At 36.8% G+C, this 72,089-nt stretch overlaps 2 protein-coding genes across 2 annotated transcripts; both read left to right on the top strand.

The window, feature by feature from the left end:
* The first annotated feature begins 46,861 nt into the window (after window positions 1-46,861).
* Window positions 46,862-48,168, top strand: LOC143529163 (peroxidase 27-like). Its single transcript, XM_077025007.1, has 4 exons — window positions 46,862-47,083; window positions 47,174-47,362; window positions 47,444-47,606; window positions 47,760-48,168. The coding sequence occupies exons 1-4, from the start codon at window positions 46,865-46,867 to the stop codon at window positions 48,164-48,166; spliced, it is 978 nt and encodes a 325-aa protein (XP_076881122.1). The 5' UTR covers window positions 46,862-46,864; the 3' UTR covers window positions 48,167-48,168.
* Window positions 48,169-50,774: 2,606 nt separating this feature from the next.
* On the top strand, window positions 50,775-51,599 carry LOC143529176 (uncharacterized). The gene has a single exon (XM_077025020.1). The coding sequence runs from the start codon at window positions 50,775-50,777 to the stop codon at window positions 51,597-51,599; it is 825 nt and encodes a 274-aa protein (XP_076881135.1).
* The last annotated feature ends 20,490 nt before the right edge of the window (window positions 51,600-72,089 follow it).

The raw sequence follows: 72,089 nt of genomic DNA on the forward strand, positions 1-72,089 counted from the left end.
CGCTGGACTTTCATAGTCTGTTGTTGAAAAATTAACATACATTTATCTTCAACTGAAAACCTTAAACGACATCCAAAGAATATACCTTTTCCAAGATGAAACTATTAGAACAGAACATAAAAATGGATGATTGTATATGATCCAGTTGCTATGTTTAGGCCCTATAATCGTGACTTAATTATTGTACGTAATATTGTATTTATAGTGGATACAAAAATTAGAATGGGCAAGCATTCAAACAATATTACCTTCTATCATGGTCTAAGCTATCAATATCGCCTATATATCGGTGATATATTGGCGATATATCGGTTCTCGGTCCTCCGACTGCATATCGTTCTAAAATATCGGTTTTAATATCGATGCCGATATTATCGCCGATATTTACCGATATATCGGCGATATTTTGCAATTTTGTATCGGCCATATCACCGATTATATCGGTTGGGGCCTTTTTTTATTTTTACTGCCCATATTTACCGTTTTTTGCCCTAAATAAAAGACCCAGATGATAAAATTAGACCATCGATCGTTAAATTCACAACCCTAACTCCTAATATCCGGTTGATGCTTCATCATATCGTCATAGAAATCTGATCATCACTTCCGATCATCACTTCATCAGCCCATATCCGGTATGTTTATTCTTCAAATTCAGTAATTAATCGATTATATGTTTTATAAACAATGAGTGCTGGACTGCTTTCTATCAATTAAACATCGATTATATGTCACTGCCATCTATGTTTTTGTTTAATAATCTGCCATGGCCCATGAGTGCTAGAGTAGACTGTTATCTATCCCAATTAAATAATATGTATCATTATAGTTAAGTTGTCAGTTATTTTAGATTGTTAAATATGTTAGATTCTTATAGTTAATTTGTTAGTTATTTTAGATTGTTAAATATTCTTTAGATTGTTCAAATTTTATTTATATATATATATATATATATATATATATATATATATATATATATATATATATATATAATTAATGATTAATAAATAATTGATATATCACCGCGAAAAACGATATATCGTGTATCGGTCATTGACCGATATCCGATATTTTTCCGCATTAACTGCATAGATCATGGTATCATCCTTCTAACCCTAAGCCGCCTCTCCTCTTTGGCCGGCTCCCTTCTCCAACCTAATCGATACCGCATTGTCCTGCATATCAAACCCCATTCTTATCCTTCCCCATATTCCTCATGGCTTCCATCCACCGGCCTAACTGTCAACAATATTCGCAATTTCATCCCCATAACCCTTGAATTGGAATGGTCAGTACAGCTCTTGGGTAGAACTTTTCACAATCCACTGTACCGTTTTGAGGTACTAGACCATATCATTAAGCCAACTACTTCGCAACAGCCGACAAAGACAAAGAGAAAAACGACAAAGATAAAGAGAAAACCAGCACCGTCTCGTGGGATTGTTTAGATGCCATCGTTAAGAAATGGATTTATAGCACCATCTCAAAGATCTCCTTATAACAGTCATCAAACCCGGTGCTTCTGCTAAGGAAGCATGAGACGCCATTGCCCATCTATTCCTCGATAACTAAGCTTCTCGTGCCCTAGCCATTAAGAACCGATTTACCAATACAAAACTAGAGTTGTTTCCAAACATCTCGGCGTACTGCCAGGAACTAAAAGTCCTTTCCAATCAGGTAGCCAACGTCAACGCTCCTGTATCCGATCCGGATTTGGTTCTACAATTCGTAAACAATTTAGCTCATACCGAATACGATGCCATGGGCATGCTAATTAGCAATACCAAGCGGTTTCCCATCTTCTTTGAAGCCCGATCTAGTTTAACGATGGAAGAATCTAGACGGGCTGGTTACAGTCCACTCGTTGTAGGCACGACGCTTCATACAGCTGTTAACAATATCTCGTCTCAATCAGCTCGTGACGGTTCCACTTGTGATGGTTCTTATGGACAGGGTACATCTGAGGTTAGTCGTGGGAACAATGATCATAATTCAAGGGGACATGGCCGTGGACCTCGGGGTCGTAGTTGGAGTCGTGGTAGGGGTCGCTTGCGTGGTCGAGGATACTCTAACCAAGGGTATTCAAACCAAAATAATAACAACTATCCAAACTCCCATGGACATTTTTTGTTAGACCTATTTTGTTTATCTAAGTCTTTTGTATTGAATGTATGTATCTCATGGGTTTTAGTAGTTGATTTTGTATGTATTGGCCCAAGGGAAAAATTTGTAATCTAGCCCATTGGGCATTTTGGAAATAAAGACAATCTCTCATGCATGCTCCTCTATAAATAGGGAGCATGCCATGAGAAGAATATACTTCTTGCAAAATTATCTAACACATATACTCTCTCTCTTACTTTCTCTCGTCTTTCTCTCTCTCTCTCTCAATAAACCCGAAATAATATCTCAAGATCCGAGACCTCTTAGGTGGCTTAGTGTGATTTCCGCTAGCACTAAGCTCGGTTAATCCAAGAACGTTGTTAGATCCACCCGCCACGGGACCTACAATTGGTATTAGAGCTTCGGCTCACTAGTTGAGGGTTTTTGGATCACAACCTTGGGTTTTGATCTTCAGAAGAAGAAAAGAAGTGTTCTTGACAAGAAAATCCACAAAAACAAGAAAAATAACAAAAATACAAAGACATTCGGCTAAAAAGTTCATAATATGTATAACAACAAGTGTGCTAGCCCTAGATTCAAAAGTTTTTGGTTTAAAGGTGTTAAGTTTGGTGTTACGGGATTGAAAATCTGTTAAAATGACATGTTAAATTTTTCGCTTCGCATGGCATAAAAGTTAGTGTACCAACCTTTGACCTAGTACTGACAAGTTTGGTGGAACAGATCCCAAGAAGATTTTTTCTAGAAAAACTGAACTTTTTCGCATCACTTAGTTTTTCACATCGCTTGGGATTTCGCATCGCCTGGATTTTCGCATCGCATAGCTTTTCGCTTCGCTTGGCGTTTCTCTTCGCATAAGTAAATTTCGCTTCGCATCACTGTTCATCTCGCACAAGTTTTTCGCTTCGCTTGGAAAATCTTTTTCGCTTCGCGTAAAAAACTTTTTCGCGCGAAAAAGTTGTTTGTATTTATTTTTGAACTGTTTGAAGATTGTTAAGTGTTTGAGACTGCTAAGACCATGACGAGCACTGATTCTGAGCTGTTGAAGGGGTATTTATTGTTGGAAAATCAAGTGGGAACACCTCAAAAACCTCCAAAGTACATGACCCTAGATGATAATTTTGCTGACTTTAAATGGAGGTTCATGAACTATATCTCATTGACTGAAAATGACTTGATGAGATGTTTTGAACAAGGTCCTCATGTTCCCGTGACTGTTACACAAGCTGGGGAACAACTAAAGGCTCCTAAAAATTATGATCAAAATGATAGGGACCTGTTAGCACCAGATAAGAAAGCATATCTCATTTTGACTGTTTGTCTTTCAAATGAGATCACTGAGACTTTACGTGAACACAGAAGTGCAAAGGATTTGTGGGATGCACTTGTTAAGAAGATAGAGGGCAATGCTGAGATCAGGGAAAACAAGAAAGCCCTGTTGAAAGAAGAGTTTAATATGTTCAATCATCGTCAGGGTGAAGCTGTATTGGACCTGGTGAAGAGATTTGAGAAGCTAATGGTGAGAATAAGAGTTGCAAGTGTCAACATCACCAACTCCGAGGTCAATCACAAGTTGATGAATTCATTGCCTTATAGTTGGAGTATAAAAAAAATCACAATCAAGAGAACCACCAATCTGAATGCTATGATAAACAGTGATTTGATATCCACCATCAAATCATTTGAAATGGATAAACAGATGAGAATGAACAATCATCTGAGTTCTCTGAATCAAGCTGGGGTGAGTACTGCATCTTCAGTGCCAACTGCCTTTATTAGCACAACTCACCCAAAATGTGTACCCCGTGAACACTCCAAAGTACTCCTCAAGTGTTCCTCCACAGACTACTGCCTTTATCTTAACGGGAAGTCAATCAGGATCATATGAGCCTAGCTCATTTCAGAAGGCAGTCGATAGTGCAGTTGAGCAAGCTTTGAAGGCCCACGGAATTTCATTATCATTAAAGTATCAGCCAAGTAAAAGCTCCAGCTACTGTGAAGCACTACCCTTGTTAAATGACTCAAATATCTCAATCGTTCATGCTTTTCTGTTAAGTCATAAAGAGTTGATGCAAGGAAATCTATTGCCACTACAATTCGAGATTAGGGATTTGAGATATATCAATCAAAAGGATCTCGAAAAGATGGATATCAAGTACCAAATGGCGATAGCCGTGCAAAGAGCTACAAACTTCATGAAGATGTATGGAAAAGACAGCTTCAAGGATTCAAGTAGGAAAAGGATTGGGTTTGACAAGTCAAAGCTGCGGTGTTACAATTGTGGTGAGATGGGTCACTTTTCGAGAGAATGCACGAATCCATCAAAGCCTGCAAATGATATTCATGTAACCGAGGTGACTAAGGAGGAAAACAGTAAAGCTGCTGGAAAGAAGCATAAAGTGCATAAGCCAAGCTGATCAGCTCAAAGAATTGGAAATCATCCACACAAGGGCAATTCAAGTTCAAACACATAGGCCCTTGTCTCCCAAACAGAGGTCCAAGTTGGTGTGGATTGGGATGATCAATTTCAAGAGCTGCAGAATCCTCTCAACATGGCAGGCATGACTTTCACCTCAAACAATGAAACGTCCACATCCATAGCTGCAAGTTCTGATGCATCACCCCTCGATGAGGTAAATCATAATCTTTGCACTCAAGCTTGCATAAATAAAGTGACGTATTATAGATATCTTCAGCATGAAGTTTTGAAAGAAAATGCAAAACTTCGTTAGTTAAATGCTGAATATGTTAAAGCTAACAAGATCTATGTTGAAAAGATAAAACTCACCATGATGATGTGGCAAATCTTAAACTCAAGAACTTTATAAAGGAGCAAGATGTCATCTATTATAAAAATATAATTAATGAGTTAAAAGATGAAATTGGGAAATTAAAACTTGATGCTTCTGATAAAAGAGAAAAGGAAAAACAAGTTGAAAGATTTGAAGCATCATCTGAGCAATTGGATGATCTTATTGGAGCCCAGAGAAGTACTAAAGTTAAAGCGGGGCTAGGATATGATTATTCAGCGATGCCTCCACCAATGAATGATAATTATACTAGTTTGCCCCACTTTAGCTATAATACTTCTCCTGATGAAGAAATGGCATATGGAATTGGTAAACTACCAAAACTAGTGAAATTTGTTTCTGCTGCCTCTCCATCAACTGCTTCAATTCCATCATCTGATAAGTCTAACGTCAACGTGTCTTGTGTAGCAGGTGATGTAAATGGTGATTGTGGGAAGGTTAACCAAGTTGTAAGCCAAAAGGAGAGTTAGAACCCCGTTTTGAGTCTTGTGTGGGTCTAACAAAAACAATTAACAATCCTGTCTGTAATAAAATGTGTGAGTCAATGTTAGGAAGTTTGATGTCAGGATCAAAAGCTGTATTTTGTGAATCTTCTAGTGATGACAGTTGTACAAATGCTTGTAATGAAAGTGAATGTTCTTCATCCGATTCTGAATGTGAAACTATTTTTGATGAAACAATCGAAGCTAAGGTTGATGAACAGAAAAGTCGTAGCTCCTCATCAACTGATCATCATTTTGAGAACTTAACTAAAGAGAAATCTAGATTTGAAAATGAAAAACCAAGCACTTCCTGTAAATATATGCCATCAAAGAAAACTTCATTTTCTCAAAATACTTCTTATAACAACAGTTCTCAATATTATGATCAGTTTGATAGTGCTTATTACTATTCTCAGCAGAAACCGAGGCACTCAAATTATTTTGCTTCAAAATTTTCAAATGTTCATCATTATCAGACAGATACAGGTTACAGACACGTTAACCCAAATGCATCACCTTATCCCACATATCTCAGTGATTAAAATATCTATAATTACAATAAAAGAAATTGTTGTTTTGTTTGTGGCAATCCGTCTCATCTTGCAAGACATTGCAAGAACTGGCATAAGCAACAAAGAGACTTCAACAGTAAGTTTGGACAGACATTTCCTAAGTTTCCTTCTCAAACTAAAAAAATGCCTAACCAAACTCACACTTCAGCCAGTGAGACGGATTTCAGACCCAAAAGAACTGACAAACCCAAGAAACCTTTCTGGCTAACCCAAAGGGTACGGAGGCGGTTAGCAAAGGGGTCTGAAGCTAAAAAGCCTAAGAACCCTTCAATGGTTTTTACTAAGGCAAATCAAGAAGATTTTGTGGTTAAGCCTAAACCAAAACGAAGGCAATCCAGAAAAACGTTTCAAAACCGAGGAAATCATAATTCAAGTTCCTCAAGGGATTGCTCTTCAGATTCTGACTCACCAAAAGATTACATTTTCAGAAATCATAAAATTAAACTTGGTGATTTTGTGTTTAATTTTCCCGTGACAAGTACGTCTCGGGAAACCCTCCACTAACTAGTTGTTCATGTGTGTAGGGTCAGCCTGGAAGGCCTGTCAATAGTATTTGGTACTTAGACAGTGGCTGCACCTGACATATGACAGGAGACGAGTCGCTGTTGTTTGACATCAAACCATTCGACGGTGGACATGTTTCCTTTGCCGGTGACATTGGAGGAGAGATACAAAGCAAGGAAAGGTCTCGAATGGTACTTGGACATTTGATGAGATCAATCTGGTGGAACAGCTCAACCACAACCTGCTCAGCGTATCTCAAATTTGTGAAAAGAAATTCTCAACACTGTTTACATAAAATAAATATCTAATATTGAAACCAGGTTTTAAAGTCCCTGAAGAATGGATAATGTTGCGTACTCCGAGGCACAATGATGCCTACATTCTGGACATGAGAAGAAATTATTCCATGCGTTCTGCTTCTTGTTTGATGTCCAAGGCCTCGGAGAACGATTCATATTTATGGCATCGACGTTTGGGTCACGTCAACTTTAAGAACTTAAATAAGTTGGTTAATGGTGACCATGTGAGGGGCTTACCTGTAAAATCTTTTCATTTAGTTGAAAAATATTTATCTTGCTCAAAATGCAAACAGCACAAACTCCCTCACAGACCTAAGACTGCGAATTCCATTAATTCCACTCTCCAGTTGTTGCACATGGACCTCTTTGGTCCAATTCAACCAATGGCAATAGGTTGAAAAGCCTATTGTCTGGTTATTACTGACGGTTTTTCGCGTTTCAGTTGGACATTTCTGTTAGGGCACAAAGATGAGACATCGCAGTTTCTGCTCAGGTTTATTGTGCTGGTTGAGAATCAAACTGACAAGAAGGTGAAGTGTATCAGGAGTGACAATGGTACAGAATTCTGCAACAAAATGGTGAATGAATTCTGTCACAACAAGGGAATCCTTTATCAATTCAGCGCACCTTACACTCCCGAACAAAATGGGGTGGCTGAAAGACGAAACCGTACGGGTTGAAGCCGCTCGAACAATGATGTCATATTCAAAACTACCATTGATTTTCTGGGGTGAAGCCATCAACGGAACTTGCTTTACCCAAAATCATGTGCTTCTGAACAAAAGATTGAACAAGACTCCATATGAAGTCTTCTATGGAACAAAGCCAAGGGTAAATTTCTTCAGAACGTTTGGATGTCCCTGTACCATACTCCAAAGCAATGCTGGAACAACCTCCAAGTTTGCTAAAAAGGCGGATGAGTGCTATTTTGTTGGTTATGCTGCTGATAAATATGCTTATCAGGTATACAACAAGAAAACCAGAGTGATCTTAGAGTCTTTCAACATTGATGGGCAAGAATTGAACCTTACCGATGCACACAATGGTCCTGACTGGATGTTTGATTATGAAAGATTGTTCAAACAGTTTCGTAGGATGTATGTGACTCCTGCTGTACCAACGGTTTCCCCTGTTGTTTCTGCACCTGTTCAACCTGCTGATGATCAATTTATTTTGATGCATGTTGTATTGAGAGATCTTCGAGATGTTAATATAGCTGCTCCTGTACCCGTACTTAATGTACAACCTATGGCTAATCCACCAGCCCCGGTTAATGATGTGCAACCCTTTGCAGACACCACCGAGATGCCCGTTGTTGATGACATCACTGATTCTGATTCATATGTATTAGCCGACAACGAAGAAAATGTTCAAGCCGAACAAGCAGAGCCACCTCCTGCAGAACCAAGTGTGGCGGAATCTGTCCCCACACCTCCCTCAGAAGAGGATAATCAAAGTCCTGCAGTGGAGGTTGATGCATCAAATGTGCAGGTTGATCCCGGTCCAAACGAAGCTTCTGATAACACCCACTTAACCTCTGTTCCAGCCGTCGTGGTGCCATTCTTTGACAACCTATGGGAAGGTCCCATTACTCCAGAACACTTGGTGGATCAAGATGAAGGTGTAATTAATCCTCAAGCAAGTGCTTCTATCCCTGCGACCACCGTGTTTCATCCCATAGAGAGCTTGACCATTCAGCTTGAGGCAACTCTAGTCGAGCATGTTGAGCAAATTCCACAATTACCAATTCATCGTCGACATCTGACTGAGAACATCATTGGAGATCCATCCGCTGGCATTCAGACACGCGGCACCTCTGGTACTATTAACAGATGTCTTTTTGCTTGTTTCATTTCACAGGTGGAACCCAAGGACTACAAAGTTGCATTGAAAGAAAACTCCTGGGTCGAAGCCATGCAAGAAGAGTTGTTACAATTCAAGAAGTTGAATGTTTGGAGGCTGGTGAAGAAGCTAGAACATAAGAAGCCGATCGGAATGAAATGGGTGTTCCGAAATAAGAAAGATGACAAGGGGTGATCATTAGAAATAAAGCCCGACTTGTTTTTCAAGGCTTTTGGCAACGTGAAGGTCTTGATTACGATGAAGTCTATGCACCGGTATCCAGATTAGAAGCAATTCACATCTTTCTGGCGTACGCTTCATACATGAACTTCAAAGTGTATCAAATGGACATGAAGACTGCTTCTTGTACGGGAAAGTAAAAGAAGAAATCTACGTCAGTCAACCTCCAGGTTTTGAAGATCCAAGTCATCCTGATTACGTTTACCGACTTGACAAAGCACTTTATGGCCTTCACCAAGCACCTCGTGCATGGTATGCCACACTGGCCGATCATTTAATGAAGAACGGATACAAGAGAGGGATCGTCGATCAAACTCTCTTTGTCAAGAAGGTCAAAGGTGATCTGATTCTTGTTCAAGTGTATGTTGATGACATTATTTCCGGGTCCACGAATGAGAATCTGTGCAAGGAGTTTTCTGAGATTATGCAGAAGCGATTTGAGATGAGTTCCTTAGGGGAGATGACTTTCTTCCTGGGCTTACAAGTTGAGCAAAAGAAGGACGGGACTTTGATTCACCAAGAAAAGTACGTTCATGACATTGTTCAGAAATTTGGGTTCAAGGACTCAACAGCTTTTATGACACCAATCGCTACGCGACCTGTTCTTGCTCCTGATCCATCAGGAAAACTAGTCGATCAACACCTCCATAGGTCAATGATTGGTTCCCTGATGTATCTCACTGCAAGCAGACCGGATATCATGTTCCCTGTTTATCAGTGTGCCAGATATCAGTCAGACCCGAGAGAATCCCACTGACGGCTGTCAAGCGTATTTTCAGATACTTAAAGGGTAGACCACGTTTGGGTATTTGGTATCCAAAATAATCTCCCTTGGAACTTCATGCTTACATTGACAGTGATTATGGGGGATGCAACTTGGACAGAAAATCAACATCGGGTGGATGTCAATTCCTGGGAGATCTGTTGATCACTTGGCAGTGCAAGAAACAAGTCACTGTGTCCACCTCCACAGCAGAAGCCGAGTACATTGCCGCATCTAGCTGCTGCTCTCAAGTGATATGGATCCAGCATCAGCTGCTAGATTACGAGTTGAATTTCTATGGATCCACGATCAAATGTGATAATGAGGCAGCCGTTGCTATTGTTAAAAACCCGGTCCAACACTCAAAGACTAAGCACATTGACATCCGAATACACTTTATTCGTGATTGTTATGATCGTAAGCTTGTCGATATAAAAAGGGTTCATACTGACTTTAACTTTGCAGATCTCTTTACCAAAGCTTTTAGTCGTGCCCGATTTTGTTTCTCGTTGAGTCGTTGGGCATGATTTCTTTTAAGTAAATTTTATCTTTTTTGTAAATTATAAATATTTTTCAAACATGTCACAATTTTTGAGGGAGAAAATGAGTTAACTTTAACTCATCAAAAAGATTTTAAAATTTACTTTTAGAAAATCCAAAATCAAGTCACTTGACTTAACAAAAAGATTTTATTTTAATATTCAATATTAATTTCATCTTTACTCCTTTTTAAGAAAATTTTTAAAAAGTGTTATCCCGTTTAGAGGGAGCTCATGTCCAGAGGGAGTCAGACATTTAAAATTTTCAATTAAGAATTTGATCCGACCCTATGGAAAGTGATAGTACATTGGTATGTAATGATCCTAGCGCATGAAAAGAGTAGATCAAAAGGCTACAAGGTCATTCATCAATGTGTAGATAGGCTTGACAAACAAGTAAGTGTTGGGTGATATAAACTTAAACTCTTGCCATTACTAGTGGCTATACGTTTAAGATGCAGTTGCATGATTCTGTTAAAGTCATATCAATGAAGGATGAAATGTAATTACACATGTCATACCCAAGCCTCTCTTTAACTTATCACAGTTGTCTTCTGAAATAAGTGTCAATTTTAATTTTTATTTGAGTCAAGAAAAGCCTCACAGAAAGGCAAGAAAAAGGAAAACAAAAGAGTCAAGAAAAGAAAAAGAAAAACAGAAAAACAAAATCAAAATCAAAAAAAGAGTCATTTAGGATTTTAACTTCTGCTTTATTTCTTCATTTATTTTGATTCAAGCCTTGGACTTTCTCTATTTGTAGTCATACAAGATCTGATTGTTAAGGCCCTGAATCTTCTGCTTTATTTTAACTTTTCTAGATCGAGTCATGTGTGCAAAGCACAAAATGTCAAGTGTACAAAGTACAAAGTGTCAAGTATGTATAAGAGTACTGTGATCAACTAAGAAAGGTTTAAGTCAAGTTGAGGTGATATGTCAACACAAAGTAAGCCCGAGATATGATGGAATCAGTAACATGTCTAATTAAGTAGGGACCACATAAGCTTCGTGCCTAATTGAACCTCAAATGTATCACGTTAACTCCAAAACACTTGTCAAGTTAAACAAATGGACAATATCTGCAGTTGATGATGAATTTGTGTCACAATAATTTCAAAATATAATTGCGATCTAGGGCTTTGCAAATCAATATGATTCCATGTCGCGATCGTTCTTTGTAAATTCACTAATGAAAAGAACTATGTAAATTAATTCAATATTATCTTTAACTTTAGAATGTTTTAAAATTTTTGTTTTATTTTTAGTTTATTTTGTTTTTGTTTTCTAAAATATTAAGTACTTGTATAGTTTAATATTTTAAGTTTTATTTTTAATTTTTACTTTATTTTATTTTATTTTATCTTATTTTTATTTTTATTTTTATTTTTATTTTTATTTTTAATTTTTATTTTATTTTTATTATTTTATTTTATTTTTATGTTTATGTTTAAGAGATCGTCAGTGCAAAGGTTAACAGTAACGGACCGACAAAAGAAAATTATGAAAAATAAACAAGTGCCTGGATTCGGTGAGTAAATGTTTTTCGGGTTTGAATGTGCAAATAGTTTTAAAGATCGAGGACCGAGAGTGTTTTTTTAGGTTAATACTCGTGATGTTTTGACCTTATCGCGAGATAGGCTGGCCCTATATATATGGGTCACCAAAATCACTTTCACTATTCACCAAATACTTTTCATCTACTCTCTCTCTTCTCTCTCACTTTTATCCTCCAAACCCTAATCTCTTTTCCAAATTTTAAAAGATCCAGCCAATCTTTATCAACTATGCCATTGAATCCAGATCCAACACCCTCGGTATAACTTCAACAACACCTTGATTCCTTCGATCATCTTATTCTCTGGGTTCACGGAGATTGAGGCGACGGTTCATATGAACCGTCGGCTGGATCTTAGATCAGATCTTCAAATTTGTGGTGTTTTCATGTTTGGAAATTGATATTAGGACATTAGATCTATGTTTATCATCATCATTGGTTAGTTTTAGGGTTTTTTTGTGTACAGTCTGTAGTTATAGGTTAGTTCGAAGGTTTTGGGGTCCAATTGACCATATAAACCATAGGGGTGTTGAACCAAACTCTCCAGAAACCTAATTTGTGTATAGGTGACACCCAAGGAAGAAAAAGGAAACAAAATAGGCTCAGTATAACTTTTTCGTGTAAGGTTGTTTTTCGCTTCGCATGCCCATGCGAAACGAAATGAATTTCTGTTTCGCTTCGCATGCCCATGCGAAGCGAAAGGATTTTCTGTTTCGCTTCACATGCCCACGCGAAGCGAAATGACTTTTGTTTCGCTTCACATGCCCACGCGAAGCGAAATGACTTTTGTTTCGCTTCACATGCCCATGCGAAGCGAAATTGGACCCGATGCGAAATTCTTATGAGAAAAAGTTATCCTTAGAAAATTTTTCAGAATGATCAGACTGTGGCTTCTGGACTGTTTGGACAAGTTAAACTGTTTTGGACTTAATCACTGTACATTTTGGATTTAGTAGCTTATTAATTGACCAAAATTAACTTATTCACTTATTAAATCTAAAATGTACATAATTAATTAACTACTAGTAATTAATTAAATTAAGTAATATGTAATATTTGAGGCCTTTGTATATAACTTATTTTGTTTTATTTTTATGATGATTCTCATGATCTTATGGTCTAATTTCAGGGTCACAATCTGGTTAGTGCTCTCGAGTTACCAAAGGCTAAGGCAGATAAAGTGTTCACGTCTATGGTCAAGGGGCTTAAGCAATCACCCCTTGCACATGCTATCTCTGCTGACCCAGCTGTTTATTACAAGTGGGTTTTGGACTTCTGGGCTTTTACCAAGATTGCTAATGATTCTCTATCTTTCACCACAAAGGTTGCTAGGAATTAGTTGACGATTACAGAAGGGGTTATTAGAAGGGTGTTAAAGATTGCTGATGAGCCTGATTATGCTTATGAAAAGGGTTATAGGAAGAAATTGGAAGATTTTGTGACGATTATGGGGTATGATATGGAATGGAGGAGTTTGGAGAAGAAACATCTCCCACCATACTGGAGATTTCTTTTCCACATCGTGACTCACTGCTTTGCAAACATACGTGGAGGGTTTGATAGTATGAGAGTTGATTGGGTTCGCATTATGTTCGCTTTAACAAGAAGGGGGGAGTTCAACTACTCTCGGAGGATATTCTTGTGTATGTTGGGAAATATCAGAAGTGAGGCAACCTGGCTCATGTACCCGAAATTCGTGCAGATTCTGATTGATGATCTAATTCCATATGTTCCGAGACCAGGGTCAAAGAAAGCCAAAGATAAGAAATCCCTTCCAGAGCCCTATCATGTGAATGAGATTAAGACTTCAATTTTTGGTGTGTTGTTAAGCATCAAGGGTAAGGGATACCAGTATGTGGGACCAAGGCCGGGTCCTAAATTTGGATTATTTGAAGAAACAGAGCCTGCTGGGGATGAGGCTTCTGTTGAGAGTGGAGAGATGGTTGACTCTGATGCTGAGATTGATGTTGATTCTAGTGATGAGCCAGCTGAGGACCGCACAAAGGCCAAGCATGATTTGAAGAGGAAGACTACTGACAAGCCTTCTGTTAGTAGTGCTTCGGGCAAGGAGAAGGTCGTTGCTGAGGAGGAGCAAGAAGAAGAGGACGTTCAGCCCTTGAAGCACATCAGGAGACTTGGGGACTCCAAGAAGGCTCCCAAGCTCATCGTCAAGCTTCCCTCTACAAGTAAACCCTCTACCCCACCTATAGTCACCAAGGAAACCTTGGCCCAAGTGCAAAAAGACCTAGACGTAGCCAAAATCCAAATCCCAACATATAGGCAACCTAAATCGAGAAAGAAAGCAAAAGTCAAGAAAACCAAAACCTTACTTCATGACTCACCCGATTCCTCACCCGAACATTCACCTACAGACCAACCCATCTCAACCTTCCTACCTAATATACCGACATCACCACCACAATCACAGCCATCCAAACCCACAACTCCAGCCAAACAACCAACCCAAACCAAACCCGAACCATCCCAAACCACAACACCACCCACACAACCAACCACCGAACCCACAACCTCCTCAATATTCACATCATCTATATTTAGCTCACCCATACAAACCACAAGTCTATGGAGCCAAACTGTTATATCCTCACCACCTGCCAAACAACCAACACCACCCACCACTACAACTTCACCAATCCTTACCCAATCCATTACCCTACCTTTGCAAGCAACCTCACCACCCACAGTGTTCATCATACCACCATCCACTATCATTTCAACCGAACCCACTGCCGAGGGAAGTCTTCGACACCTCCAGTGTACGTCGATCCTATCCTCCATAGGATCGTCGCACTAGAGGTTTCTAACGCAAAAAGGGCAGAACGAGATATTGGGCTTCTTCGCTTTATCAAGGATATGAAACAGTAGGAGATTGCGGATGAGAAGGAGAAGGCGGAGTTGAAAGCAAGGGTCCAGGTTCTGGAGGAGGAAAAGGTGGTGAATGAGGCTCAATTGGAAAATCAAAGATTGCTGATCAACACACTTCACACCAGAGTCTAGAATCAACAATTGTTGCTGAACAACGAAGCTTCTCAAAATGCTAATCTGAGGGCAGACCACTCCAGGCTTGCTGATAGAATGGCTACACTCGAGAGAAACTTACCAAGTGTAAGCGCTCTCAGAACAAGTCTTAATAAGAAGATCATGGATGCGACGAGAAAGTGGGATGTTGAGAGTGAGGCTACAAACTCTAGAGTCACGAATCTAGAAAATCAGCTAGCATCATCTGCCTCCCTCGATACACTCATAGCTGAAAATGCATCAATACGAACCGAGATGGAGACCGTTCAAGCAAAAATCAAGGAGCAGGATCGTCTTAATGAGCTTCAACTAAAGACGAATGAAGAATTGGTGAGCAAGTACCAAGCTGCCTCAGACCTTATGGGTATTCATGAGGATGATTTTCATGGTATTGGAGGACAGACTTGATACGGTTTTCAGGAGTTGGAGAAGGTCAGGCGAAAACTTCTCAGGCTGGTGGATCACAGCCTACCACAGGTCCAAGTGTGGCTATGCGAGGAGTTCGGGTTGTGGCGTCTAAAGGTGAGGCAACTAATGGTCGTTTGGTACAACAGGGTGGCCACGACATTATTGGGGTAAGTACCAGCTTGGGTCCTGAACAACAAGCACAACCTTAGGTCCAAGCTGGTGGCGAAGATGATAATGAAGATGATGATGATGAAGAAGACGATGACGATGACAACGTCCACGATAGCTTTGATGATGACGACGATGGTGATGGTGAAGGTGGAAATGGAGGAAATTGAGGGGCCGGGGCAGTAGGAGGTGGAGGTGGAGTTAACACTCAATCACCTTCACACACTCAACAAGATATTCAAGACCCTGCTGCTCACGACTCGGCCGGCAAAGTGAGGCACCACGACTCGGAGATAGACAATATGTATAAAGATTTGTTTCCTGATGATTTTGCAGGTGTTATGGATGATTTTATTGAAGCAGGGAAGCACATGGAGCAATTCATTGAACCGAATACAGAAGAGGCAGTAAAAGAAGACTATCTCAACTACTCGCCAAATCTAGACACTCCACCAGCTCAAGCTTCCGGTGCTCCTGCCGCTGATCCCACAACTGATCTAGCCGCCAACTTGACACACGATACACCAAAGAAGAAGAGAAAAACGCATATTGTGTCAATTCGTGCATGTGCCCGCATGCTCAACTACCCTTATCATGACGATACGCTGATTGTTTATGCAAAGTATGATAAGAGGAACAGTGTTTGGGCCATCAGGAGATACAGTGGAGACCTTATTTATTTTGACCACCACCAACTGAAGACATTACCAGAGCTTGATCTCAATTACTTCAGAAAAGCTGTGGGTCGAGGAGAATATGATAATACTTTGGAAGGCTGTGTCAAGACACATCTGCATCATCAATCAAATATAAACTACAAGGATTTTGAAGTAAATATGGGCCGGCAATACAAGAACCCAAAAGAGATCGACCCAACTACCGGAGAGCCCCGAACTATGTGGAGATACAAGGCGCCAAAAGACTGTCACGTAATATATCATGGCGAGCCCTATCTTCCCAACACTATCCGAGAATTCATTGATTGGGAGTTTGATAATAAAACCGGTGAAGCCGTCATCCACTGCCGTGATATGCACGAGATTCGAGTATTTGACGAGCATGAGCTTATGGGACTACACATTGAGGATGTGAAGAAGCTCTACAACTCACCGCCTGGGACCGTCGAGGACATTGGTCGTCAAAATACGGAATGGATAGTTAAAGCCTTCAACAAGTTCATTTGTAGAATTGTTGAACTTCCACTATCCGAGGACGAGTGCTTGGTCTACGAAACCAACGGATTTCAATACTAAAGACTAGAGGGAGATTGTTAGACCCATTTTGTTTATCTAAGTCTTTTGTATTGAATGTATGTATCTCATGGGTTTTAGTAGTTGATTTTGTATATATTGGCCCAAGGGAAAAACTTGTAATCTAGCCCATTGGGCATTTTGGAAATAAAGACAATCTCTCATGCGTGCTACTCTATAAATAGGGAGCATGCCATGAGAAGAATATACTTCTTGCAAAATTATCTAACACATATACTCTCTCTTACTTTCCCTCGTCTTTCTCTCTCTCTCTCTCTCACTAAATCCGAAATAATATCTCAAGATCCGAGACCTCTTAGGTGGCTTAGTGTGATTTCCGCTAGCACTAAGCTCGGTTGATCCAAGAACGTTGTTAGATTCACCCGCCACAGGACCTACATTTTTCTCTAATCAATTAGTTGGGTCAATCTTGGAATGGACAAAACTTTACTTGGCACACTCCACCAGCTCCCCATCCTACCATCCCCTCTGTTGCCCAACATAATCTACAACATGGACTTCTAGGCCCAGCTCCACGAAAAGCTTATTACTCATAGTATCCTGACTCAAAATTCATACATGCCTACTAATTTGGAGTAAGCTTTGCATACCATGTCTCTGAATCCCGATCTACAGTGGAATCATGACACCAGGGAACCAACCACATAACCAACACGACAGGTACTCTTTCCTCTTATTTCAATAATCGCATTAAAAACAATATCGTCGTTGGCAATGGGTCTCAAACCCCGATTCTCGAGACTGGCTATACCAAATTTAACACCCCATTCAAACATTTACACGTCAATGACATTTTATACTCTCCTAATCTCATTAAAAATTTATTATCTGTTTGTCGTCTCACCACCGACAATATGATTTCAATTGAATTTGACCCATTTGGTTTTCTTGTGAAGGACTACCAAACGCGGATTCCTATCCTCCGCAGCAATAGTATCGGCGACCTCTATCACTTTCTTTTTCAACCAGTACCAACATCACAAATACTACAACTTTTCCTTCTTTATCTCAAGATCTCTGGCACAAGCGTCTAGGACATCCTGGAGCTTCTTTACTGCATTATTTAAATAAACAACAATTTATATCTGTTGCTAAACCTTCTATTAATCATCGTATCTGTCGGTCGCGTGTATTTGGCAAACATAGTAAACTACCTTTTTATGATTCATTATCTACTACACATCTACCTTTTGACATATTACATAGTGATTTATGGACCTCTCCGTTTCTTAGCGTAGGAGGTCACCGTTATTATGTGTTATTTTCAGATGATTACACAAATTATCTACAGACGTTTCCGTTAACAAATAAATCACATGTTTTCTCCATATTTCTCAATTTTCACAAACTGCCATCTACTTAGTTTAATATGAAAATAAAATCCATCCAATGCGATAATGGGACAGAATACAACAATAAATTATTCCACGATTTCTGTGCCAAACATGGTATGGCTTTCCGGTCTTCATGCCTTCACACATCCTCTCAGAATGGAAAAGCCGAATGAAAGATTCGTTTTATAAACAATGTGATTCGTACTCTCCTTGGTCAAGCTTCCGCTCCCGCCAATCTTTGGCACCATGCTCTTCAGCTAGCTACGTACTTACTTAATATTATTCCTACCAAAACTAAAAACAATCATACACCCACTTCTCTCCTTTACCACAAATACCCCCAGTATGCTCATCTTCGCACTTTTGGTTGCTTATGTTACCTACTCCTCCCCTCCACTTCCATCAACAAACTTCAAAACCGATCCACTCCATGTGTCTTTTTGGGCTATCCATTTGATCATCGCGGGTATAAATGCTACGAACTCTCCTCTCGCAAAATCATTCTATCTCGACAATGTCGTCTTTGACGAAACCATATTTCCTTTTGCCACACTTCAAAACCCACCTCCAACATATCTATTCCTTCAATCTCACAACACTACTGACACTTCTCCCTTTCTATATCACATACCACCTACTAATGAGCCCACGAACAATATTTCTGGCCAAACCTTACAAACCGAATAGCCTCAAAACACTCCTCCCAGCCCACTGACCTCCTCTACCCAAAACAATCCTTCTAGCCCAACTCCTCCTCCACTAGCCCAATAACCCATAACACAAATTCCAACCCAATATAACAAACATGCCTCTCCTACTCCCTCTCGTCTATCACCTAATACCGAAATAGCCACTCAACCATCCTCAACAAACCATATATACTCTCTCTCTACCTCGTCAAATTCCGCCACCGAAACCATATCACCATCAACTCCTCCGCCAACTCTCACGATGACCACCCGTGGCATGGCAGACATCACTAAACCCAAAACCATATTTAATCTCCACACTCACACTGCTCTTGAGTCACTACCCCGTAACCCTACCGATGCCCTTGCTAACCGAGTGTGGTTTAATGCCATGGCAGACGAGTTTAATGCTTTTATTGAAAATAAGACTTGCGAATCGGTACCTCGTCAACCAAATATGAAAGTAATTCGGTGCATGTGCATTTTTAAACATAAAACAAACTCAGATGGTACTCTTGAACGTTTTAAGGCTCGCCTTGTTTGTGATGGCAGGTCTTAACAAGTTGGCATTGATTGTGATTAGACATTCAGCCCGGTTGTAAAATCAGCAACTATTCACACCGTCTTAAATATTGCTTTGTTTCGTGGTTGGGATGTTAGTCAGTTAGTTGGATGTTAAAAATGCATTCTTACATGGATACTTGTCAGAACCCGCTTATATGCATCAGCCGACACAGGGTTTCGACATCCTCATTTACCTCACCAAGTTTGTCGGCTTAAGAAATCACTTTATGGTTTAAAACAAGCTCCAAGGGCATGGTACCAATGCTATACAGATTGTGTTAGCAGGTTGGGATTTCGTCATAGTTCATGTGATCACTCTTTATTTATCAACACCCACGGTCATGACGTAGCGTACCTTCTGTTGTATGTTGATGATATCATTCTGACAACATCTTCTCCCACCTTAAAGCAACGAAAGTTAAAGAACCTCTCTGATGAATTTGCAATGCAAGATCTCGGGCCGCTAAGCTATTTTCTTGGATTGTCTGTTTCACGTGATTTGCATGGTCTTTTTTTATCAAAGTTACTTAGGCTATGGACATACTTAATATAATGCTAAACATATATAAATCCTTTGTATATTTTAATTAATATTTTATTAGTTTTTGTTCAGTTTTTATTAGAATTTGTATATTACTAACATATTTGAATCACGTAGGTTTCGAAGGTTTATCGTGGTTAAAAAGGGCGAAAAATGAGCTAAAACATTGAACCGGAGCATCAGAATTGAACCGGACCGCATCAGGAAACGAATCGGATCGGACCAGACCAGTCCCCTCTTCCGCTTAGATTATTTTTCACCATGATTTCCTTTAAGTTTGTTTTGTTTGATTTTTTAATGATAGGCTAAACATTATAGACTGCCTAGGCTTATGATAAACTACTTTGATGTTGTGTTTTGATTTGGGATTTATTTATCGTTATGGTTTATGATTTAGTAACAGGTTTAATTATATTAAATCGATGCGTATGGATATTTAGGATTGTCTGATTAATTGTTATTATTCCATAGTTGCCTTGATTATTGTTTGTCATTATGATAGGTTGCTATGAGGTTAAGATCCGAGTTCTATAACTTAGCATTTTCCAACTATTTGATAATTGATACATTAGGGATTCTAGCCTAGGTGGTGCTTGTCATCATTTTAAAAAGTCTAGGTTTAAGTCATCTTTAAGTCTTAGTGATTAATTTTAATATTAATTTAATATTAGTTATTAGAAAAACCCCCCAACATAATATAAATAGCCGTGTTTGTAGTGTTTACATAATTAAAAGAGTCTCGTGGGTTCGATATCCGGACTTACTTAGCTGTACTAGAGTCGACCGGTTCACCTGCCGGTTAGTAGTTTTAGTTAAGCTAAGAGTCTAGAATTATTACTTAGTGTCTAGATTAGCGTTTATTTAGTTAATAAATTAATAACTACTTTTAGCACATCAAGTTTTTGGCACCGTTGCTGGGGACTCTTGGCGATTGTGTTATTAGCTTTGATTAGACTTACTTGCTATATCCGTGTTATTTGCATTTTTTTATTATTATTATTTTATTATTATTATTATTATTATTATTATTATTATTTTAGTCGTAGTTGTCTAAGTAGATTTTATTTTATTTTATTTTATTTTTAGAGTCTTAGGAGTTAGGTTAATATAGTTTAGTTTAATTATTAGTTTAAATTTCTTTAATACATTGTGTGTTACTATTATCTGGTGCTCGTGATCCTTTTCTGTTTAAGTTTATATTTGCAGTGATCTTCATGGAGTGTTATTATGAGCCCAAGTTTTGCCCGATATATGATAGGATGGGGAACATTGTTGGTTGTAAGGACTCATCTGGTGCAATGCTAGACTACATACCACATCCAGAAGAGATATTCTTTGATTTTATGCGTGTCATCCATAGCATGAATCCAAGTACATCGCTTGGGGATTTTATGGATGAGTTTCGGTCAGGCTTAAAATGTCGAATACAACTTAGTGAGCCGATGATAGAGGTTGAGGATGTTGGTTTGCAGAATCAGATAGAGGAGTGTATTCCGTCTTGGGAGGACGAGTTTAAAGATAAATTTGGTGAAGAGTTAGTGGTTTTTACTGATATGGATGAGAGAGATTTTAACCCTGAAAGAAATATTGAAGAGCTTGAAGTTTTGTTATTTGGGGAGCCAGTTGAGAAGCTAATTGTCAAAGAGGAATCACAAGAGATATCCGAAGAGTTGAAGAATAAAGAACTGCATCTCATTGTGAAACATCATCCGCGTATGTGCGGTAAAGCTGGCAGGTTTTTAGAAATACTCGTTCATGGATCGTCACGTAAATCAAGAGCCTTAAGAAGGATATCTGGGGTCAGGAATCAAAGTGTGCCAAATTTGTCACATCCTCAGAATTTCAATAATTGGTGGAACAAGCTTTATGCTTATTATTGGGCCCACATGAATATAAAAACTAGTTTCTTCCCAACTAGTTGTAAAAAGAAAGTGTTGAAGAGCACTGATGGGAAGAGGATAAAGGAGAAGCCTCCTGATTGAGGTTTCGGGAACGAGTCCGGCTGAAGACTCTGTTATAAACTTAGCGCTTCACGGGAGGCAACCCGGTACTATGTTTTAATTCTATTTTGTTTTTATTTTGGTTTTATTTCTTTGCTCTGCTGGATGTTTCTTCCCTTACTTGCAGGTTGTTCCAGGGTTGCTTATGAGATGATTGATGAGATATGGTTTTAAACAAGTGTGGGGATGCCACTTGCTTCAATATTGCCGCTTTTGTTCGTGAAAGATGACGTTATTTGAAGAGAGTTTGATGATTGGGTTCAAATTAGATGGGCACGGGACACGAATTACGAGGCATATCGTCTATTTACCAGGGGAGTCTGTTCCAATTCATTAATTCATTTTTATTTTTTTGCATAATCTTAATTGTAATTTCCTTTTTCTCACATTGTGGACAATGTGAAATTTAAGTGTGGGATGGGAAATTGATGTTTTTCGGCAAAAATAAAAATATAAAAAAAATAATAAAATTAAAAAAAAAGCTTAAAAAAAAGTTGTAAAAAAGTTGGTTTAAAAAATGAAAAAAAAAATTTTAAAAAAAAGTTTTCAAGAATTTAATGAATATTTTTGCACTAAAATGGAAAATGATAGTATAATCGGAAATTGGTTTTTCTAACTACTAATAATATAAGATAATATAAAAGAAAGCGTACTAAGCTTGGGATGTGTCGGTATGCTCAACTAGTCTTGAAAGATTTTTCATTGCATATTCTTAATAAACCTAATTAATCTTAAATTTTATGGGTTCTCATCCTAAGGGGGGAAAGTGAAGCTGAAATTCGATAAGGTATAGAGAGTATTACCATAAGCTGATTATCCTAAGGTGGTGAGAATTGAATGCACTTTAAAATTAGCACGCCACTCCGTTTTATGAAAATAAATAAAGAGTGGTAGCGCCACGCCATGTCCAATTTTATACGAGCTTAGAATTTAGTTATATATTTATAGGGTAAAAGATGTCTAAGTGCACAAACAATAAAAAAAATAAAGGAAAAAGAAAAAATATAATAAATAACTAAAAGTATTCCAAATAATTGGTAAAAAAAAATGAAAAAGAGAAAAAGTTATGTAATGAAAAATGCCAAATAAGCATTCTCAAAAATAGAAAAAGAGGCCAAAGTGCACATACTAGACGAGACTAAGAGTTTACGTGTTACCAAGGGATGGCGACTCTGAGGATACACTATTGGGGCCCGAAAGTTTTTTAGTCAATAAATATTTTTTTTAGGGAATATATAGGACAAAGTCCAATAATATTTAGGGCATGCTCGTACGACCTCACTTGACCTATCATCCATTAAATCCATCTAAGTGCGTTTTCTTCTTACCATTAAGGGGTTGTTATCTTACGGTGATATGTTGAACCAGTTTGCTTCAACTCGATTATTTTTAATTGTCTTTACTATGCTTGAGATGGGGTAGGTGGATCTTAACTCCAAAGGCGTGAGACCCATAGATTTTTGATATCTCATGAACTTAAATGCTTAATGTGCGTGGGGGCTTGATAGGCTGATGGCTGGGTTTAAGTGGACAACAATATCGGCAATCGCGGTTTTTGCGTTTATCCGAGCTTTGAAATAACCTATATGTTTTTAAAACCATATTTTCCGATTATGATTCCATTGCAAATAGATTTTTCAGGGACGAAAAAGGGTTTAAGTGTAGGGATATTTGATGTGGTCTAAATTATACATATTATTATATAAATATTTTCAATACTTTTAAGTGCTTTTGAGCCAAGTTTTTATTGAATATTATTATTATTTGGTTCATGTGTGAGTTTAATGGTTTCAAGAGACAACACGTTAAAATGAAACATTTTTAATAAACTTGAGACCGACGAATGATGAGTATAGCATTTGATATATAATGCTAATTATTATTATAATTATATAAAGTACTTAAAAAGAAAATAAAGAAAACTAAAAACGTATGTCATATTATGAATAATAATAATAACGACGATGATTCAGTAGACCCGACATATTAAGTTTTTTTTTTCTCTATTCTTTTTAAGTAGGTTGGGCCCACTAAGTCCAAGAAGTGGAGAATTTGGATTAAAGTTAAGACAGGAGACACAGCAGCATTTATATAATCACATTTACTTTGTTTGTTGGAGGGTATCCACGAACAGAAGCAGCCGCCGCCACCAGAGATGAATTGATATTTTTTCTTTGATTTGTGAGTGGGAGTCACGGAGGGAAGAAAGCAGCCGCTCACGTTTTGTTTGTTTGGTTTGATTTAATATTTTTTTTATTATAAACTCTATTATTGAATCTTTTTATTTTAGTTTGTTGAGAATGGTTGTTGGCTAAACCATCTAAACTGCCTAGGTTATGATGAACTTTTGTTGATATTGGATTTTAGTTTGGGATTTTGCTTTTGTTATGGTTTATGATTAAGTAAGAGGTTTCTTGTTATTTATTCGATGCATATGTGTTCTTAAGATTTTTGGTGAATTTTATTGTTTCACAGTTTCCTTGGTGATTGTTTCATATAATAGGATTCTGTTAGGTCATCTACTGTGTGTTTTTGACTAGTTTATGGTTGATATGCATTAAAACCATAGGAACAATATTAATAAATCAAATAGACTTAAGTGTGCTGCTAATCTAAATAGCTGAGATGTGATAGATTATATGGTAAGTCTTGGTTGTTTAAGATTGCTAGATTTAGTTCTTCGTAAGGAGTCTGTCTACGTTTGATTTTTCAGCCTTGTTTATCTAGTCGAGTGAATACTTTTAACTACCTTTGATTTCCGCCCTGTAAGGTAGGATTTCTTATAAAGATATTTATCATAAAATAAATTAGCGACCGTAAGTGAGTCTAATTTAACTGGTGTTTTTAAGAACTTAATAGAAATCCATATGTGTCTTCTTGAGAAGGGTCAGGGGTCCTGTTTAGATTTTCTTTAAGTAAATAATTTAAGATCCCAATTCTATAACTTAGCATTTTCCAACTATTTGATAATTGATACATTAGGGATTCTAGCCTAGGTGGTTTCTTGTCATCATTTTAATAAAGTCTAGGTTTAAGTCGTCTTTAAGTCTTAGTGATTAATTTTAATATTAATTTAATATTAGTTGTTAGAAAAACCCCCCAACATAATATAAATAGTCGTGTCTGTAGTTGAGTCTAATTTAGCTAGTTTACGTAATTAAAAGAGTCTGGTGGGTTCGATATCCGAGCATACATAGCTGTACTAGAGTTGACCGGTTCACTTGCCGGTTAGTAGTGTAGTTAAGTTTAAGAGTGTAGAATTTATTACTTAGTGTCTAGATTAGCTTGTTTTTATATAACTACTTTTAGCACATCAAGTTTTTGGCGCCGTTGCCGGGAACTCTTGGCGATTACGTTATTAGCTTTGATTAGATTTGTCTGCTACATACGTGCTACTTGTTTTATTTTGTTTTGTCTTAGAGTCGTAGGAGTCTAATTAATTTTAGTTTAATTTTAAGTCTAGTTTATTTTATTTATTCTTAGTTTTATTTTCATATTTACATAGAGTCTACTCAGTTGGTCTTTTGTGATTTTCAGGTTTATGCCACATATTCGTTCGCAAGAACCACCTCCGTTAAAGTCAGAAGCCAGTTCATCATCATCAATCACCATAGATTCTCCATCGAAGTCATCACCACACAGTTCACCGCCGTCGAGTCCCAGAACCATTCCCGATATTCAAATGGCCGACAACCAAACCGTTTACCAACAAGCCTTCGAGGGTTTCACCAAAGATCATTCGCCCATCATCGCCCCCATAATCGATAACCCTAAATCCTGGCGGATTCCCTCGTACGTCATAGCCAATCTCACCCAGAGTAATCTATTCCATGGCCATGACGATAAAGACGCACCAGCGCACATCAACCGTCTCACCCGTGTGCTCAGAACGTTCAATTTGCAAGGTGTTAATGAAGATGCCATTTTCCTCCATTTGTTCCCGTTTTCACTTGCGGGTCGTGCCGCCACTTGGCTCGATTTGCAACCTGCTGGAGCATTCACTACTTGGGAGGCGCTGCGTACCGCTTTCTTGAAGAAGTACTTCCCGCCTACCAAAGCATCTCGTCTCCGAGATCAGATTCATTCTTTCCATATGGAGCCGGATGAGCCTTACTATCAAGCTTGGGAGCGTTTCTAGAACTTACTGTCCCGTTCACAGCATGGTCTTACTCCGTGGACCCTTGTTGAGAAGTTTTACAATGGGCTGACATATGAGACTCAGGCTCGTTTCGAAACTGCTGCTGGAGGTAACTTAATGGATAAGAAAAATGTAGTTGAGTGTAATGAGTTATTTGAGAGTTTTGCCCAATCCAAGTTTGCTAAAAAGCCACGTAACGGGAATTCAAATCCCGTCACTAGTACACCCTCATCCGTCCGAGGTGTGCACCAGGTCAATCTGGATACTAGTGTGGCTGCTGCCTTAGATAGCCTAACCCGTGAGATTGGAGAACTTAAGGCTAAGGTAGATAAGTGTGAGTTGTGTAGATGGGGGCATATGGCTTTATATTGTCCGTTGATGAGTCAGCAGGTAGAGTTCATAGGAGGGCAAAATAGGGTTCCTAATGCGTTTAATGGAAATAATAATTCAAACTGGAACAATTATAAAAATAATAATTATAATTCGAATCTGCATTCCCCTGGTGCACCCCCTGGTTTCCAATCAAATTCAAATCTTAACTTGGGGCAGGATCCGTCATTTAGTGGGAATCAAAGTAGTCAAGGTGGGAGTAATGGGCAGGTCTTGAGTGGTGGTATGGGGTAGGTTAGAAGAGATGATGAAGCAAATACTGGTTAGAGATCAGGAAACTCAAAAAAAATTTACCGATCAGGATTTGGTATTAAGGAATCACCAGTCCGCACTCTTAGATCTTCAAAGAATCGTAGGTGATATAGCCCGAAGTTTAGATAAGAGACCCCCGGTCAGTTTTCGGGTTCCACTCAGCAAAATCCGGCAGCTCAGTTAAATGCCATTTCTAGTCTAGTGGTAGGGTTTTAGGTCCGGAGAAAGAGATTGAGGTAGATGAGAGAGATGAGTTAGTTGATGAGGAGATAGTGATGGAGACTCCTGGGAGGGTGCAACCTAGGCTAGGGCCAGCAAGTACCGCACCAACCAGTGAGCCCATAGTTAGAGGAAGTGAGGAGAAGAAACCGAAAGATGTTAGGCCTTCACCGCTTATAGATCATTCCCGTGTCCCGTATCCAGCCCGTGTTAAGAATCAGAAATTTAGTAGGAACTTGTTAGATATGTTTAGGTAGCTTAGGATTAACCTTCTGTTTATCGAGGCCCTCAGCATATGCCGAAATATGCCAAGTTTTTGAAAGATCTTCTTAAATGAAAGGAAAGTCTGGAGGAGCTTTCGACCGTTCCACTGAACGGAGAGTGTTCGGCAGTAGTTCTCAATAAGGTTCCGGAAAAGTTACCCGATCCCGGTGTTTTCACTATACCATGTTTATTCGATAGAGATACCTCGTGCCAAGCGTTAGCGGACCTAGGAGCTAGCATAAACTTAATGCCATATTCGTTGTTTAAGAAGCTAGACCTAGGAGAACTTAGACCCACCTGTATGTCATTGTCGTTAGCTGACCGTTCGGTGAAGTATCCTAGGGGGATCATAGAAAACTTGCTTGTGAAAGTCGATAATTAGGTTTTCCCTGTAGATTTTGTGGTTTTAGATATGGAAGCCGATGAGAGAGTTCCTATTATTTTAGGTCGTCCATTCTTGCATACTGCTAGGGTACTAGTTGATGTATTTGAAGGTAAGATCACTCTTAGAGCCGGCGACGATAGTGTCACTTATGTTGCTAAATCCATGAGACACCCGAGTGGTCAAGACGGTCTCATTGATCCATGTCATCCCATTTATGCGATTGAGTCTTTAATTTCGGGCATGGATCCACGTCTTGAGCACCCTCGTTCCGTCAGAGTTTGTTTGGAAGAGGAGAGAGAGGTCACTAGTTCTCAAGAGTCGATGGAGTTTGATAGAGAGAGAGATGGTGGTCTGCAAGAGTTTGTGGAGTTTGAAAAAGTTGGAGATAAGAGGAATAAGATTGAAATGATGGTCGTATAGTGATGCAGTTTCTTGGAGGACCATGGAGTTTGACCGTGGTGGAGAAATCTCCACTCGGACTGTCGAGTAGTTCCCATAGGAGAGTGCCTTGAGTGAAAATTCAAGTGTAGAGTTTGTATATTTGTCCCATCTTTATTTTTGAGTCATGTCGAGTCACTAACGTAGATTTTTGTAGTTCTTCTTTGTTTTTGTTTTTAAGTTTTTGTAGGATTGAGAGAGCTAGAAAAATGACCCCAATGAAGTATAATGCAAAATTCAAGTGTGGGGATGGGCAAGCGACCTGTATACTTTTTATTATTTGCTGTTATTTATTCATGTTTTATATATTGGGTGGGTTGGTTGGTCTGGTGACATGTTTTTAATGTTGAATATCTATCGAGCTGACAAGATATATTTTTAGATATTGTTTGTCGAAATTTTTGCCGATTTCGTTTATGTGTGAGAGAAAGGGATGTTTGATTGATGCACACGTTTGGAGTTGGGGGGGGCAGCTTTGGAAGAAGACTTTGGCATCATATCGTCATGCGCATATTACCAGCTAAGTCTTTTCCATTATCTATCTTTTTTGTTTATTTTTTTTATTTTTGTTTTTGTTTTGTTTTTGTTTTTGTTTTTGGTTTTTAGGTTTTTAATTTTTTGTATTTCGATTTATTTTTATTTTTAGTCCTTATCCTTGCATTGAGGACAATGCAAAATTTAAGTGTGGGGATAGGACATTTGAGTCATAGTTAAATTAAAAAAAAAAAAAGAAAGTTTTGAAAAATGTCCCTTGATTTTATTTCTTTTTGCATTTAAATGGGAGATGAGTATACCTATCGGGAATCGGTTTTTCAAACTACTAATAATATGAGATAATATTAAAGAAGGCGTACTAAGCTTGGGATGTGTCGGTAGGCCCAACTAGTCTTGAAAGGTTTTCCATTGCATATTCTTAATAACCCTAATTAAATCTTAGATTTTGTGGGTTCTCATCCTAGGGGGGACAGTGAAGCTGAAATTTGATAAGGTATAGGGAGTATTACCATAAGCTGATTACCCTAAGGTGGTGAGAATTGAATGCACTTTAAAAATTAGCACGCCACTCCGTTTTATGAAAATAATTAAAGAGTGGTGGCGCCCCACAAATGTCCAATTTTTATACGACCCTAGTCTTTAGTTATATATTTTTAGGTTAAAGATGCCTAAGTGCACAAAAAAATAATAATAAATAAATAAATAAGTATTCCAAACGTTGATCTGAAAAAAAAAGTGAGAAAAATTATGCAATGAAAAATGCCAAAGAAGCATTCTCAAAAATAGAAAAAGAGGCCAAAGTGCACATAATAGACGAGACTGAGATTTACGTGTTACCAAGGGGATTGCGACTCTGAGGATACACTATTAGGGCTCGATAGTTTCTAGTCAATAAATATTTTCTTAGGGCATATATAAGAGAAAGTCCAATAATATTTATGGTATGCTCGTACGACCTCACTTGACCTATCATCCATTAATTCCATATAAATGCATTTTTTTTCTCACCATTAAGGGGTTATTATCTTACGGTGATATGTTGAACTAGTTTGCCTCAACTTGATTATTTTTAATTGTCTTTAATATGCTTGAGATATGGTAGGTGGATCTTAACTCTAAATGTGTGAGACCCATAAGTTTTTGATATCACATGAACTTAAATGCTTAATGTGCGTGGGAGCTTGATAGGCTGGTGGCTGGGTTTAAGTGGACAACAATATCGGCAATCGCGGTTTTTACGTTTATCTGAGCTTTAAAATAACCTAATATGTTTTTAAGATAGTATTTCTCCGATTCTGATCCCATTGCAATCAGACTTTTTCAAGGACGAAAAAGAGATAAGTGTGGGGATATTTGATATAATGCTAAATATATATAAATCCCTTGTATATTTTAATTAATATTTTATTAGTTTTTGTTCGGTTTTTATTAGAATTTGTATATTACTAACATATTTGAATTACGTAGGTTTCGGATGTTTATCGTGGTTAAAAAAAGCGAAAAATGAGCTAAAACATTGAACCGGAGCATCAGAATTGAGCCAGACCGCATCAGGAAACGAACCAGACCGGACCAGATCGGTCCCCTCTCTCATTTCTCCGGAGCGCCGCACGGTGGGGAGGCCAAAGCCCACCACGTGGCGAGTGGGCAATATTCCAGAAGATTCTATGAAATTTGGAGCCGAATTTGGAGTTTCTTGGAGCTTAGGATTGCAATATTTGACGGGTTTGAAGGCAAGGAATCAGCCGGTGAAGTGCCAATTGATCAAGAACGAAGACTACGGTTTTTATCACCTATTTTCTTCCGTTTACATTATTTTTCACCATGATTTCCTTTAAGTTTGTTTTGTTTGATTTTTTACTGATAGGCTAAACATTATAGACTGCCTAGGCTTATGATGGACCTACTTTGACGTTGTTTTTTGATTTGGGATTTATTTATCGTTATGGTTTTATGATTTAGTAAAAGGTTTAATTATATTAAATTGATGAGTATGGATATTTAGGGTTGTCTGATTAATTTTTATTATTCCATAGTTGCGTTGATTATTGTTTGTCATTATGATAGGTTGCTATTACGTCATCTACTTTGTGTTTTGACTATTTTATGATTGATTCGGGATTAGATCATAGGAATAATAATTATTAATTAAATAAACCTAAGTGTACATCTAACCTAAATCTGTAAAGTGCTAGGTTATTGATAGATCTTTATTATTTGATCTTGCTAGATTTAGTAATTCGTAAGGAGTCCGTCTATGTTTGATTATTTAATTATTGTCTATTGAATCAATTAAATATATTAAACTGCTTTTGATTTCCGCGCTGTAAGGTAGGATTTCGTATAAAGGAACTAAGTCATAAATAATTAGGTGACCGTAAGGAAACTTGATTTTTAATACTGGTGTGCGTTAAAACTTATTAGAAACCCATAGGTGTCTCTTGAGAAGGGTCAGGGGTGCTGCTCGGGTTTTCTCTTATGTGTCTATTTTATGATCCCAGTCCATGATTAAATATTTTCCCAATTAATTAACAACTGAAATTTAGGAGGATTCTAGCCTAGGTAGTTATCTCATCATCATCTGAATTAAGTCCAAATTCTAAGTTTAGTCGTCTTTAGTTTTCTTAATTAGTTTAAATTAGTTTAAAATTAGTTTATTAGTAAAACCCCCCTTAAACAAATAATAAATAAATAGTCGTGTCTGTAGTTAAGTCTAATTTAGCTAGTTTACGTAATTAAAAGAGTCTAATGGGTTCGATATCCGGACTTACTTAGTTGTACTAGAGTCGACCGGTTCAATTGCCGGTTAGTAGTTTAGTTAAGTTTAAGAGTCTAGAATTTATTACTTAGTGTCTAGATTAGCGTGTTTTTATATAACTACTTTTAGCACATCAATACTCAAACGGGCAAATATGTTAAATTGTAATCCTGCTATACACCGGTTGACACTACCGGTAAGTTAGGTGCTAATGCAGGTGCGTTAATCGACGACCCCACCATATGCTGGTAATTGGCGGGTGGGTGCGCTTCATTACTTGACATGTTTCACGCCCAGACATTTTTTATACCGTACAGCAAGTATGCATCCACATGCATACTCCGTTCACCGGACGTCTGAATGCCATCTGACGAATCTTACGCTATATAAAAGGAACCGTATCCAAGGGTTTATACATACGTCAGGGCCAATCTCCTCGCTTGTCTCATACACAGACGCAGATTGGGCATGTTGTCCGGACACGCGCCGGTCAACCTCCTAGTATTGCGTGTATATAGGTGACAATCTCATCTCATGGTCCTACAAACGGCAATCAATTATCTCTCGGTCAAGTGCCGAAGCTGAATATTGTGGGGTCGCTAATGTCGTGGCAGAGCTCTGTTGGATTCTTAACCTTTTATTAGAGCTTGGTTGTCCACCGTCTCGTGCCTCCTTGGTTTATTGTGATAATGTGAGTGCCATCTACCTATCAAGTAATCCCGTTCAGCATCAACGCAGAAAAACATATTGAGGTCAATATCCATTTTGTTTAGGAAAAAGTGCAAAGAGGTCAAGTACATGTACTCCATGTCCCGTCTCGTTATCAGTTTGCTGACATTTTTACTAAAGGGTTACCTCTTTCACTGTTTGTAGACTTTCGAGCCAGTCTAAGCATCCGAGATCCTCCGGCTTAGACTGCAGGGGTATATTAGAATATATAAAAATGGATGATTGTAAATGATCCAGTTGCTATGTTTAGGCCCTATAATCGTAGCTTAATTATTGTACGTAATATTGTATTTATAGTGGATACAATTATGAGAATGGGCAAGCTTTCAAACAATATTACCTTCTATCAGAAACGCATTGAAATATTCACACAAGTAATGCCTTTCGAGTACAAATCCGAAGGTCAGGCTCTTGATCACAATCCAAGTGCTCTCCCTCTCCCTCTATTCTCTCTCTCTCTCTCTCTCTCACACACACACACACACACCCCGAAAATACATACTTTGTCGAGTTATCATATTACATCATTGCTCTTCTAACATCATTAAGTTCCTCAAATAATATAAATAATTATACTCTTTGTTTATACTGATAATATTCAGGATGTTACATAACCTCTTTTTATATATTTATTATAAAATTCCTCACACTCTGTTTTTATCCATCTATCCGTTATGATTAATTGCACAAGGTATAAAGATGTATCCGCTTATATATGATATATGATCTGAATGTTCGTTCCGTGGAATTCCTTACTTGATTACTTAGCTAGGGTATAATCTCCCTGTTCATTAACCTTTTATATGTTTGTGTGTGTACAATAAATAGACTTGGTTAACTAGTTGCTTGATAGAAATTAGGGTACGTTTTTTTTGGACTTCATCTATTAATTTATTATTCTTTGCATGATCATTAATTTAGTTTACGTGATTATATAGGTTATTTTATCTCTAATAAGTTTTGCATTGTATTTTCTTATATGTAATTTATATTGTCTTGGACTTCTGATTAGCCTTCAAACTCTTCTTAGTGTTCTGACTTCTGTTCAAAGCTGACATCTGGATCGATCCTAGAATTAGTCAAGCATCTGGCTAATAGTTAATGTATGTCAACACAATTTACACATCTCTAACTTTAAATTGCAGCCCTTGGTACAACCTTTCACTTCAATAATTTGTAAAAAATGCTACTTTATTAGTCTTAACCTGGTGAGTTGCCTAATATTATTAAATATTGAATTCACGTATTATATGTTACAATATTTGTGTCATTCCCTTCTATCCATTCAGTGAAAATTCGCTCAACCGCATTGTTTCTTTCATGGTAGGTATCCAAGGCAATCACGAGAATGTGTGAAGAGTGCTAATAGACATGCTAGACGAGAGAAAAATTAATAAAAACGTTAGTTTTTATTTATAAGCATTATAATGGTTTTGATTATGAAATTATGTACACTTGAACTTAAATTATCACCAAATATCAACTCTGATTTTTGTTTCATGTGACACGTTAGCCTTAAACCAGGCAGGGTGTAACACTAAACTTGCCACTTTATTAATTTTTTCTAATTATAAAATTAATTAATGTTTGGAAGCCAAAAGGATTCTAATTATTGATAAAAGAAACAAAGAATTGTTTCAAGTTGTCTATGAATTCAATCTCACAATTGAATAAAAAAAAAATCTTAAGGGCTACTTGGGGCCTCTTCAATAGTAAGTGTTGAATCATTTAAAAGTCTTAACGGTTAAGAGACTCTGAGAGAGTAAGTGTTGTCAGTGCTAAGTACGCTGATGTGGTGGTAAATGGTGGTGGATGAGGTGGTGGTGGGTCGAGGATGTGATGCATAAGTGGCAAACATATGGTTATGAACACATGTGAATGGACAAATGTGTAAAATTTTCGTTCACCGTCATTTTGTAGCTTGAGGGTTAAGACATTTGCTGAACAATTCAGAGGTATCATTCAAGAGAACCAAAACACACTTAATTTTGATCACTCAGAGGTAGCCTTTTAATGAAATCATTAATATGCTACCGAATAGCGTCTTAGTTGAACAATATGAATGGCTGGGTGTTTTACTTAAATTGATACCTCCATCATCCAACATGCATGCTAAGATAATAATGGTTCAAGCATAGAGTAGTTACTAGACTATAATTAAAGTCACTAGGATATATGGCTTATCGCTAAGAAGTGTGAAAACACTGTTTGTGATCATCTCGATCATACATGTATATGATGGTGAATTTTGACTGTCTAGATTCAAAGAGTTTGATATGACTAAACTTGGTGTAATGATAAGATAATAGGTTAAACGTGTTTGGGTTATCTATTAATGTTTGTTAGATAAAGATAGTGTATTTTAATTTGTATTTGAAATTTGAATTCAAGTGAATCTAGGAGTTAGCTAGTCATTATAAATACTCGATCATGTAATCAGTTTTTAAATTGAGATTTTCTGATTACCGATTCATAACTTGAATTGGTATTAGAGCCTGTGGTCTGGTCAAGTCCTGCAACCATGTAGAGTCGAATAGGAGACGTCCAAGTCAACAAAAGGAAGTTGGTAGCGTGATCAATCAACGGTCACAATCTAGATCAAGAACCACCAACGCTAGAGTCGTTTAATCAGAAGTATAGATGGAAAAATAAGTCCGACATGTTTGAGACAAGTTCATCAGTGGTGCGTAGGAAGGTGCAACCGACCCTATAAAACTCGATGCTGAATTCGTATAATTATACTGTGTGGTCAATGAAGATTAAAGCAATCTTTGGCGTACATGGGTCTGGATGTGATCGATCTAGGATCTGTAGATGCTAGAAAGAATAGTCTAGCCATAGCCTTATTATTTCAAGCAATTCCTGAAGATCAGGTATTACAAGTCGATAATATGTCAAGTGCAAAGGAAATGTGGGTGGCGCTCAAGACTCGTCACATGGAGGCTGATTGAGAAGGGAAGACACATTACAAATGCTAACTTGAGAGCTTGACAACATGAGAATGAAGGAGATGGAAACAATTGATGAATACTCAAACAAATTGTCAGGTATTGCATCTAAATTAGTATCACTTGGAGAAATTGTTGAAGAGACGAAGTTTGTCAAGAAGTTTCTAACGAGCCTTCCCCAAGGTTCATCCATATCATTACCTCAATTGAACAAATAGTTAATTTAAAGGAAGTCGCCTATGAAGATGTTGTTGGTAAGTTAAAGGGCGTACAAGGAACGAAACAGGAATGAAGAGCTACATAGTGACAATCAACGTAAGCTCTACTGATTCCAACAACAAACGGGGTCGAGGTTGAGGATGAAAATTATGGGAACCTGGGTCATGGGAGAGGTAATAAGTAAGACCAAGAAAAGGCAACTTATGAAGGAAGCTCGAGTTCAGGGGTTGAGAAACAGAAAAAAGACTGATCTAAAGTGCAATGTTATATGTGTGATAAGCTCGAATTTTTTGCTTTAATGTGCTCGGAATGAAACCGCCAAAACAGTAAAAAAAATGTAATTAAAATTGAAAAGGCGAAAGGGTTCATTTATATGCACGAGACAATTTATCTCAAGGAAGAAAATCTAAGACCAAATGGTTTGAAGTCGATTGTGTGACGGGAGACATTTGGTACATAGATAACGGAGCAACTAATCACATGACGGGAAATCAGGGTTATTTCTCGGAGTTGAATGAAAAAGTAACCGTAAGGTGAGGTTTGAAGACGGTTCATGCATGTGTGGAGATCAAAGGAAAAGGATCAGTTCTCTTCCAGGGGAGGAAAGGTGAGCAACGCGTATTGATTGAAACATATTGAATTCTAAATCTGAAGAGTAATATAATCAGTTTAGGACAAGCCACCGAGTTAGGGTGTGATGTCTGGATGAAAAACGAGATACTAACCATGCATGAAGGTGAGGGAAATCTGTTGATGTCGGTGACCCGGTCGAGTAATCGACTTTATAAAGTGAAATTTAAAATTGTCAGCCCAGTTTGTGTAAAAATCGTGATCGAGAAGGACACATGGAAGTGGGCATTCCAGACGTGGCCACGTCAGGATTGAGAAGATGAAGCTTATAGGAAAGAAGGAGATAGTTCATTGTTTACCTATTATTGACCATGATGAAAAGATATGTGAGTCAGTTTTGGTGGGAAAGTAAAGAAGACATGCCTTCCTAGGTGAATCAAGTTACAGAGCTACGCGAGTTCTTGAGCTTCGACAAAGTAATTTATGTGGACCAATAACACCACAAACCATTGAAGGAAACAATTATATTTTTGTCATTAAAACTCTCCGAACCGGTAGGGGAGGTGAGTTTACATCGAATGAATTTTGGAGGTTTTGCGAAGAAAGTGGTGTGAACCAGCATCTTGTTGCACCATATACGCCACCACAGAATGGTGTAGTGGAATGTCAGAATCAAACGCTAATGGAGATGACCCAAAGTATTATAAAGGCGTTACAAGTTCCAAACTATTTATGAGGGAAGCAGTCCGCCATGAAGCATACTTAATTAATTGGGTTAGGCCCGAGCAATTCTTAACCAAACACCTTATGAAAAATTCAAAGGTAGGAAACCAAGTGTAATACACAAAAGGGTATTCGAGTGTATGGCCTGGCCTATGTTAAAATCGAAGTGCAAAATGTGAAGAAGTTAGATGACAAGTCGATACCGCTTGTACACCTCAGAACTGAACTGGTTGCAAAAAGCCTACTGGTTATACAATCCGAGGACACAAAAAATTCACGTGATTCCAGACATGGTATTTTACGAAGGTGTCGTGTGGAATTGGGAAAAGTTGTGTGAAAGAGATGATAGGCAGCCGGGTATGTTCACGAAAATATCAAGAAATACAACTTTATACCGGTTTTGGAGCAATGAATATAGGTGGGAATGAGTCGTACATTAATAATAATGGGTCTTTTGATTTTAGAAGCCTAAGTTCAAACAACAACAGTCCATCATCAACAGCACATTCAACACCAGTTAGCAGCAAGTTAACAACAGTGAGTTTTGGGTCAGTTTCTTGTTTGGGCCCGCAATCACCTACTCCACCAGAATCAGCCCAACAAACATAACCTGTAACAGGTTTGAGACGGTCAAATCGAACCCATGTTTGCCAAGATGGTTAGATGACTATGTTCTAGATGCTGACTTCTATTATGACGAGTTATGGCTCTTGACCGATGAAGAACCTAATTGTTACGAAGATGCAAAGTCAAATAGCGAATGGGTAAAACCAATGAAGGCTGAAATTGATTCGATAATGAAGAACGATACTTGGAGGCTAGCGAGCCACCAAGGGGTGTAATGGTTATTAGATTTAAATGGGTATTCAAAGTGAAGAGAAACGCAAACGGTACGATAAACAAACATAAGGCACTGTTGGTGGAAAAAGCGTATGTTCAACAACCGGGGATCGATTTTGATGAAGTCTATTCCCCAGTTGCTCGTATCGAGGTCATTCGTGTCAAACCCCAACTTAGGGCCTAGGATTGTGATCAATAATTGTTACCCGTTTTGTAAATATATCATAGGTTAAGGTTGTAAAGCAGAAGTCTTGATTAAAATATTATTATATTTCAAAAGTCGTGAATTAAACTCCCGTTAGCTAGTACAACAGTGTTTAAATTAGAAAACCATAGTTTACATTACTTAAAAAACAAAAACTTCATCTGAGCCATTAGTTCGTCGAATGGCTATCTATTATCTCCAAACACTTATTCCTGATTACCTGTAAAGCAATTTATAAAATACATCAACAACACATGTTGTGTTGCTGGTGAACACGTTGACATAAAATATTTTATATACCTAATTATCCCCTCGGATATCTTATTACCCCGCCCATCATGGCATAGGAAATAACTCAAATATTACTTAGATCCGGCCCAACGTAGCGGAGGAATAACCAAGCGTGGTGCGGTGTCCCCCTCCCCATCTACCCACCTATGAAAGGATCCAGAAAAACGTATACGATAGCCTAAGTGCCAGAGATCAGTAGATCACCTTTGTTTATAAAGTTTTAGAGATACTTAATCTCATGTAACATTTGTAAGACTCATTTAAAGAGCTATAAAAGTTTGAGCGTATTCACGCTTCAAAGAGTTTAGACGTATTCATCTTTATTATGGTCAGTGTGTCTCACTAATTTAAGCTTGCTTGTTATCTCAGACCTATCGTACGAGAATAACCTTTTATAAATAATTAGATCATCGATCTAGCTGTAGACCTTTAGTCTATTTGCATAACCTTTATCTTGATGTTATTTCTTTATAAAATATATGGACCTTTAGTCCCTTTTTGGTTTATCATTCATATCCTATGTTTCATTTTCACGAAGAAACATATATACCAGGTTTTTTCTTCATTAAGAAATGTTATAAAAACTTTATATTTTTATAAAGAAATAATATATTAACTATACTCTTAACTTATGAAAACTATATGTGCAACATCCCAAGTTTTCGAAACCCTAAAATTTAATGTCTTTAGTTATAAAATTTCGCAAGCGTAACCTAGATTAATTGAAACCTATATTGGGTTTAAGTTTGGATATATAATGATAATTAGTAAAGTTAAGGGTTGTTTTGATCATTTAAAGTTTAAAAATAAGTTGTAAACTATTTAAAAGTTAGTGGTGGAATATGTAAAATAGTTTTAAATCACAATCACTTCCATGCACAACCCGTCGGATTTCCGTTTCCTTGACCGTGATCTCCGGCAAGTTGTTAAAACCAAAATTTACATCGAATCAATTATTTAGAAACTTGCCAAATAATTAGCCGAGAAGTTATGTGACCTAGTAACGCGTTACAAGCTGTCAAATCTTTCCTTTACGGATTCAAATCCTACACAAAAACATTGTTTGCCTATTTAAACATGCAGTTCTAGTCGTTGTAACCAGTGGCGGATCTAGACATCAATTTTAGGGGTAACGTTCAAAAAAAATTTTTACCGTATTTCACACAATGTAAACCAGGGCCATCACCGAGAATCGTGAAAAAATTTTAGGCCGAAGGCAAAAAAAAATGGCCTTTAAATTAGTTGAGTTATTGGGTTTAAATATTAAAAATACATATTTTTTATAATATATATATATATATATATATATATATATATATATATATATAGGATTAGTATCATTTGAGAACTCTTAAATTATTTAAGAACTTGAAGAAACTCTTAATAACTAACGTTTTTTATAAAAAATTTTGTATGTTGATATTATTTAAGTTTAGTTTTATCAGTTTTGACATCTATATTTACGATTACAATTATGAAAATTAGTTTTTTTTACGCATATCTATGTTTTGTTACACATATGTAAATTTTTATCACATAAATTTTACACATGTGTAACTTGTGATTTATATATGTAATCAAAATTTTTTTTATAAATATGATAAAACAAGTCTCAAATAATGTTAATATATAAAAAAAAGTTAAAAAAAATATTTGGTTTTTAAGAGTTTCTAAAAGTTCTTAACTTTTTTTGAGTTCTCAAATGAAACTAACCATATATATATATATATATATATATATATATATATATATATATATATATATATGTATACATATATATATATATATATATATATGTATACATATATATATATATATATAACAAAAAGAATAAAAATTCAGGTATATCGGGTGTCGGGCCGGGATCGGTCGACCACCCGGCCCTGCCTTATAGCCGCCCTTGATGTATATAAACATGATAATAAATAAATTTAAATACACCGGGTGCAAATTTCTCATATTCGGTTTTTGAAAGTGTGAACTCGAGACATCACACCCTCTTCTTTTACTTTATTAAACGTTTCTCTTTCGACTGCACAAATTAAATCATTGTTCAAATACTCATCACCCATTCAGTTGCACAAATCCGTTTTAATAAGCTTCATTTTAGAAAAACATCTTTCAACGATTGCGGTTGCAACCAGTAAAACCAAGGCTAGTTTCAATATTCGATAAACCAAAGGAAAAGTGGTGTGCTTTCCCGTTTCCACCATTACACGAGCAAAGTCACACATTACACCCATTTTGCAATTTATCATCATCCTTTAAAGTGTGATAAAAAGTCGTAAGATCATCACTCGAATTACACCATCTTTCTTCATTACTAAAATCATTTGGACGCATCTCATAAAATGACACTATCTTATATCAAACTTAGTAAATGAACTATAAAGATTTAAACTAGACATATTTTCTAACAAACTAGTTGAGACCTCACTGTATCTATTTTCATGTTCTTGAATTTGCATATCCAAAACCATATTAAAAAACTTCACCCTCAAAATGGTGTCAAGTGATGGTGTCTAGTGCAACGATGTTTGATGTCTGGCTAGTTTCCAATTTCCAAACAACGAGTATAACTTTTGAAAATGGTTAATGGGTTTTAATTGGTTTGGGCGTTAAACTTTGGTCGAGCTTTTCTTTGGTTGAACTTTTAAATTGGTTGAGCTTTAAACAAATAGGGGTAACGTCATATTTTTTCAGGGGTAACGAAATACGAAAACATGTCTAAAAAAATAATTTTTTACACTATCGATGAAAAGTTGAGGGATAGCGGAGGCTACCCCTAATGAATAGCTAGGTCCGCCCCTGGTTGTAACACTTGCGATCTCATTCCCTCACTCAAAATCTGCCTCTTCTTTGTAAATGTTTACCGCCTCGTTGCCCCGTTGTCTCCGTCGAGTTCCGCCGGTCATTGATTCGAGCATCAACTAAGGTAAGCAAATACAGTAGTCGATTCGTTTACCACTTCCTAATAGAAGTCCTATGATTTCGTTCACAAACTGTAATCTCTGAGCAAAATTTGAGAACAGATTATGGGTGGTTCTAGGGTGCATTTGAGAAGTAGATGAGCTAAAATAATGGGTTATTAAAATATTTGTTTGTGTTTTGCAAACAAAATCTTTGTCAAAATATTGGTTAATCTTATGGCTCTTAATTACTCTGTTGTCATGGGTTCAAATCCATGGCTCCATTATTAAAGTTTCCCAAGTTTTATGAATATTATGAATTTGTTACGTATAGATGAAACATTTTCTTTTAAACCAAAACAATTAGTTAAAAAAAAAGCGTTGTGTTTCATGCCACTCGTTTACAACGAAGATGAGGTTTCCTTATTTTAAACTTTTATTCAATAAAAATCCCAAAAGCTATGTTTGTTATTTAATAAACTTTTACAAAAGCTATGTTTGTTATTTTGGGATATCATATTAACAACTGATAATCGGAAACCGTGTAACATAGTTTACTGATTAACAATGTTGTTCATTCGCTCACCAAAGAAACCTAAACGTCTAAAACGCAATAATAATTGTAGGTTTCCCTCAACATTTACTATTCGCTCAAGGATTTCCACTTTAGTTATTGCTTTTCGTCATTCAGGTTTGGACCTCTTAACAACCTATGTATACAGATTTGGTTTCCATTACTTCGTAATAGGGAATTTCAATTCGTTATTTAAATTGCTTATGAGAACAAAGTGTATTTATTGTATATATATATAGTTATATATAGATATGTTGAATTATTGACTCATTGAACAATTTATTGCGACGCGCCAAAAGGTGACGCGCTGAAAAAGTGATTGCGACGCATCGAAAGGTGACACACTGAAATACTGTATGTGACCACGTGACCAAGTGAATGTGTTTAATTTTACCAAGTGAATGTGACCAATTGAATGTGAATTATTGAATGTGTATGTATATTTAGTGATTGATAGCTATTGAATAGGACATTGCATTATCATTATAGTTGTTGTTCCACTAAGTAAATTTTACTCAGGCGTGGATAATTCTTTTATATGTATGTCATGTAACAGGGCTAAATAATTCTTTTATATGTATGTCATGTAGCAGGGCTATCTGGAATGATCTGATCGAGGGTTCAAGGGAAAAACTTAAGGATCAAGAGTTACATAAAAAAATAATTAAATGATATTTATACTAAATTTTTGGTATTTCTTTTAAAATGTATTGTTTTATCATTAATGAAAATGGTGCATTAATTCTGACCTATTGTAAAGGTGACACGCCAGCCCTAGATCGGGCTGGGTTTTACAATATGCTTATTATCTAATCAAGGTATGGGTTATAACCCCGACTAGAGTCTAAGTCAAATATAATAAAAAAATCGAGCAGAACCCTACCATGTATGGATACTTTCTAAAATCGCCTAGGCTTTATGTGGGCAGCACTCCTACTCGGTGTTGGGTATTTGGAGGGAATGAAGTGTCATATCCTCTCCCGCTTGCACGTACTTCGAGAAAATGAGCTAGTCGGATCATCGGGATGTGGCACGTACTTCTAGGACGAGTGTGCGTATAATAAAGTGTGTTTGGGATGCCTTGAAGGCTTGAAGCAGAGCCCGATCACCCTATCTATAGGGCCAGTTTTCCGACCCATCGCGTATCGCGATGAAGCACAAAACACTTCATTGCGTAGTGTGATGGACTTTTTACACCGCCTCGGAATATTATATTCCGCCGCGTATCGGGACGGAAGCTTGGGTTGGCTGTTGCGTATCGCGACGCCGCCACTAGGGTTGCGTCGTCAACATGTAGACTTGCCACGTGTCACCACGTGGTGACATATGGCCTATCACGTGTTGCCACGTGTCGCGATGAACCAAGGCGGTCGCGTAGCGCGACACCGTCTTTTCTGAGATATTGTGAGATACCCATCGCGTATCGTGATGGGTTGATTCCTGATCCATTGCATAGCGCGATGGGTCTTGAAATTCAGAATTTTCATTTCAATTCCTTTGACTCTTGAAGTTTACATTTTTTTTCCTGAAAATTTAGAGATGTTACAATTCGCTTGCTAACTGCTTTAGCCACAGGAAATAAATGGGAAATCCGTCATTTGGATGTGAAAACTGCCTTCTTGCATAATGTTCTAAAAAATGACGTTTATGTTAATCAACAAAAGGGGTTCGAAAAACGAGGCAGAGAGCATAAGGTTTATAAATTGTCTAAAGAATTATACGGGATTAGACAGGCGCCAAGAGCAAGGAACACCAAGCTAGATTAGATCTTAAAATTGATAAAAGTATATTCGGTGCTCAAATGAACAGTGGGTGTGTCGAAAGATGTACGGGTGGTAAGAAATTATTGATTGTTGTCGTTTACATTGATGATCTGTTTGTTACAGGGAAGAGCCTGAATATTCTTTCTGAGTTCAAGAAGCGGATGACGTCTAAGTTCGAGATGTCAGATCTCGGAAAATTATCATATTATCTTGGATTGAGGTATAAAAGGAAGTGTGCTATTAAAATAATACAAGAGGCGTATGCAAATAAAGTATTGGTTCGAACAGGCATGGAACCAAGTAATCCGACTCATGTTCCTATGGAGTCGGGTATGGCGTTTTCAAAGGCCGAAGAAGAGACCGAAGTTGATCCAACGAAGTATTGAAAGGTGGTGGGCTGTTTGAGATATTTGCTTCACACCCAACCTGATTTAGCTTATTCAGTCAGGGTGGTGAGTCAGTATATACAAAGTCCTCGTGAGTCTCATGGGTTGACTATTAAACAGATTCTTCGGTATGTGAAACGCACTACGGGGTTTGGAATTGAATATGAACAAGGAGGTACAATGAGATTAATCGGTTTTTGTGATAGCAGTCATAACATCGGTCCTGAATTTCTTTCATGATGATGGTCGGAGTACTGCTGGTCATATTTTGTATTAAGGAAATAATCTGGTTTCTTGGTGCTCCCAGAAAGAAGAAACTGTGGCACTATCATCTTGTGAGGTTGAGTATATGGCCGCCACTGTGCTGTGTATCAAGCAATCTTGCTACGAGATGTATTAGGTGAGTTTTGGGGGGAATCGCCTCAGAAGGTCATTATAATACCTCGGCTATTGTATTAGTAAAGAATCCGATATTCCATAAGAGAACCAAGCATATAACGTCACGATATCAGTTTATTCGTGAATGTTATGAGGCAGAACAAGTCAATGTTGTTCATGTAAGTGGATTTTCTGATTAATAAAAGTATTTGCAAGTTTTGCAATTTGTGTTCGTGTTTTACTTTATCATTACCAATTCATAGCTTGACTTTATTGTTTATTTTTCCTAGTCTGCTTGGTGCAGGTGAATTCCTTAATAAAAACCCAAATGCCATTGATAGTCAATCTATAATGATTAATTACCACATGTCCAACAGGCTTCGTTTATTTTTCTACTCGAATTCATATGAGTTGGTCCAACAAAACAAAGATTCTGTTTGCATGTAGGAAGCATTAGCAGCAACAAAAGTCAACCAACCAACTTTGTTCAAATATAGACGGGTTATCCGCTTCCATATATATTATGTACTTATAGATTGCCGATCTTCGATAAATCCTAACGCAAACTAAATGTTAAAATTTTAATCCAAGAAAAAAATTTGAATTTCCTTTAGTTTCAGCTACATTCCATTAAATGTTTCGGTTATACATACCCCATAGTTCAGAATATACACTATGTATGGTTCAAAATTTGAGAATGATATAGTCAACTAAATGAATCGGCCGGTCGTTTCATACTGTTGGAAGAAACTATCGACACTAGAAGGGTCGCGCCGGCACTTGTGGTACTTCATGAGTTTGGGTGGACAAATTGCGACACTTCCTGGTGTCTAGCGACACTTCACGGTTCTTCAGCAGACGCGGCCGCTTGGAGAACAAGGCTCATGGAACTATAAATAGTGTGTTAGGGCCTATACCCCCGGTGGAGTTCACCCGGGGTGGATTACAAAATTTATGTTCGGGTTTTAATGAAAATCATAGCTTTCAATCTTCTATTGTCTATCTTATTGTTTTTTGATTGTTTGCTTGGCTCACAACCAACCGTCTCTACCATTTCTATAAAAAACGAGCTTGAAATTAAGATCTTGAGGACTATCCCACTATATGTTATGAAATCCTCTTTCATGAAACTCGTAATGCACTTCAAAAAATCGAGTTTTATTTAAACAGTTACCGAACACACGCTTTGAGAATCTTAAACCATAACATGCGAGTAGAGGTGCACAAACCGGTTTTTTTAAAAAAACCGGTTCGGTTATTAACCGGACCGGTTTTTTTTGGCCCGGAAAAAAACCGATTCGGTTAATAACCGGACCGGTTAATAACCGGTTTTTTTCTGTCAAAACCCTAACCGGTCTAACCGGTTAGGACCGGTTTAGAAACCGGTTAGAACCGGTTAATAAACCGGTTTTTTTATTAACCGGTTTTTTTTATTAACCGGTTTTTTTTTTTTTTTTTTTTTTAAATTTCGCGGTTTCAAATACGAATATTTGTTTTTTATATTTTGTACTTAATGAAGACCATTATTTTTTCACAGTATAAACAAACCGGTAACTACAAGGCAAACCGGTAACTACAAGGCAAAACGGACTGACCGAAGCCATTCTTTGCTTTCGTTGTTAGGGTTCTTTGCTTGGAAGATGAGTATGAGTGTGTGTTGGTGAATGTGTTTTCAACAAACCAAAGATTAAAAACACATAACTTTCATTTATAGTTTTTACATTAAAAATACAAACATTAAATCGTTATCGCATATTCGTAACTCAAAAATACAAACATTAAATCATTAACACTGAAGAAATCTCTGCCAAGAACTGTTGTTCATGATTTAACTCAAAAATACAAACATTAAATCGTGAACTAGCAGATGCTCCTGTTGTTCCCAATCGCAGTTTGTTCATGATTTGCCTCCATGTTTGCTGTTTCTTTAACTAAATTAGAAAAATCCAAATCAACAAGTAAATAAGAGCACATATTAGGAAAAAGAATGCTTAGACACGATTACATGAACAACTTGTTGTTTCTTACTCATGATTTGCCTCCATGTTTGCTGTTTCTTTAACTAATTTTCTTCGCTACCCGATCCCGAGCTATTTCTTAGGTAATCGTCGTACGCGGCTTCTTCATCGGTCATTGGTTGAGTGTGTCCTTCATTGACCTCGTCTTCATACAAGCCCGCTTCATACTCCATTTCCCCCTCGAGTGAGCGTTGATGTTGTGCCCTATCTAAAGAGTCCAAGTAATCCTTGTAGCAAATCGACATCTCTATAGCTGGTGCAGTGAGTCGAGTCCTCCTAATCGATATAACCCTGCCAGAAACAGAAAAAGCAGACTCCGAAGCTACCGTGGAAGCTTGGACCGTTAGTAAATCTTTGGCCATGGCGGCGAGGATCGGAAATAAGAGCGTATAATCGAGTATGAAATAAACGAGTACGAGTATGAAATAAACGACTACGAAATAAGAGCGTATGGAGTGGTAATGTGGTATAATTGAGTGTGAGATAACAAAATAATCGCGTATGAAATAAACGTTTAGAGCTAGTAGAGTTGTATAATCGAGTGTGAGCTAACCTACCCAACCTAAACTATATATAGTTGTTTGTGGGGGTAAAATGTTAAAAAAAACGGCTAGAAATCAAGAAAAAATGGGCAAAAAAGGACCCAAACGGTCATATGGCCGTTTTATAATGGTCAAAAACCGGTTAACTTAACCGGTTTTTAGGTTAACCGGTTTTTGACCGTTAACCGGTTAACCGGTTTTTAGGTTAACCGGTTTTTTAATAACCGGTTTTTAAATTTAACCGGTTTTTTTACTAACCGGTTCAATAACCGGTTTTTGTCCACGAATGAGTAACCGAAGTACTAACCGGCGGTTCAATAACCGGTCTAACCGGTTTTTTAATAACCGGTTTTTCTATTAACCGGTTTTCGGTTAAACCGACCAAACCGGTTCTATAACCGGTTTTTTTGAACACCTCTACTGATGCGAGGAAGATAATTGCATAGTGCATAAATAATATACATATTAAACTAGCCAAAGTCCACCCGAGGCTTTTCATTAAAATATAGTAGGTGAAATGATAATAAAGGGTTGACTATATTGAGGAACAATGCAGGTATCCCACTAACTATCATATTGTAAACAATGATTAGTCACCTGATTAGTTAAATGAAAAGCAACTCATATTGGCTACTATAAATTCAAGAGTCACATCACCCTCCTAATCATCCGCTTCTCTGTGTGGAAGAAATATGGCAATCAAAATACACGTTGCACTATTTCTCCAACTTCTGCTAGTTGCTATAATTCTCAGCGTCGCGAATGGCAAAGGACTAAAATTGGGATTCTACAAAAAGACATGCCCTAAAGCCGAGGCCATTGTAAAGAGGACAACTGCAAACTACATTTCCAAAGCTCCTTCTCTTGCAGCGCCTTTGCTTCGAATGCATTTTCATGATTGTTTTGTCAGGGTCCGTTCAATAACATAAAACATTTTATACACTTCAAAATTTATAATATATATATATATATCATGACTTAATAATATCATGTTTATGCAGGGATGTGACGGTTCTGTGTTACTAAACACTACAAAGAGTAACCAAGCAGAGAAAGACAGACCACCAAATCTTTCCCTTAGAGGATTTCAAGTTATTGATGCTGCAAAAACCGCTGTAGAAGCAGCATGTCCTGGTGTTGTTTCTTGTGCAGATATCTTAGCTTTGGTAGCTCGAGATGCAATCCAACAAGTGTTTACCTCTACCCAACCTTGAATGAGCATATATCTACTCTTTTCTTTCTGTTGATTTATAATCGTTTTTCTTTTTCAGATTAAGGGACCAGCTTGGCCAGTGCCATTAGGGAGAAGAGATGGAAGAGTATCAAAAGCATCAGAGAGTTTAACCCTACCTTCTCCTGCTGCTAACATTACTCAACTCAAAGCAGCTTTTAGTTCTAAGGGCTTAAGTGTTAAAGACCTGGTGGTTCTTTCAGGTATGGTTCAATCTAAATTTACTTATTTAATGGAACTTCTATTGCAGTAGTCGTAAAATGAGCATGCAGAATCAAAAGACTTACCTCTCTGAATTTGAAGGAAGGGTGGTTTATAAACTCCAATAACTCCTTAATATATCTTTCTTTATACAGGAGGACACACTGTGGGTACTTCTCATTGCTCTAGCATAGCAACCCGGTTGTATAACTTTACGGGCAAAGGGGACGCCGACCCCTCTCTAGACTCGAACTATGTGACTCAATTGAAACGCAAGTGTAAACCCAACGACAGAACCACCCTTATTGAAATGGATCCAGGGAGTTTCAGACGATTCGATGATGATTACTACACTATTGTTTTGAAAAGGAGAGGATTGTTTCAATCAGACGCTGCTCTACTTAATGACAAGAAAACAAGTGCCTACGTCAAGCGTCAAGCACAATCTCATGGGTCTACATTTTTCAAGGATTTCCAAAAATCAATGGTTAAAATGGGTCAAATTGGAGTTCTGACAGGAAAGGCTGGTGAAATCAGGAAACAGTGTGCTTTAATAAACTAAATAGTTAAGTAACATCATTTTTTTACCTGAAAAAAAAAAAATAAGGTAATGTGTGATTTGATATAATAACTAGAGATCAAGGCAATAATTTATTTATTGACCGTGATGCTCTATATGAATCAAGTTTATTGTTGCTTGGACGTTGATACTAAACACGTTGTAAATTAAATTTATTGATGTACTTATCTGAATATTCAGAAGTATTCTTTGTTTAATTGAATTAACATAAGAATTCTTTTCTTTTGCTTTGGATTTTTCTAAGAGACTGAAGCAATTGGTATCACTAAAATGCTTGGCATGTACTATTGCATCAATCAGAATTTAAACATAAACTTGGTAAAACCCACACCGAATAAACAATAAATAATTCTATAAACCCCAAAACAGAATCGGCTCACATACGCCATTTGATCAAAGTATCACGAATTTAATTTGTATTAGTTAGGTTCATTGTATTACCAACACTATAATATACAATATCCTTAAATAAAAACCATAACAAAACTTATAAGATATACAATTGAAAAAAATATTTGTGGCACCAAGCCCTAGAAATTATATATATATATATATATATATATATATATATATATATATATAGGATAAAGATCCTAAGAGAACCATTGGCAAATTGAGAACTTTTAGAACCATTTTGGACCACTAAAAAAACCTCTAAAAAATTATAAAACAAAAAAAAAGAAAATTTTAAAAAAGTAAAAAAAACAAAATTCTTATATTTCGTTCCCGTTTTATAAAAAAATCGATTTTTTTTAATTTGTATCATACCTATAAATATATGTATACATTCATTTAATCTCTAGTTACGTAATATACACATATGTACATTATCATTTACCTTAAATTATACATATGTGTACAGGAAAAAAACATGTGTGTACATATATGTACATATTATACATATATGTATAATTTAGATAAACCGATAATTTTTTTTTACGTTTTTTTTAGAAACCAGGATGATAAATAAGAATTTTGGTTTTTTTATTTTTTTATTTTTGTGTTTTTTTTTGTTTTATAAATTTTTTTATTTTTGGGTTTTTTTGTGGTCCAAAAAGGTTCCCACAGTTCTCAATTCCCAAAAAGATCTCACATGATCCTGATCATATATATATATATAGGGATGAGTTCTAATGAAAACTCATCTTAAAGAGAAAACTTAAAAACTCCTAAAAACTTCTAAAAAACTATTTTTAACTCTTTTTTAAAATTTTTTTTGAAGTTTCATTTTTTTCCATTATTCTTATATGTTGTTATTGGTTAAAAAAAACTTGTCAGTAACCTCGTCGGTATAGTGGCGCATGTGTAATAATGTGTATTATATATATGCAAAACTGTTTGTATTGCATAAAATACAACACTATTGCACATATTTGATACACACCATTGTGTATATGCAATATAAGACTAATACACACATCGAATACACATTAGTACGTATGTGTAATACAACATTAACGCACATGTGCACCACATCGACTTTTATTTTATTATTATATTTTTCCCTATAATACAACACTACTATATATATACAATACACAAATATTGAATATATGCAATAAAACACTATTAAACTCAAAAATACATAGTAATACGCATGTGTAATACAACGGTATCGCACAGTAATACGTATGTGCATTACAACAGTTTTTTTTATTTTTTTTAAACTTTTTTTATTTTTTTATATTTTTCGTGTGAAATATAAGAAAATATAAGAATAATGGCTAAAACAGAATTTTGAAAATATTTTTTTATTTTTAATTAAAAATAATTCTTTAGGAGTTTTTAGGAGTTTTTAAGTTTTCTCTTTAAATGTGAGTTTTCTCTTGATCCTCTCCCTATATACATATATAAATTTATAAGTTGGCTCGCTCTCACAGAATGTCACTGTGCTACTCCTATTACATTTTAAGCACATGGTACAAGTGTTAGTTTAGGCCCAGGTTTTACACACACTAAACACATACAATATGAACACAAGGATTGCTTTGCAAACTTTCTTAATGAAAATTAAGAGTGAAACTAAAACTACGTACTATGCTATCCTATTTATAAAAGAAACTAAACATGTGTATAAATAAATCTCCTACTTTATAACAACAACTAACTTCCAACGTCAGCTATTCAACATCCATTTTCAGCTATGTTCTTATAGGATATTGCTTATTATTTAGTTGATTTTCATTATTACTATGTAATCCATTCCATGTTTAAGGGATCTTTTTTACCTATTTATGATGTAATTCCCTTTGAAGAAATAACAAGAAACCAATTCCTTTATGTTATCAGAGCAGTTGCTCGATCCATTCCCCTAACCCTAAACCAGCCGCCGCCATCCTCCTTTATCATGGCCAGCGATGAATCCGTCAATCAAAACACCAAAATGAACAACGAAACAAACAACTATACCTCCCCTTACTACTTACCTTCACCTATCCGACTACCCACGACAAGTCCATGTCAATGACATTCTGAATGATGGCAACTATCCCAATTGGTTACATGAGATGGAAAACTTCCTGTTCGCCAAAACAAGATCGGGTTTGTTGACGGAACCCTTGAAAGACGAGAAAAGTCCCACCAAAATCACATGACGTGGTTGAGGTGCGATGCCATGATCAAAGGTTGGGTGACTGCAGCCATGGAAAAGGAGATTCGGGTGTCCGTAAAGTATGCCCACTTTGTACAAGAAATATGGAACGATCTTCAAGAACGTTTCGGAAAAGAGAATGCACCGAGAGCATATGAGGTAAAGCAACTGTTGTCCAACACAAGGCAAAACGGTGTCTCGGTCTCGTCATACTACACACGGTTGAGGACATTATGGTATGAGATGTGTTCTGTTTTTTCTACACCCATGTGTTCATGCAACGGTTGTGTGTGTGATATGAGTAAACGGTTTTCGGATCAGAAAGACAAAGAGAAACTGTACGAATATCTTCTCGGCCTTGACAATGAGTTTTCAACAATCCGAACTCAAATCTTGGCCATGAAACCAACTCCCACCTTGGGAGAAGCATTCCGTCTCGTATCAGATGACGAACAACAAAGGGCCGTTTCCATGGGAAAAAGAACAAGTGTAGATTCCGCTACGTTTCAAACTCACGTGAAGAAGGGTGGGTCGGCCTCCACCCAGAAACTCCATACGGGTCGGAATAAAGAAAAGGAGGATGTGAAGACCTTAAAGGAAGTGAACGAACATTGCACATTTTGTGATAAAGATGGTCATAAACTTGAGGGTTTCTTTAAATTGGTCGGATATCCGGAATGGTGGCCTAGGAAGAAAAGAGAAAAACCAAAGTCTAAGGCTGCATGTGTCGAAACCGAACCTAGTCCAATTCCAGGTTTGAGTAACAAAGACTACCAACTATTCTTAAAGCACTTTAGTGGAGAAGGTAAGACCGAAGGTACATAACCGGTTGCCAATATAGCTCATAAAAAAGACGAAGAAGGTGAGTGGATCCTTGATTCGGGTTGCACTGAGTATATTACTTACTTATCAAATATTCTCACTAATCTAAGGGAAACTCCCCTTGAGCTGCCCGTTATCATTCCAAACGGTGATTCCATCCCTGTTAAGGGGAAAGGGGAATATGTTCTTCCGGGAGGAGCCAAAGTGAAAGGGGTTCTTTATATTCCCGATTTTAAATGCAACATTCTTTCTGTTAGTCGTCTTAGCCGCGACCTTCAATGTTGCATATCCTTTTTTCCTAACTTCGGTATTATGTAGGGTCTCCAGAGGAGTAACTTGATTGGAGCGGGTATATGCGAAGGGGGGTTGTATCGGATAAGGATGATTCAAGAGAGAAAGGCTATGGCTACCACGGTTGAGACATGGCATAGAAGACTTGGTCACGCATCAAAGGGAAAACTTGCTAGAATACATTTTCTCAAAAGTAGTACGTTTGATTTTGGTAACTTTTGTGGCTCTTGTTCTAGAGCAAAACACACTAGATTGCCTTTTCCTTCCAGTTTTGTTAAGACTACTGCTTGTTTTGAACTAATTCATTGTGATATTTGGGGAGGCTATCGGGTACCATCATACACAAAGGCTAGCTATTTCCTTACCATCGTTGACGATTTTAGTAGGTCAGTGTGGACTTTTCTTCTCAAACATAAAAGTGAAGCTAACCAATGTATCAAAAGTTTTCATAAAATGGTTGAAGTTCAATTCAAAAAACAAATCAAGAGGGTAAGATGTGACAATGGTGGGGAATTCACTTCTAACAATATGTTAGAATTTTATTGTGAAAAGGGAATTTTATTAGAAACCTCTTGTCCTCATACCCCTGAACAAAATGGGGTTGTTGAACGGAAGCATAGGCACCTACTTGATACGGCACGCCCCTTGAGAGTTGGTGCAAATCTTCCTAAAAGATTTTGGGGTGAATGTATTTTAACCGCGACATATGTCATTAACCGACTTCCTTCCAAATTCATAAAAGATAAAACCCCTTTTGAGATAATTTGGAATAAAAAACCGGATTATGATTTTCTAAAGGTCTTTGGGTGTCTTGCTTATTTCAAAAACACCAACACAAAAGGAGATAAATTTGAAGACAAGGAAACCATGGGTCTTTCTTGGATATCTTGTTGGGACGAAAGGTTACAAAATCCTTGATCTTGAAACCAAGAAAGTTATAATTGTAGAGATGTCCATTTTCATGAAGAAATTTTTCCTTTTAAGAGTACCCATAATATAAATGATTGTGAAATTGATGAACCAACTATTGTTCATGAATGTCATTGTTTTGAAGAACAAAATTGCACTTAGCCCACGGTGCAAACCAATCCAAATACCATGGACCAAACCGAGGCCCAGGTGGATGGTACTGAATTGGGCCAAGCCGTAGCCCATTCGAACCAGGGGTCTGGCCAAAAAGAAACCCCAATATCCCAACCGATTATATTGAACCAAACACTACACATGAAAATCTTATCGAAAATGAGACAGATCAAGGAAGTGATGAAAATCAGCAAAGTCATGGTCCAGGTGAAGAAATGGAAGTCCAAAGCAACACTAGACCTAACCGAACAAAGACTCAACCATCCAGATTCAAAGACTTCATCTTACAAGTTCCCCCTTCGATCAAACACTCGACATCCACATCCAATCAAGGTACCTCCAAGGTAGACTACCCGTTCTCGAATTTTATTTCTTATGATAAATTTTCCACTAATCATAAGGCTTTCTTAACGGTTATCACTAAAAATGATGAGCCTAAATACTTTAAACAAGCTGCACATGATCCTCGTTGGTGTGAAGCTATGCAAAGGAAGATTAAAGCCTTGGAGAAAAATGGTACTTGGACCTTGGAAAAACTACCAAAAGGAAAGAAAGCCATAGACTCAAAGTGGGTCTACAAAATCAAATTCAAACCAAATGGTGAAGTTGAAATGTTTAAAGCTCGTTTGGTTGCGAAAGGATTCACTCAAATGGAAGGAGTTGATTATCATGATACTTTTACACCCGTAGCTAAATTGGTTACGGTTAGAACATTGTTAGCCGTGGCTGTGAAATGGAATTGGATAATTCATCAACTTGACGTCAACAACGCCTTCTTTCATGTAGATCTTGACGAGGAGGCCTACATGAAGATTCCTCAAGGCTTCTCTAAAGGAAATGAAACCAGAATTTGTCGTTTGAGAAAATCGTTATACTGATTGAAGCAAGCTTCACACAACTGGTATCACAAATTCGTTGCGTTTCTCTTAACCCTGAGTTTTAAAAGTCTCATGCAGATCACTCTTTGTTCTCCCTTGAGGTCGATGGCATCACGGTGGTCGTTTGATTTATGTTGATGACGTTATTATTATTGGAAACTGTCTTAAGAAGATTCAAGAAGTCAAAGAACAACTTGACAAGGAATTTAGCGTCAAGGATCTGGGTCAGCTAAAGTACTTTCTTGGCATCGAGGTGACTAAAACAAATGAAGGTCTCGTTCTTAGTCAACGAAAATACATCTTGGATATTTTAAAGGATAGTGGGAAGTTGAATTGCAAACCGTGCTCCTTTCCTATCGAACAAGGCTTGAAATTGGACAAAGGTGAGAGCTATTCGAAGGTAGATGAAAACCAATATTGTCGTTTGGTTGGACGCCTTCTTTATCTCCTGGCTACCAGACTTGATATCACATGCTCGGTAAATATCTTGAGTCAATTTGTAGCCGATCCCAGAGTTAATCACTTAGAAACTGCTCATCGATTCTCACATACTTGAAGGCCACACCCGGACAAGGCATTCTGCTTTCTCGTGCAGGGGATCATGTCTTAACAACCTATTGTGATTCCGATTGGCTAGGTTGCCCCTACACCAGACGCTTACGTACCGGATATATTCTTTTATTGGGTGGGTCGCCTATTTCTTGGAAAACAAAAAAGCAATCTATTGTTTCACGCTCGTTTGCTGAAGCAGAGTATAGAGCAATGGCCTCTACTGTTAGTGAAATAATATGGGTCCGTTGGTTGCTTACAGAACTCAAAGTTCCCATGTCCTCCCCTTCGGCCTTATTTTGTGACAATCAGGCTGCTCGCCACATTGCCAATAATCCGGTCTTTCACGAGCATACCAAGCATGTGGAAATGGATTCTTATTTCGTTCGTGAATGAGTTACTTTTAAACAGATAATTCCGATGAACATTGGCAGCAAAATGCAAGTCGCTGATCTCCTTACCAAGGGTCTTTCGTCACAACAACTTCATTTTCTTCTTGACAAGATTGGCATTGCAAACTTACATGCTCCATCTTGAGGGGGAATATAGGATATTGCTTATTATTTAGTTGATTCTCATTATTACTATGTAATCCCTTCCATGTTTAAGAGATCTTTTTTTCCTATTTATGATGTAATTCCATTTGAAGAAATAACAAGAAAGTCTCCTCTAAACTCGGTCAAACCCATGACATATTCTTCCACAAACTATTCAACCCATACAAAATATTAAGTGCTGGATGACCCATTTTTCTGACCTGTGACTCGACCCAAAACATCAAGATTAATCCAACATTCACGCCCTTAATCTTGATGTGGTCTTACTAGCTATCTTTCCCAATGGAATCGTACCGAACTTGCTTGTTCTTGCTAATTTTGCTTGATTCTTTCTTGATTCGAATTCACTTGCTTGCTTACTTTAGTTCAAATATTCTCCTTGCTGACTTGTTATTCGAACCACAAAGGTTCCGTCTTGCTACGAGCCACGCATGACTCGGTTCTAGCTACACGGACCACATTGGTCCGATAGCTTGCTAACTTTCGGTTTTCTTTCTTCAGGCTGTTGAATTTTTTTTTCTTTTTGATCAACTCGCGTTCTTTCTTTCTTGTGGCTTGCTACCTTCTTACTTTCTTGCAATACCACTGGTCTCTTCCTTTGTTTCTTAATCCAAAATTGGATTTTATTTCTACTTGAACCATACATGTTAAATCTTTCTACTTTCTACGAGCTAATGATACTTGCTTCAACTTTCTTATGTTTCTTTCTTCCTATAAATCGAATGAAAAACAAACGATTCGTTCTTTCACGACCTTCTTTCTAGTGTCTTTCTTTATCGCCTATCTACATGAGCTACTTTCCTTTATTTTGCTTGCGTAGGTTTTGGTCTTCTCGTTCTGGTCACCAGCAAGAAACATAAAGAGTCCTTTCTCTTCCGAAAGTGAACACCTCGGTCTTCATATCACAATTCGGGTCCACGGTCTTTCATTCCAGCAAGAAGAACTGGTTCGGTCTCGGTCACGCCATTCTGTCTGTCACGGCTTCAGTTCTTCTTCTCCGGTTAACGGTCTTGTCAATTTCCCACCGGAACTCACTTTCCGGCGGTGGTCTTATCTTCTCCCATTGGAACTCACTTTCCAGTGGCGGTCTTCTGTTCTCCCACCGGAATTCACTTTACAGTGGCGATCTTTTGCTGGTTCTTCTCTGACATCGGTCTCTTTCTTTGGTCTTTGCTGTTGTTGCAGTCCTGCCCATATGGTCTATTACAAGCGAATTGGACTTCTTCTTCATCCTTCTTTCTTAGGGTTAATTAAAACCCTATTGTCTTCATTCATTCTGGCGACTGCAGCACAAGGCCGCTGCCTTACATCATGAGTTCTCTAAACGACTCTCAAAACGGCCTCTCCGTTACTCGCTCTGATACCAAATGTTGGTTCAGCCCAGGTTTTACACACACTAAACACACACAATATGAACACAATGATTGCTTTGCAAACTTTCTTGAATGAAAATTGAGAGTGCAACTAAAACTACGTACTATGCTATCCTATTTATAAAAGAAACTAAAAACGTGTATAAATAAATCTCCTACTTTATAGCAACAACTAACTTCCAACGTGCAGCTATTCAGCATCCATTTTAAGCCATGTTCTCCTCTAAACTCTGTCAAACCAATGACATATTCTTCCACAAACTATTCAACCCATACAAAATATTAAGTGCTGGATGACCCATTTTTCAGACCTGTAAGTCGACCCGAAACATCAAGATTAATCCAACAACAAGTACTTAAAGCGGCTTAATCTTGCCACGTACTGCAACACATGTCCTTCACATGTTGTTTCTTCCTGCTACCACAACACCACTTCATCGAATAGCTCGTTGTATTGCATTCCATTTCAGATTGCTGCATTTGGTTTTGGGTGTTTTTGGTAAGTTAGTTTCTACTTTAATTCCTTCTCTTGGGTGGTTAATTGAGTCGTCTTACTGCAATTACTATGTTAAATCGTCAGTTAGGTTACAATTTGTGTTCCTTGCGTTAGTTGACTAAATTAGGTTAAAATATGTTGTTGTTTTGTGGAACTTGGATTCGTACATTGTTGTTGACACGGTTGTTAACTAATCGAATTAGGTTGTTTTCAACCGGTTGTCGCCATCATCATATGTTGTTGCCGGGTTCCATTTACGAATCCTAGGCAGCGATAGTGTGCTGGTGGTAGTGCTCAGGTGTGGGGGAGTCTATTGTTACTGAGCGGTAGTGTGATGGTGGAACTTTTTGAGGGTGGTTGTCGCCTCCCTCTCCATCGTTGTTTGATCTGTAAAGTTTTGAATGGCCGGTTTAATTGCCATTGTGGTTCGGTGTGCCCACCGGTTGCCATTGTTTGGTGATGGTATTCAGTTCATTTTTTATGTGGGCTTCAATGATGACGAGTGTACAATCATATGAAATTTGCATTGGTTGCAATACATGATACCCTCTTTTACGTTCATTGTGTTAATTAACTTAATTTTAATTTGAGATCTTGAAACTGATTTGAGATTAATAAATTGATGATCATGACGTCATATTCTTGGTATGGCAACTACGATGGCTTGAAACAATCAACCAGATGTCGCCATGACTCTGAGTCGTTTAGTATGCTTAATGTTGTAAATGTTGGTTAAATCATCGATCTCATTAAAGTTTAGTTAAATATTTCATTAGTTTATCATAGGATAGATAAATTCCGTTAGAATGTTCTGTTAGTGTAGTTAGGGTATAAAGTGTAATTAGTAATAGTTAGTGTATTAATTTGTAAATATTGTTAGTTATACCGGAACATCGCGCCCTTTGTGAAACGACACACCGGTTCAGATGTAACCGCTGGCAAGGGTATAAATACCTCCGGCTACCACATTGTAAATCATCCGTTTTCAATTACAAATCAATAATACAAGATTCGTTCATTATAATTGTTGTTATTTACGTATTGTTGTTCGTTTAATCGATCTTGTGGCTGTAAGTGAAGATGATAAGTATTTTTGTTATTACAGGAACTTTTGATGTAGGTGAGTTTTTGCAAAAACAAGAGATAAATGTTGTTGATGAAGTAAGTTGGTTATCTCGCTCGCCTATAATGCAAGTATTTACCCTTTTATCTTGTTACCTTACAATTGAGTTTACTATTGATAGTGTGATTATTACTGCAGGTCACTATATGGTTATCAGTGTATTTGTATTATACAGTTTAATCATTTTGTTCTATCTGTACGAGGCTATTTTTTTTACACCAGTCAAATGGGTAACTTTAACACAGATCCAAACTCCGACTGAAAATTTTATTGAAGTTCATTTCCTAAGGCGGGTGAATACGAGTCTACTTTTATACATTTTGTGTACTTCGTCTCTATCTCTTTCGGTTGCAGTCAATTCGGGGCAATTTCTTTCTTTCTTGGTTCGATCGTGTTGCTCAATCGTTTTTGCTGCAATTCGTACATTAACTAGAATTGTTTTGTTGTATTAGGTTGCTCAGTTAGCAACATCTTTGTAATCGTCTTTGCCCGTTTGCGGGTTACATCTTTGTGATAGTTCGTTGACGTTGCCAAAATAGCACCGGTTAAAAGGCCACCGGATGACTCTCCAAGTAAAAATAAATCAAACCTCCTGCGAAGACCCTTAAAACACATACTAATTGCAAACTTATATTCAATAGACACCGAAAGCCTAAAGGGAAAAAAAATAAGGTGTAGCAACTAGCAACTACAACACACCAGGCCTAGACACTCTTTTTGGACATCCACAAGCCCGTAATCAAGCTGCAAAAAAGGCTTCAGTCACGTTTTTCTGTAATGAAGCTACCTATACTTCGTTAACCAGCAATGGCAGCCTAAACACTTAACAACAGATACATATGCATATTTTGAAATGAAGCCATGCATGCTTAGTCTTCAGGCAACAAGTATGTAACTTAATTGAAATGTTAGCAGCTTATGTAATGAATAGCTGTTCAAGCTTATGTAGATGCTAGGATAAATGAAGGCGTGAATGCTTCATCTAGACATAATACAACCATCTGCCTCGCTTTGCACTAACAAAAATAACTTGCAACTCCCTGCCCGTGCCGCGAAGCACGGGTACACCAACTATTTCATCTATATATATAATTTATTAACCATTAAGACAAACTCAATCATACGTTTATTAACAATTAAATATACTACATTTGAATTAGAAAAATAAGTGTGCATAATTTCTTTCTCTTAAACCCGAGTCAAATTCAGAAAAATATTAGATTGTTAATAAAACTGAACGCTTTGTTAATTTTTTTGTAATGAACTTTAAGTTTTGAAACTTTAATACACTTTTAATTCCTGATAACATGAACAAATAAAGGTATCCATTTTTCTGTTAAAATTCACTCTCATAAGAATCATCCAATCAAGAAAAATATTTTGAATGGCGTATGTGTAACTATAAGTGATACTTGATACAATTAAATGTACTATATTTGAATTAAAATAAAAGTGCATAATTTTATTTTCTTGAACCTAGCTGGGTCAAATTTAGAAAAATATTAGATTGTAAATAAAATGATCACTTTGATAATTTTAGTGCACACCCTAAAGATATGGGTTCTAACGCTCGAGTAAACCTTCACGCTTGTCGAGACACAAGAGTCGGGTTTCTTTACGGCAAAGCAATGCTCGGAAGGAAGATATATTGAGAGAATGATCAGATTTCGATTGCATTGAATGAGATCTTAATCCCGCTATTTATAGGCTAAATTTAGGACCCATAGCGGACCGTTATGCGTATTGGTGGTGGCCTGCCACCGAACTACAAATGTTGCATCATCGGACATGTGTTAGCCTATGATTGATCAAAAACTTATGTATGGCTTTAGGAGTAGCTGGCAGTTTGCGGTGCCGCTAGCTTCCGATGCAATGATGAGTAACCCAACACGTGTCAGGATCAACGTCTCATCATGTACCACGTGTCAAACCCGTATTGATTCCTTTATCACTAAGTAACAAATAGTTAAGATTATGGGGTTCGTCGTTATTTCCTTGTTTATGGCGGACCATTAAGCTATAAGGCCTGTGTCTCGATATGAAACATAAGTTGGGTTTGCACATGCATAAATGGTTCTTAAATTTCGAAATAACATTAACGCAGCGGAAATATCATAATTATAATTTTGTTCTTGGTTAACAAACCAATTAAAGTATTGAAATAATTAATAACTAAACCAGTCTTGGATGCCACTAGTTGCCCGGATAACCCGCAGTGCTCCAGCATTCCTTATTCCTTCGAATTGAATCTACTAACCTGATATGCATACAAAACATTAGCTACACACTAATTGAGTTCTAGCTTTACTACTGACAACTATTATAAATATTATAATATCACTGGCATGCTGAAGCACCACATAAATAATATTGAACGAGCATAAAGCATAACTGCCAAAACAACTAATCATAAAACCATACTGAACTGTCCTCATGTTATTGCAATCACTAGCATACGCCATAAAGGTGGTGTCATCTAGTGCTCATACATAGAGCCCATATGGTACCCATACAACGGGGTCTAATTGTGTACCATGCATCAGGGTTTAACTTTGTACCCATACTACAGGGTCCAACTGACTAAAGCTTGACCATATAACTGATGGCTAACTTATTATTACTTTACTTGACACATAATGTATGCATACCAACCCCAAAACATATTTTAAATATATAAAAAGGGGCTCTAGAAACTTACCTGAACCTTTTTGCATTCGGAATTAATAGTAATTCCCTTCTTTAATTGAGCACGATTAACTGTTAAACAATCAGTCATTAATTAATGAATCAACAACTTAATTATACTTAATTAAGTTAACTAAGCTAATAGGTTCAAGCCCCATTAACTTATCTGAGGTATCCATAGTGGTTAACTATCTAGCAACGTGTATTCTCAAGGTTTATTTACAGAAGACCATTCTCATTTGTAATTGGTATTCCCATTTGCAAAGAGTATTACCATTTACAAAGAGTATTCCCATTACCAACTTAATATTCCCATTTGCAAACTATTATTCCCATTTGCAACTTAGTATTTTCATTTGCAAATTAATATTCTCATTTGCAACTTAGTATTCCCATTTGAAAACTATTATTCCCATTTGCAACTTAGTATTTTCATTTTCAAATTAATATTCCCATTTGCAAAATAGTATTTTCATTTGCAAATTAGTATTTCCATTTGCAACTTAGTATTCCCATTTGCAAAAGAGCATTCTCATTCTTTTTATGAACCGAATCTTACTTGCTTAAAACAAACTAGTCACAATAACTCATTTATTATAAATTTTGAGACTTTAACAAAAGTTCCATCCAGATATAGTGGCATAATAAATTTCATGTAAAACTGACTTCATTTAGCCATTGTTATATTGCTAAACACACAATATTTCTCTTGGATAGTTTGTATCATTTTTTTATTGGTTTTAGTTCGTTTGCGATTAGAATTTATATACTACTAACTTATTTATGTCCTGCAGGTATCGTGTGATAAACGCAGCTAAAAAGAGCATGAAATGGAAAAACCAAGCTAAAACCAAGAACTAGAACGAACTAGGATTGAATCGGACCAAACCAGCACGTGAATCGAGACAAATGTTGTAAGCCAAATCACATGACCTAGGTGGAGGACCTAGCCACGTGTGTTGGCGTCCTCATAGGTGCCCATTTTTTATTTCTTACATGTCGTGTCCCATTGCCATGTGCATCATTCTCTCCGTGCGACGCGGAGAGCTCGTTTTTCTAGAAAGTTTGGACGTTTGGAAGGGTTTTGAGGCTAAAACACTTATATAAACATCATTACCTTAACCCTAGTCAAAAGACACGAACTCATCATTTTTGAGAGTCTTGGAGCTAAGGATTGAAGGTTTTGGAGTTCTTGAATACTAGGAATCATCCAGTGAAATACCATTCAAGCGGGATTGAAGATTCACGGGTTTTATCACCCTTATTCCTTCATTTTCTTATTTATTGTTCACCATGAATTCTTCGTTTGTTTTCTTTAATTCAATAATGCTAGGCTAAACTTATTTAAACCGCCTAGGCTTATGATGAACTTGAGTTGACGTTTGATTTTGGTTCGAATAATGTGTCTGTATGACTTTATGATCAAGTAAATGGTTTATTGATATTTATTCGATGCATATGTGTGCTTAAGTTTGTTTGATTAGTTTTATTGTTTCACAGATTCTTTGTTGAATGTCTTTCATATAATAGGATTCTGGTAGGTCATTTACTGTGCGTTTTTGACTAGTTTGTGGTTGATATGCTGCTAATCGAGTAGACCTAAGTATGCTGCTAACATAAATTGTAACACCCGAAAATTTTCGTTAATTAGCATAAGCATATATAGAAGTTTGTGCAATAACCGGGATTTGATCTTTTAAGTTGAGGGGCCTCTTGTACTTATTAAAGTCCAATTATCTATCTTTTGGTACAAGTTATATCAATTTTCAAGTTGAGGGGCCTGGATTGTAAAATTCCCAAACTTAAAACAACATGGACGCCCCCTTCTTGTTGTTTGTGATCGGATCAAAGACCAGCCACCCCCATCACGTTTTTTTAACTAATTCAGCCTATCCCAAGTCATAATCAATCAATTCCAGGTTTGTACTATACCAAGGAACATCTTTTTCTTCTTTAATCCGCTTGTTACGCTCGTTATTGATCAATTCTTTCGATTTAGGTTAAAAACGATGGCTGCCGAATTACGCCAATTCTAGGGCTGATTAATAGAGGTTTCTTGTGTTAATAACTCCCTAGCTATGTCACTTACAACATACAAAAATGTTATGTCATTGGAATTGGTTAGTTTGGTCAATTGTTGTTAGTTCGAAAACATGGGTTTCGGTTGTTTAAAATCGTTAATTGTTGCGATTTGCGTATTGTTTGAGTGAATTACAAACCTAATCAGATTGTATAGTAATATGGTGATATAAGGGCTATAATAATATTAGTTTTTAGTAAAACAGGGCTGAATTGGTTGGTGATTTCTCAAATGGTTCGTTAGAACACGAATTCTCACTTAATCGATAATTCGTGTATTGTACAAGGGAACTGCCGACCCATTCAGCTCGTGTAGTGTCGTGTGGACTTATTGGCTGTAATAATAATATTAAATTGTAACTATACGGGACTGAGTTTGTTGGTGATTGCTCAAAAGGTTCGGTAGAGCGTGGATTCTCGCTTAATCGGTAATTCGTGCGTTGTACAAGGGAATCGCTGACCCATTAAGCTTATGTAGTGTCGTGTGTACTTATGGACTGTAATTACAACAAATTTTATCTAAACAGGCCTGAGTTGGTTGGTGTTTACTTAAACGGCGCAATAACGCGCAAATTCAAAACAATTTACATAAACCGGGAGTGGTTTGGAAACCCTTTTGTCCCCGGTTTTAACTAAGGGTGGTTGATGTAGTCTCCATTACACATATTATATATAAATATTCCCTACGTTTAAGTGCTTTTGAGTCAAGTTTTTATTAAATATTATTAATATTTGGTTGACATGTGAGTTTAATGGTTTCAAAAGACAATTGGCCAAAATGGAACACTTTTACTAAACTTGAGACCAATGAATGAATAGTTGAATTAATATTTCTCATTTATTATCATTGTTATTATAATTCTAAAGTTAAAAGAAAAATATAAAAAAATAACGTAATCATTTTTTTAGTGGGTTAGATTAGTTATTTTAATATGAATATTTAATTTACAATATGCAATATTTCTTTCTCATGTAGTTTAGTAGTTACAACAAAGCTAAAGAAAAAGAAAAAAGAAAAGGAGGTGCATTAGTGGGCTTGGGTCGCCCCTCACATATGTCGGTGGAAACTTGCAACAAAAAAAGAAAAGATTATAAAGAGACGACAGGAGCTGCCATTGAGGAGAATATATATTCTTTCTTTATTGGTTTTAGAATTGGGAAGTCACAAAGAAGACAAAAACAGACTGCCACATCTTTATTAGAAGAAAAGAGAAGACAGCCGCGGGCCGATTCTGTCGGTGGCGTTTGGGTTCACACCTACTCGTTCAAAAACGTTTCTTTCGGTTTAACTTTAATATATTATCTTTTATAAACTTAGGTGTTGAACTTATTTATTATTTTCTTGTTTTGACCCTCATTATTGGCTAAAACATTTTAGTTGCCTAGGTTTGAATGAATATTTGTTGACTTTTGGTTTGCTTGTCGGTATTGGGTTATTGGTGTTGGACTAATATTATTGTAACCAACTTATTGGTATTTGAAAGATGAGCATGCATATTTAATTTTAATTTACTTTTATTCAATAGTTCCATATGTGTCTTTGTAAATGTCTTTCATGTGTAGACGCATATTAGGTTACCTACTGTGTGTTCGTAACTAGTTTATGGTTTATAGTCGACATATTCCATAGGAACTATTGTTTGAGGGTTTAGAGAAATTAAGTGTTCTTCCTATCTTGAGACTGAGAGGTAATAGATAGCTGGGGTTGTCTTATTCATTAGGCGGTTGGGGTATAGATTACACGAGAGTGGATTTCCCCCTTTATTGTCTTTTGATTTTTGCTATCCTAATTCTTTTTGAGCATCTTTAGGTTACTCCTTACGCCCTTACACTCCCGAATGTATTGTGATTAGTGAGACTGAGAGGTGATCTAACCATTAGAGTACTTTAATATTGTTGGAGAGATTGAGAGGTAATCCAACCAACCGGTTTGCGTCATACGTCCTTTAGGATTTCCTTTTAGGTCACACTCAGAGAATGATCAGGGATCCACTAGGATATCTAGGGTGTCGTATCTTTAGATCTCGGTTCCATCACAGTTTCCATAGCCGATAAGCATCCAAGATTCACAAATAGGATTTCAAGTCTAGGTAACGCCTTTCTCATTATTGTTTTCATCAAAGTCTTAGAATTTTAAGTTTAATTTAGTTAAATTAATTTAGATTAAATAAAAATTATTTATTAAATAAAAAAAACTCAAAAATCAATAAAATCTATTTACTTAAGTTATTAGTCAGAGTCTAGTTTTGGTGTCGCTACTGTCCTTTGGGTTTGATATCCGGACTTCATTAGGCTTTACTGCAGCCAATAGGTACACTTGCCTGTCTAGTGGTCTTGCATTAGGATAGTCTAGATCTATAAATTTAAAACTAGAGTGTCTAGATTATGTTAAGTTTTTATAGACCGCTTTTAGTACATCAAGTTTTTGGCGCCGTTACCGGGGACATTTAGACGATAGCGAAACTAGCTTTGATTGACATACTTAATTGATTACTTGGTCTTATTTGTGTATCTAATTGTCAGTGTTTAGTTGGTCTTAGTTTGTATTTTTAGTGTGTCTAATAATTTTTTTTAAATATTTTTTTATTATTATTTATATTATTGGTTTTTTTAGGGTCTTGAATTGTGGTGCGTCTTGTGAGTCCATGTCTATGTGTATTTTGTGATTAGTCTAGTGAGTCTATTATTTATGTGTCTAATAATCTGTGTCTATTAAGTCTTAGAGAGTTTTTTTTAGTGTGTCTAGTAATCTTTTTTTAATATTATTATTTATATATTTATCTGGTGCCTGTGATCCGTTTTGTTTGAGTGTCCATTGCAGTGATTATTTTGGAGCATTACTACAGGAACCGCCAGCATGGATACGATTATAGTCATCGGGATCGTTTTAGGGAAGTTTTTGTGTGAGATATGTGGTGGACCCCATTGGTCATATGATTGCTATTATTCACAAGGGGGTCACACATGCAAGTATGAAGATCATCGACCTTACTCACAACCGTATGAGCCTCAATACCAATCACCATCTATACGTGAGCTCGCCAGATTCAACGATGAGTTGTTGCAAAAATGTTTAAATAGTTGTGATCTTTGGGATCCAGAGGAAAGTAGAATTAGAACTGAGCAACATATAATGGAATTTGATGAAGCAGTTATAATAATGAATGAGAATTTAATGGTATTTAGCGACTGGTTGGCCGAAGATCAAGAGGAGCGTTCAACTAGCAGCACGGAGCAAATTCTTTGTGAGCCGGAACACATCCCGGAACCGGAGACCATAATGGACGATGAATTCCCACCTCCGGTTCAGCAGAGTGTTGGCCATGTTGGCTCAGATTATCGGTATTCCACGCTTTGGTACTTTGGATCCGAACCCATTGATGATGATTTTTGGGGTGATGAGGAGATAGAGGTAGTAGAGTTACCTAATAACAATGTGGTTGAGATTGAAGAGGGAGATGAGGTGATGGAGAATGACATGGAGGAGGAGCACATTCCTTCATGGGAGCTGGAATTTGGTGATGAGTTATTAGATTTGCCCGCTCCGTGTTGTGAAGAAGAGGAGTTTGACCCACTTGGTGATTTAAACATCTCGAAGATTTACTGTATAACGAGCCAAGTGTGGTAATCGAGAGGGAGCCTTGTGAGGAGAGTCTTGAGGATGTAAGTGATTCAGTTCCTACGACATTACACCTCGAATCTGATAAACCAAAACATGAACCGTACTCAATCTCCATTCGGGACGTGTCGAGGTTTGAAAAATTGGCTAGAAGTGAAAGGATACCGAGGCTCAGGGATCGAATTGTTCGTAGGAAATTTTCATACCCACCTAACTTCACCGAATCATTATATAGGGTTGATCACCTCTTGAGCTACATGTGTATCATACGTTTCGGTCCCAGGAAATTCAAGTGTTGATGGGCCGAGTTGAATTCATATCTTTGGGTCCACAAGAGCTTTGCAATTGGTTTCTTCCTGACCATGTGTAAGAGAAGAGTGTTGAGAAGCACAGACGGGAAGATGATAGAGGAGAAGCCTCCTGATTGAGGTTTTAGGAGCGAGTCTGGCTGAAAACTCTTCTGTAAACTTAACGCTTCCTGGGAGGCAACCCGGTAATATCTTTTCTTTTTATTTTATTTTTATTTTTATTTTTATTTCTTTGTTTTGCTGGGTGTTTCTTCTTTTGCTTGCAGGTTGTTCCAAAGTTTCTTATGGGATGGTTGTTGATCTATGCCTCTATGGTATTAAACAAATGTGGGGATGCAAGTTGCTTCAGAATTGCCGCTTTCGTTCGTGGGAAATTACGTTATTGCAGCATTTTTTATCGCGTTCGAATTGGAGGGCACGAAACAGGATTCATGACACACGACCACTGCAATTTACTAGGAGAGTCTGTTCCATTTTCTTTATTTTTTGTTTTATTTTATTTCTTCTTTATTTTTGTATTTTTCTTGTCTCGCATTGAGGACAATGTGAAATTTAAGTGCGGGGATGGGAAACTGACGCTTTTAGGTAGTATAAATTTTTTTTTTAAAAAATAAAAAAAGTTTATATTTATATAAAATAAAAAAAATTAATTAAAAAAACACAAAAAAATGTCCCTTGAATTAACTATTTTGCAACAAAATGGAAAATGATAGAAAAATTGGGGATTGGTTTTTAAAACTACTAATATATATGAGAAAAAAAATAGAAAACTCACTTAATTTGGGATGTGTCGGTAGGCCTAACTAACTTTGAAAGGTTTCTCCTGATTGTTATTAATATACCTAATAGTCATAAACCCTGTGGGTTCTCATCTTGATGGGGATAGTGAAGCTGAAAATTTGATAAGGCATAACTAGTATTACCGCAATCTGACTACTTTGAGGTGGTGAGAATTACATGCCCTTAAAACTAGCACACCACTTTGTTTATGAAAGTAAATAATGAGTGGTGGCGCCCCGCCATGTCCATTTTTTTTACGAGCTTAGGAAAATAGTTATATATTTAGGTAAAAGATGCCTAAGAGCATAAAATTTTGTTGCATGAAATTTAAAAATATGTGTAAATATTTTGAAAGTAAAGTGAATGAGAAAGTAATGCAAATGCCAAAGAAGCATTCACAAAAAAAAAAATGAAATTCAAAAATAGAAAAAGAGGCCAAAAGACACATACTAGACGAGGCCGAGAACTTACGTGTTACCAAGGGATGGTGACTCTAAGGATACACTATTGGGGCTCAAGGTTTTTAGTCAATAAATATTTTTTAGGAAATACTAAGGGTGGAGGCTTGGGACCGTCATATACGGGGTTGCAGCTCAGGTGAAACAATGCTGGGCCGAAATCCGCTAATATAGTTTTACGTTTAGGTATTGCTCGTACGACCTCACTTGACCTTTCATCCATCTAATTCCACCTAAGTGCATTTTCTTCTTACCATTAAAGGGTTTTTAGCTTACGGTGATAAGTTGAACCAGTTTGTTTCAACCCGATTTTAATTGTCTTGATTATGCTTGAGATGGGGGTAAGCAGATCTGTAACTCTTTAGATGTGAGACCCATAGGTTTATTGATATCACTTGAACATAATCGTTAAATATCAAAAGGGGCTTGATAGGTTGGTGGCTGAGTTTAAGTGGACAACAATATCGGCAAACACGGTTTTTGCGTTTATCTATTACAAATTAAGGTAACCTAAATGTTTTGAAAACTAGTTTTATGATTCTGATTCCAATGCAAATAGTTTTTTCAGGGACGAAAAATAATTAAGTATGGGGATATTTGATGTGGTCTCAATTATACATATTATTATATAAATACTTCCTACTTTTAAGTGCTTTTGAATCAAGTTTTTATTAAATATTATTAATATTTGGTTGACATGTGAGTTTAATGGTTTCAAAAGACAATGAGCTAAAATGGAACACTTTTACGAAACTTGAGACCAATAAATGAATAGTTGAATTAATATTTCTCATTTATTATCATTGTTATTATAATTATAAAGTTAAAAGAAAAATATAAAAAAATAACGTAATCATTTTTTTAGTGGGTTAGATTAGTTATTTTAATATGAATATTTAATTTACAATATGCAATATTTCTTTATCTCATGTAGTTACAACAAAGCTAAAGAAAAAGTAAAAAAAAAAGAAAAGACGGTGCATTAGTGGGCTTGGGTCGCCCCTCACATGTGTCGGTGGAAACCTGCAACAAAAAAAGAAAAGATTATGAATAGACGATAGGAGCTGCCATTGAGGAGAATATATATTCTTTCTTTATTGTTTTTGGAATTGGGAAGTCACAAAGAAGACAAAAACAGACTGCAACATCTTTATTAGAAGAAAAGAGAAAGCAGCCGCGGGCCGATTCTGTCGGTGGCGTTTGGGTTCACCCTACTCGTTCAAAAACGGTTCTTTTGGTTTAACTTTAATATTTTTTTTATAAACTTGGGTGTTGAACTTATTTATTATTTTCTTGTTTTGACCCTCATTATTGGCTAAAACCTTTTAGTTGCCTAGGTTTGAATGAATATTTGTTGACTTTTGGTTTGCTTGTCGATATTGGGTTATTGGTGTTGGACTAATATTATTGTAACCAACTTATTGGTATTTGAAAAGATGAGCATGCATATTTAATTTTAATTTACCTATTATTCAATAGTTCCATATGTGTCTTTGTAAATGTCTTTCATGTGTAGACGCATATTAGGTTACCTACTGTGTGTTCGTAACTAGTTTATGGTTTATAGTCGACATATTCCATAGGAACTATTGTTTGAGGGTTTAGAGAAATTAAGTGTTCTTCCTATCTTGAGACTGAGAGGTAATAGATAGCTAGGGTTGTCTTATTCATTAGGCGGTTGTGGTATAGATTACACGAGAGTGGATTTCCTCCTTTATTATCTTTTGATTTTTGCTTTCCTAAGTCTTTTTGAGCATCTTTAGGTTACTCCTTACACCCTTACACTCCCGAATGTATTGTGATTATTGAGACTGAGAGGTGATCTAACCATTAGAGTACTTTAATATTGTTGGAGAGTCTGAGAGGTAATCTAACCAACCGGTTTGCGTCATACGTCCTTTAGGCTTTCCTTTTAGGTCACACCCATAGAATGATCAGGGATCCACTAGGATGTCTAGGGTGTCGTATCTTTAGATCTCGGTTCCATCACAGTTTCCATAACCGATAAGCATCCAAGATTCACAAATAGGATTTCGAGCCTAGGTAACGCCTTTCTCGTTATTGTTTTCGTCAAAGTCTGAGAATTTTAAGTTTAATTTAGTTAAATTAATTTAGATTAAATAACAATTAGTTAATAAATAAAAAAAACACAAAAATCAATAAAATCTATTTATTTAAGTTATTAGTTAGAGTCTTGTTTAGGTGTCGCTAGTGTCCTTTGGGTTCGATATCCGGACTTCATTATGCTTTATTACAGCCGATAAGTACACTTGCCTGTCTAGTGGTCTAGCATTAGGATAGTCTAGATTTATAAATTTAAAACTATAGTGTCTAGATTAGGTTAAGTTTTTATAGACTACTTTTAGCAGATCAGTGGTTTTGGTAAATTGAAGATCTCGGGGGCTGATGTAAGTAAAATTAGTATGGGTGACGATTCGGGTCAATTAAATCATGTTAGAACGTCTCGTAGAATAAGTGAGTCGGTACGGTTTAGTTAGTAATAGTTGTGTGCAACCCCACAGGCTTTTGATTTGTTGAATTACTTTGAGGTTCTCTAGCTCATTGGCACTTGTGTGACTTGTGTCAGGTGAGTTTCATGATTCTCTTTTTAGTCTTTTTACGTTTTGGGCTAGTATACACACCTTACTACGATTTTACTTGTTTAAACTATTTGGATGATATTGCATAGACTTATGATGTGCTTGAAGTAGTTTAATATTTATTAACTAAAATTACGCTAATCTAGACAATAAGTAATAAATTCTAGACTCTTACACTTAACTAAACTACTAACCGGCAAGTGAACCGGTCGACTCTAGTACAGCTAAGTAAGTGCGGATATCGAACCCACAGGACTCTTTAAATTACGTTAACTAGTTAAATTTAGACTTAACTACAGACATGACTATTTATTTATTAGTATTGGGGGGTTTTACTAAAAACTAATATTAAACTAATATTAAATTAATCACTAAGACTTAAAGATGACTTAAACCTAGACTTAATTCAAATGATGACAAGCAACCACCTAGGCTAGAATCCCTAATGTATCAATTATCATTTAGTTGGAAAATGCATGTTATGGAACTGGGATCGTAAAATAGACGCTTAAAAGAAAACCCAAACAGGACCCCTAACCCTTCTCAAGAAGACACTTATAGATTTCTATTAAGTTCTTAAAAACACCAGTTTAATTAGACTCGCTTACGGTCGCTAATTATTTTACGACAAGTACCCCTATAAGAAATCCTACCTTACAGCGCGGAAATCAAAGGTAGTTTTAAAGTATTCACTCGACTAGATAAACAAGGCTGAAAAATCAAACCTAGACGGACTCCTTACGAAGAACTAAATCTAGCAATTTTAAACAACCAAGACTTATCATATAATCTGTCACCTCTCAGCTATTTAGATTAGCAGCACACTTAGGTCAATTTCATTTATTAATATTGTTCCTATGGCTTTATTGCAAATCAACCATAAACTAGTCAAAAACACACAGTAGATGACCTAATAGAATCCTATTATTATGACAGACAATCACCAAGGAGACTGTGGAACAATAAAACCTGTCAAACAATCCTAAGCACACATATGCATCAAATAAATAACAAGAAACCTCTTACTTAATCATAAACCATAACAAAAGCAAAGTCCAAACTAAAATCCAATATCAACAAAAGTTCATCATAAACCTAGGTGGTTTAGGGGGTTTAGCCAACAACCATACTCAAGAACAAACCAAATAAATAAGGTTCAAAAACTGAATTCATAAAGAAAACAATAAATTCAAACCAAATAATAATGAAGTTTAGATGAGTAGGTGTTGAACCCAAACGCTCTCTGCTCGAACCAACGGCTTTTTCTCCAATCTAATGTTGTTCGATATTGCTAAAAAAAATAAGCTTTAGCCTCTTCCGTTGTACTAATAAAACCCAATTAAGCCTACAAGGATTGTGCCATCCACTTCTCCCCATTATCCATTTAGCTGCCCTTCTGTCTTGTTCTTATATCTCCCAACCAACTTCAAAGCCTAGAAGCTTAGTGTGGGCCTGTGCATAAAACTATACTTAGATCATGTGAATTAAATGGACATAGATATGGGATTTTGTTCACGTGAAAGTTGAAAATTCAACTATATACATTGAGTTTAATAATGTATTATATATATCTTTTATTTAAAACTCACATACGATCTAGTAAAGCTTGGTAGA

Source organism: Bidens hawaiensis, unplaced genomic scaffold, assembly GCF_021521415.1.
Source record: "Bidens hawaiensis isolate Kalapana, Puna unplaced genomic scaffold, B.hawaiensis_p1.1 tig00008513_1, whole genome shotgun sequence".
Lineage (NCBI taxonomy): Eukaryota > Viridiplantae > Streptophyta > Magnoliopsida > Asterales > Asteraceae > Bidens > Bidens hawaiensis.

Coding starts and splice junctions, on each gene's coding strand:
- LOC143529163 (XM_077025007.1), top strand. CDS start 46,865: ATGGCAATCAAAATACACGTTGCACTATTTCTCCAACTTCTGCTAGTT. Junction 47,084..47,173: donor TTCATGATTGTTTTGTCAGG/GTCCGTTCAATA, acceptor ATGTTTATGCAG/GGATGTGACGGTTCTGTGTT. Junction 47,607..47,759: donor AGACCTGGTGGTTCTTTCAG/GTATGGTTCAAT, acceptor TTCTTTATACAG/GAGGACACACTGTGGGTACT.
- LOC143529176 (XM_077025020.1), top strand. CDS start 50,775: ATGACGTGGTTGAGGTGCGATGCCATGATCAAAGGTTGGGTGACTGCA.